We start from the raw sequence: 72,089 nt of genomic DNA, 5'->3' as shown, positions 1-72,089 counted from the left end.
ATTTAATTCTTAAACCATAAAATATTTGTAATTTACCAAAACAGTTGTTAAGGCCTATGACTTTTCTTAGAAACAAGGCTCAAGCCAAAAACTAGTCCTCGGGGATACCTTGGCCGAGGCATCTAACCGAGTCCGCCAAGGTTGTTAAGATATTTACATGTTAAACACATGTTAGTTTTGAAAACAAACCGTTCCTTGGCGTTGGCCGAGTTATACATTCACGTGGGGGTTCGACATGAAGTGAGCTCTAACATTACCCGGGAGTTACCCTCCTCGCCTCTACAACTGGAGTAACTATATAACCGGGTTTATCGTGTCCTTTTAATAGGCAGTCCATGGAAACCCATCACTGCAGTGACTAAACCCACCAACTTTAATAAACTTTTGACAGTATAACGTGGCTTTATTTATTTACCCAGCCTACATAGTAAAAGACAGCTTACATAAATTTTCAATGCAATTATAAAATATAGCCACATATACTCATATATCATAAGCCATTCATAGGAAAAGATATTTTTCAAGACAATTGGCAGCTTCTCATTTACTCAATTTCATAATCAAAAGTTTCTTATTTCAGATAATCAACACAATATATTTATTTGTCACATTTATTTCTAAAACATCAAAAGTCCCATTTTAATTTCATTTTCGTTTCATAAAATACATAAAGAGCATTTAAAAATAATATCTAGATAATTTACAATAATAATAGGTTTACTCATTATTTGTACAAATTAAATGCTTTCTAGGTGCCCCTATCACTATTCATCGGGTACGACTTTCTTGCCTTTACCGGAAGGCTCTCCTCCTAGACACATTGCAAAAATTACACAATTCACCACATTGATGCTAAATCACTATATAATTGACTTAAATCCTATACTAATGCATGGTATGAAATGCAATAGCCTAAAACGGCTTAAACGCGGTATTAACCTATTTTTGGCACTTTACCCGATAAATTGCTAACGCGCTCCATTTTAGCTCTAAATTGTCCCATTTTCTCTCCAACATTTCTAACCATTAAATATCAGCCAATAACCTTCTAAAATCACCAAAATCAGCTCACTTTCCTCCTTGGAAAATTTGGTCAAAAATGGGACATTAACTCGGTTAATTTTTCACTTTGTTTTTCTATCACATTTAACCATTTTTCATCATTTTCTCTTCATTTCACTTAGAATAAAAATCAGTTCATCATCATTGTACATCATTGAATATTCGGCCAAGGGTGGGTATTGTGAGAATTTCATGCTTTCTTGCCCAATTTGATTTCTATACACATTTAACTAACTAAAACTACCAATTTAACTAAGAATCAAAACCTAAAAATTCAAAATCCTCCCCCTTGAAATTCGGCCGGCTCTTGGTATCACTTTTTGATCTCTCTCCTCAAGCATGCTAAATGAAAACAAAGGCATAGGAAAGGTAGAAAGCAAGCTAAAGTCGAAAAATCTTACCGTTAGATACGTAAACAGACAAAAAACGCGAATTCCCCTTTGAATTTTCTAGTTTTCCTTTGGTTTTTCTCTTTTCTTCCTTTCCTCTTTATTTTCCCTCTTCTTTTCTCCTTATGGCCGGCCATCACCTGATGTGGGGTTTAAATGGGCTGATTTTCCTTTAAAATAATATTAAACAATTAAAAAGTGCCATGTGTCACTTTTTCATTGGCCCGTTTTTAAAATTTTATCCTTTAAACTTCAATTTTTCACCACTTAACATACCATAGTTATTCATACCAAAAATAAGTAAATCCTATGATTTTGACAAGTTTTGGGTGGTGAAAATTATGATTTTTACCCCTAGGCGATAAAATTATTGTTTTGCCCTATGTTTCGAAAATTACCCGAATTGAAATTTTTCACTTCCTATCATTAAATTATACTCCAAATAGTTAATCTTGGTCAAAAATTTCACTCCATGATGAAATTATTATCTTAGGTGGCAAAATAACGATATTACCCTTGAACATCAAAATTTTTAATTTTTTCCCCAAATGAACCCTCGAACTCCGAACAATCATTTTTAGTCATTCTTGGACTGTAAAATATTAAATTTTATCATACGATTCCTATTTGAACTAGTTCGAGGTTAAATCAATTCAAGTGTACCGTTAGGTACAATACCGGATTTCGTTTATTCTTAGGAACTTTGCTAGTGTAATAACATGCTACTCAGTGCATGTATGTCATGACATGTGTTTATAGGGTCGGGTTTTACAATAAAAGACATCTCTAAAGGCTAAGAAAATTATGAGATGCTTCCAAGAACAAAAAGAGACAAAAATTAGCAAAAATCCTCTCAATTCTTCTTATGTTTCACTCCAATCTTTGTAATAGAGTTTAGTACCTCATTTTGTACCATTTAGATCAGGTTAGTGATCATAGGTACATCTTCATATCTGTATTCCTTGATTACTTAGAGTGTGCGAAGCACTTTAAGGGGATTAGTCAAGCTTATGTTAGCTTGGTTGTTGTTGTAGGTTCTAACTCAACCTTAGAAAAGTTAGATTTTGGGTTTTGGTTGATCCCGTGAAAAACCATTTTTGAAAGGTTGTGGTTGAGCCAGTGAAAAACCATTGTAAAAACTTGGTGGATGCTTGGGAAATCCACTGATTCTAGTGAATTGATTTAAAAATCTTTGATTAGAAGATCGAGGCAGTGGATGTAGGTCAAAGAGACTGAACCACTATAAATCTTTATGCATTTTCTACCCTATTTTATTTCTTCATTTCATTCTCCTTTAAATCATTCTTCCATCTACGTCTCAACTTTTCATCATTTAATTTTAATAAGCTCAAAATTTGAAGTTAACTTTAGTGACATTTAAAAAGTGCAATTCACCCTTTTCTAGCACACACTTAGGGACCAACAAGTGGTATTAGAATCTAACCCTGATTCTTAAGGCTTAACATCATTAAGGAAGATCCAAATGGTTCTTCAAAAATCTATTTTTGCTGAGGGAGAGTCCACAAATAAACCACTTCTGTTTGATGGATCGAACTACTCTTATTGGAGCACTGAAATGTCTATTTACATAAAAGCAATAGATTATGAAATGTGAGATGTTATCATTGATGGACCTTATATCCCTTCGACCACAAATGTTATGACCAGTGAAAGGATTCCTAAGTTGAGAGTTGAATGGAATGAAGCTGAAACAAAAAAAGTTCAAACAAATTTTAAGGCAATTAATACTTTACATTGTGCCTTGACTACCACAGAATTTGACAAAGTGTCAAGTTGCATCACTGCTAAACAAGTTTGGGACAAACTTAGAATCATTCATGAAGGGACTTCACAAGTTAAGGAGTCCAAAATTACTCTCCTAACCCACAACTATGAAATGTTCAAGATGGAACCTACTGAAGATATCACCAGCATGTTTGATAGGTTTACTAACATCACCAACAAACTTAGTCATTAGGTAAGCCAATTCTTGAACATAAACTTATCAAAAGACTTCTTAGAAGCCTACTTAAGAATTGAAAGCCAAAAGTGACTGTTATTCGAGAGGTTAAAGATTTGAATGTCATCACTCTTGATGAAATCTGTGACTTTCTTCTCACTCATGAGCTGGAGCTTAAAGAAGAAGAAGAAGAAGAAAAAGATAAGAGAGAAGCCATAGAAATGAAGAAAAGTATTGCTTTGAAAGCAAGCACTCTTGAAGAAAAGTTAGAGAATCTATCATGTGATGATGATGAAGAGTTGGCCATGTTAGCTAGAAGATTTATAAAACTTATGGGACAAAGTGATAAAATACTTGCTAAGAAAAGCTACAAAAAAGATTAAGGTTCCTCATGGAAGGTCAAAAACAAAAATGAATTTAACAAGAAAAAAAATTATACGTTTTGAGTGCAAGAAACTTGGACACTTCAAATCAGAATGCTCATTACTGAAGGAGGAAACTCCCAAGAAAAACAAAAAATCAAAGAAAGCTATGATGGTTGCAACTTGGTTTGACAGTGATACATCAAGTTTAGAAGTTGATGAAGAGAAAGTGGAAGAAAGAGCAAACCTATGCTTGATGGCCAAAGATGATGAATTCGAGGTATCCTTTACCCTTTGTGATATTTCAATTGATGAGTTTCAAGAAGAATATGAATGCCTATATGATGAGTTTGAAAAACTTGCACTAAAATATAAAGTCCTAAAAAGAAAGACTACATCTCTTGAGAATGAATTAGAAAAGTTAAGATATGAATTCAACTTTCTTTTTTGAACTGAGAAATTTTCTTCAAACTAACCTAGAACATTCTAAAACAGATTTTGAACTTTTGAAATTGGACCTTGATAACAAAAATGAGGCATTGCAAAAGGCAATTGATGAAAACATTGCTTTTAAGGACTTAACAAAAGAAACATCAAGAATAAATACAACCTTTAAGAGAAATTCTCATGTTTTCTCATCTAAGTGTTATGTATGTGGCAAAATAGGTCATCTTTCCTATGAATGTCATAGAAGAAAAAACACACAAAGAACAAAAATGATTTGTGTACCAAAAGGCTTTCATGTATCAATTAACCTTCAAGGACCCGTCAAGGTATGGGTACCTATTAGGAAAGACTGAAAATTTGTTTTGCAGGTTGAGCTAAACTGAGAGGATAAATGTTTAAAAGCTCAAATGAAGCAGAAGCAACCATGGTACATGGATAGTGGCTGCTCAAGGCATATGATAGGAAATGAAATGCTGTTTGCTCAACTAGATAAAAAAAAAGGTGGTACAGTATCACTTGGAGATGATTCAAAATGCAGAATTCATGGTATAGGAACTATTGGTAAAAATTCTCATGCTCAAATTAATCATGTTTTGTTTGTTAAAGGCTTAAAGCATAATATATTAAGTATTAGTCAATTGTGTGACAAAGGCTTTAAAGTATGTTTTGATTCACATAAATATGAAGTTTTAGATATTAGCACCAACAAAATTGCATTTATAGGAAAAAGAATCAAAGACATGTATGTTATATTTCTTGAAGGTCTTGAGCTAGATTGTGAGACATGTCTTATGACAAATGATGAGAATTATAGCTAGTTATGGCATCAAAGACTTGGACATGCAAGCATGTATACCATTTCAAAACTAGTGAGAAAAAAATTGGTTATTAGATTGCCTAAAATTAAATTCGTAAATGATCAGATTTGTGATGCTTGTTAATTAGGGAAACAAGTTAAAACATCATTCAAAGCCAAAAAGATCATTTCAACCTCTAGACCTCATGAACTGTTGCATATAGATCTATTTGGTTCAATTAACATAAATAGCTTAGGAGGTAAATCATATAGTTTTGTGATAGTTGATGACTATTCTAGATATACTTGGGTCTACTTCCTTGCTTACAAAAATGATGCATTACCTACATTTGCAACTCACTGTAAGAAAGTTCAAATGAAAAAGGACTCCTTTTTATCTGCATTAGAAGTGATCATGGTGGTGAGTTTAAAGAAGATAAATATGAAAATTTTTGTAATAAAAAAGGGTTTGATCACATCTTTTTCGCACCTAGAACACCTCAACAAAATGGAGTTGTTGAGAAAAAAAATCGAACCTTAAAGGAAATGGCTGAAACCATGCTTTGTGAGAACAATTTACCAAAGCATTTTTAGGCAGAAGCTATTAATACAGCAGCCTACATTTTAAATAGAGTTGCAATAAGGTCCATGATATCTAAAACTCCTTATGAATTATACAAATGCAGAAAACCAAATATTTCTCATTGTAGAAGTTTCAATAGTAAATGTTTTGTTTTAAATAATGGAAGACACATTCTTGAAAATTTTGATGTTAAGAGTGATGAGGTAATTTTTCTAGGATATGCACTAAATTCAAAGACATATAGAGTCTTTAACAAAAGAACTTTAATGATTGAAGTGTCTATTCATGTAGTTTTTGATGAAACTAATGCTGTGCAAAAGAAAGCTTTTGTTGATGATGATGATGCAGAGGATCTTGAGAAACAAATGGAATAAATGAGTCTGGAGAACAATAAAAATAGTAAAGAAAACTCCCATGAAAGAGAAGCAGAAGTTTCATCTTTAGAAGATCTACAAAGAGTTGAAAACCAACACAATGATATTTCAAAGAGCTAGAAATATGTTAAAGACCACCCACAAGAGCAGATTATTGGTGATCTTTTAGAAAGAGTTAAAACAAGAAGAGAAGTTAAAGAAACATGTGAATACGTAGCCTTCATTTCACAAGTTGAGCCTAAAAACTTCAAAGAAGTAGAAAAGGAAGAAAGCTGGATGTTGTCCATGCAAGAAGAGCTTGAACAATTTGAAAGAAACAGAGTCTGGACATTAGTTCCAAGGCCATTCAATCACCCAATTGTTGGTACAAATTGGGTGTTTAAAAACAAGGTGGACGAACAAGGTAATGTAACAAGAAACAAAGCTAGGCTAGTTGCTCAAGGATATAATCAAGAAGAAGGTATTGACTATGATGAAACCTTTGCTCCTGTTGCCAGGTTAGAAGCCATAAAATTATTACTTGCATTTGCATGTTTCATGAATTTCAATCTATTTCAAATGGATGTGAAAAGTGCATTGTTATATGGCCATATTCAAAAAGAAGTTTATGTCAAACAACCTCTTGGTTTTGAAGATTTTGAAAAACCTAACTATGTTTATAAATTGCATAAGGACTTATATGGACTAAAACAAGCTCCAAGAGCTTGGTATGAAAGACTTTCAAAATTTCTAGTTCAAAAAAGTTACATTAAAGGAAGTGTTGATACAACCTTATTTATTAAGAAATGCTTGAATGATTTAATTATAGTTCAAATTTATGTGAATGATATTGTATTTAGTGCTATTGATGAAGTTTGTATAAGAACTTTGCTGAAGAAATGCAGGGTAAGTTTGAAATGAGCATGATGGGTGAACTGAATTCTTTTTTGGTCTTCAAATTAAACAATATAAGGATGGTATCTTTATTAATCAAGAAAGGTACATAAAAGAAATGTTGAAAAAGTTTGATGTGATGAAGCTAAAGTCATTGGCACGCCAAGAAGTCCTTTCATCAAGCTTGATAAAGATGAAAAGGGAAAAAGTGTTGATCAAAAGCTCTATAGAGGTATGATCAACTCTTTACTCTACTTAACTGCCAACAGACTTGACATACAGTTTAGTGTATGCTTGTGTGCACGATTCGAATCACAGCCCAAAGAATCACATTTGACTGTTGTGAAAAGAATCTTTAGCTACCTTTTGGATACACAAAGTTTAGGATTATGGTATCCAAAAGGATCATCTTTTAATCTTGTTGAATATTCTGATGCTGATTTTGCTGGAAGTAAAACAGATGGGAAAAACACTAATGGCACTTGTCAATTTCTTGGAAATATGCTTGTATCTTGGTCATGTAAAAAGCAAAACTCTATTGCATTATCTATAGTTGAAGTAGAATACATATCCTTAGGAAGTTGTTGTGCACAAATTATATGGATTAGATAATAGTTAAAGGATTTTGGAATAACCATGCATAATATACCCATATTTTGTGATAACACAAGTGATCTAAACATCTCAAAGAATTTAGTTCAACACTTTAGAACCAAACACATAAAAATTCAATATCATTTTATTAGAGACCATGTTCTTAAAGGAGATATTAAGATTGAATTTGTTGATACTGTGCATCAATTGTCTGATATCCTCACAAAACCCTTAAGTGAAGAACGATTTTGCGAAATTAGAAGAGATTTAGGGATGCTTAATGTAAATAAGTTTTAGGTAAATCTTTTAAGTTCACCTTACACAACTTAAGTAATCTGTTAGAAATATTTCTTAAACTAAAGGCATATACAGATTAAGTTACCATTTGCATAATTAAACAAATTAAACAAGTCAGTGGAGACTTAGTCGGTTAAGAAAATCATTTAACAGATTAAAAACATTCTGTGTTGATCAATATATTCAAAGTGCTTGACTTAATTGGTTAAATGTAAGATTTAATCAATTAAAAAGCTAAAATATTAAAAAAAAAGGGAGAACGGAGGAAAGGAAAATTGTCTAACTATTGAAAATTGAAAAAGTAAAATAGAGGCTGAAATTTTGAATTTTTAAAAGGAGATATCAAACCTTATGTAAAGAGAGAAATTAATAACTTCTCTTAACTTCTCATCTCCCTTTCACATTCTCTTTTCTTCAATTGCCCCTTCAAAATTAGAACTCCTCCTCCTTTCAAACTTTTCAAACCCTAAGTCAAAAACCACCAAGAGCAATGGCCAAATCTTCCCTGCTAAGCGATGCTTGAGAAAAGAAAAAAGGGAAACGTCCTTGTCACAGCCCAATCCCGGGCCATGACCGATGCATGGACCTAATAGGCATAGCCCATCGGGCCTAAGCAAGCTTTTTTATGAAAACTTATTTATTAGACCACCTGTCCCTCTTTTCCCTCTAAGGTTCTTCATTCATTGTTTTCGAAATAATTTCCTTTCAAAAACAAATCATAGCAACTGACCAATACCATTCACAAAATAATATTACCATGTGCCAACCTGTGGTAGTATTACTATTCAAGCCAAAAATGCGGTGTTTACAACCAAACTCATGAATTATATTTAAATAGCCATGTACACATACAATAGACCTTGACCATCAGCAGAGTGACTCTGGCGTGGATACTATCATGGAGTGTTATGGTAACCTACCGTAAGATGAATAGGAGGAAACGCCTCTACCTAAGATCCAACTATCTTCAAACCTGAAAACTAAAACATGAAGTTGAAAAGGATGAGTATAACCCCAGTGAGTGAACACAGGAAGGGAACAAGTAAACTATACGGAGAGCTTTTTGAAAACATGATGCACTTGTTTAAAAACAATGCAATTTTGTATATTATGAACAAAACTCGACGCCGTGCTGTTTTTCAACTCATTTCAAGACATTTAGGAAGTTCAAGCAAGGCAAGCATAGTAGAGCGAGAGTTTCTCACTGCGGTAAGAATGCATTTTCGCTGCAGCGACAATCCAGAGCAAGGGTTAAGGCCATCAACTCGAGAGTTTTTTGCTGCAGTGAAAAGGCATTTTCACTGCAGCAAAATTTTTGGGAAGATGAAATTTGGGGAATTTTCATTGTTATAAAAATCCAATCCTATTGCAACGAAAATCAGATTAAACACATTTGACAATAATCAAGTTTCAACAATCAATGTAATCACATTTTAATTCCAAATCTCTCTCTATATAGTAAATATATATATATAAACACGTATACCACCACCGCCTCACCCAGCTCATGTGCACTGCCACACCGCACATAGCCAAAGTCATCTGTGCACCCCCATATTGCACACAGCTAATGCCATCGTGTGCACCCCCATATCACGCATAGCTAATGCCATCGTGTGCAGCCCCACATCGTGCACAGGTAATATCATCATTCACACACTCGCACCACGTTATCACCGGCATGTGCACTCCCACACTGCACATGTGTAGTTATAATTATCACACAATATTAACTATCAATACACAACATATATATATCAACATAATATAGGAGTACAAGGATTCATCATATTACACATTCACAACATACAACGTTTCATCAAGGGCTTGTTCCCATGTAAATTTTAAAGAAAAACCAATAAAATATGTCAAGTGGTTCAATCAAGCATATAATCATTTATTCCAAAACATTTTAATGCAAGTACACTCACCTTAATGCCACCTTATAAAAATAGTTGCCACAACGTCTTAATCCAGGTAGTCCCAAAATACCGTTAAAACCTATATTTACCAATAAGCCATAACAACCTCCATCAAGTCATAATTTGAATTTAATAATTCTAATAAATATACAATATACAATCTACACTCTAACCCAACTTTTAACTTAGAATTCTAGTCTAATTCATAAACCCATTAAACTAATTGTTCAAGTTTGAAGTTTCTTTACCTTGGTGCTTGAAGGTATAAAGATCAACTAAACCTAGCAATTTCAAGGAAAGAAAATTTAAAGAAACTTAGAAAATAAAGTCTAAAAATTACAAACCCATAAATTCAAAAATTCAAAGATTGAAAATATATACCTTTTAGCCTTAAAAATAAAGATTTGAAGCCAAAAATCCAAGTGTTGTTCAAAGTGGAGTAGAAATAGAAAATAAAGGAAAGGAAGAGAGATTTTTCTTTCTCTCTCTTAGGGTTTAGATGTGCTGGAAATTGGGGTTAGAAGCTGTAGGTTTGATGCCCAGGAAGTTAGGAGAAGGAATGAGTAAGAAAAGAAAAGGAAAGAAAAGAAAACAAGGAAAAGAAAATGAAAATATTGATTTTTATGGTGGAGGAACAACAATGGCGTTGGGAGAAGATGAAGAAGGAAGATGATCCTTGAACACAATGGCCGACCATGGGATAAGGATGGAGAGTCAAAGCTTACTTTGGAAGCTTTGACCAAGCTTTATGGAAAATTATCGTTTTGCCCTCTAAGGTTTTGACCCTTTTTAATTGTATCCTCCCACAATCTTTTAATTCCAATTTCTTTCCATTTTTCTTCCTTAACACTTATACCAATAAAATATCAAATTTATGATTCAACGCAATAACACTGTAATATTTAAATATTTACTTACCTGCGCTAGCTTTATTTATTAAAGACACACGGGCCCCATTAACGTCATTTTTTTTCTATAGTTTCCTTATCCTTCTTCTCCCCCACTTAGATTGACCATGTATTTCTCCTTCATGAAAAATTTTGACACTGAATAAAATATTAATAATTTAATATTATTTGATTAATAAAATATTATTTTATTCCAAAATTTTTCACAAGCCTTCTAGAGCTCCAAAACATCTTACTTTGCCTTGATTCACATCCAAATCACCTTTTATCTCGTAAATTTTTCGCCGATAAGAATATTATTATTTTATCATTATTTCCTTGCATGTAGAATATTTTATCTTAAATTACTCTTTTCACCTGTCTCTATCCTTTGGCACTTAGATTAGCATCCATTGACCCTTTGTCTAGTTGATAAGGTCATATTGACTTATATACGAGGGTACTGGGTGTCACAGTCTCCCCCACTTAAAAGAATTCGTCCTCGAATTCTCCTCAACGTCGGGTTGTTAATCTCCCTCGATCATCTTATTTCATTTCCTTCTTCATAGAGACTTTTGATTTATGTAATTTGTTACCTTCTGTTCGACTAAAACACTTTACAAGGTTAGGGTATGTAACTTATCTCTATTGTCGTCTTTGAGTCAGAAACTCGGTACCCTTCATTATTGTTCTTTCTCTTATCATTAGGTTCCTAAGTATGCCTTTAATTCTATTGCTAACCTTAAACATATCTTTATTTCAATTCTTATTAAACCTCTTGTCATTTATTCACCTTATCCCCCTACACTATTACATAACTTATGGCATCATAAACACACCTTATTCATTCCTGTACATTTTTTCCAACATTATGGGGAGTTGAATCTTTCAACCATTCCCTCATACTTTATATTTATCTTGCATTTACACAACTTAAATCTTCTTAATCATATTAGTCCATCTTGTATGGCTTAACCATGCTATAAATGATGCTTCCTTGACATCATTTCTTTAACTGTTTCTCCAAAATTCCTAATATCAACATAGCTCTACTTCTGACAAAATTTCTTATCATTGTGTTATCCATACAACTCATCAAATATATCAAGTTCAAATCTTGAATCTCTGAGAACATTTCTTCATTTTTTAGTTGGTGACATCATCAGCCCCACACATTTGTATATACATGCACATTTAGATGTCAACATTCTCATGCTTAATTTGTGATCACTAGTATAATCAATTTCAGATTACCCTTTTTATATGTTTAAGTCGCCATTTAACTTGCGTCTACCACAAGTTATATCTTACGTAATCCATACGAATTCTCATTATGCCTATGCATAACTTCACATCATTTACATGCCTATACTCCTTTCTTATCATTTCCAATTATATGCTTAAGTATCATTATACTATATATCCTTGCATCATAATGTCATTAGTCACCTCTCACTTGCCAAATGTCATTTTCATTAAATTGCAATCCGGTATTCGTATATGCTATATAATCTCATTGATCCTTCAAAGATTTATTTCTTACTTGATCATTGCATCTTATGCAATACCACAATCCCTACAAGTCATCCTTATTTCTCAATTATCTTTCATGCCTCTAACATATAGATTATATCCTTTTTGCAATTTGATATTAACCAGTCACTTAAGACTTAGACTCATTCGAATCATGTATGCCTTATGCATTTTCAAATTTCATTTTCCCATCATACATTAGGAGGTTTTCATTATTTGACTTCATTATCAAGGCTATCTTCAATCATCTTTTGCACTACTCTTTCACATAAATATAACATCATTCTCCCTTAGCCAATTGACAATATGTACTTGAAATTACAAGACTTGAAGTAAGGTTCTCCTCAAGTACCTCTCAATGTCAATGTGAGTATCACTTTTAGCTTACAGTGTCCCTTTTGTAACCACATAACTTAATGCTTGTTTTCACAAGATTCATAGCAGGATTCCTCTTGAGTATTTCCTTGCAGATACCCACCTTAAACGTATGTCTCATCGCATATAATTATTTAACCCGTGGTTTAGCCGTTAGGCTTTTTAGCAAGTTTCAAAATCACACATATTATACTAGCCTCATATGATGGGTAATTCCTTCTCAAGGATGTTCATGCATTCCTGAAACACTTAGTCACTTATTTGCTCTTTAACATCCCGAGCATATCATTCCAAAAAGGCATGCACTTATTCACCAAGATATTTAAATGCATGCTCATCTATTCATACTTCAATTTATCTTCATGGGTTTCTAGCATGCCACATAATTGGCCTTGTGTTATTACTAACCCTCTTCATTCAACTAAGTCAAGACAAGATTTGTAAATCCTCATAGCAATACTTTATATTAACTCATTTGCCATGCTACCTTTGTAATCCTTTATTCATAATTTCATCACTTTGTATTCACATCTCTTGTCAATGTCTTATACATTCATCTAACCTTTCACTCACTTTTTCCTTAGCCTTTAACAAGGCTTAATCTCTTGTCTTCTTTATTTCTTAGGATTTGACTTTAGTCAACATATTATTCATCTTAATTCTTCACATGGTAGTTTATCTCAATGTAGCTATCTCGAGAACTCTTTAACTTCTTTTTCTTTTACTTACATGCCCATATATAAGGCAGTAAAGAAACTTTTCAATTCACTCATATAAACACTCTTCCAATGTACTTAAAACTCCAATAACAACGCTCAACATCAAGAGTAATGAACATAATTCGGCTTGTAAGTGTATCATCACACCACTTACAATTCACTCGTGCTTTTTAGCCATGAAATGTTCTTAGCGTTGCGGCTATGTGACTTCTAGAAATTTCCTCCTCTAGGCATATATCACAATTCCCATAAGCATGTGTATCTTCTCTTTACTTATCATATGGACTAGGCCAGGTCAATACTTTCAACTCATATTATCTTTTAACACTTATCATCAATCATGAAGTCCCACCTTAGGACATCTTTTCCATATTGTGTAATGACTTCACAAAATATATGACACCACACATAATTATTCACTATTTATGGTATCACACAATTCTTATCATCCATAATTAATTGTCTTTCTTATCTTGTAACTTAAATAGTTATCAACTTTCAGTACAATTGACCATAAAAATAGTTCATCTTTCTCCACATTCTACATTCACAATCTTCATTAAATCAAGAATTCATCTTCCCAAGTTCCATAATTTACCTCCAATGGGCTATATTTGTGCCAAATTATTACCTTATAATGTCGTGGCATCATTTTGTAATTCCTTCCATATTTAAATTTACAATCCCCGACTTAATCACATTAACCATTCAAAGTGTCACCTATAGCCTCATTGATTTCTCCCATATCCTTCCAAATTGTAACTATAATTGAGATTCCCAATTTCACATTTCCACGATTGATTGTTGACCTTACCACACTATTTCACGATATCTTATGCAATTAGGGCACATTGAACCTGCTTATTATAACATAGTCCCCTGGTTCAATGTGTGTACTCAAAAATAAACTAGAACTTTATTATTTATATATTATTTTTTTTCATTCGGAATCATTCCAAAACCCACATAACCTGATAAATGATAATCTCTAATAAACACTATCAATTCAAATGGCATTATGCACCTTGCTAGAAAATAGGGTTACCACTCAAAAGTTCATCCCCGTTTATTGGTAACCATTTCGTTGTACTGCAAAACATATTTATCGTCAGATCTTGTAGTTGCTTGAATTGTTAATGACTTTCTACATCAACCTTCAATAATTGCCTAAGGCAACCAATCACGCCACTAGGGTGTATATCTTTCCTTAATCAGTATAGTGTTAATATACATCTGTCACACGTGAAAATTTTGACACACACCAAGTCCTTTAAATAACTGCTTCATAATCTGTTTGAGCTACATAAAATACAAGCCAAACTCTCAAATCCTTTATATAGATAGCATATACTACTTAATTCACACCGCAGTTACCCATACTTAAAGTAATACGAAGTCCAACGAAACTATTAAGTGTTACTAGGATCATCATTGCCTTGATTTGGACACATTGACGGATCCTCCTCCGGGTCCTCTTCAAGATCCTCTTCATCTTCTTGGTTCTTATTCTTCCAAGCTTGCAGTTGCCTCTCAAATTACTCCTTACTCATAGGCGTAGCACCCCTTCCATATCTAGGAGGAAAGTTTCAGACTCCTTAGACCTTTCTAGGATGATAACTTCCTTTTGCCATTGCTTCTTTCACATTCTCCTTAAACTTTTCCTAAGACATTACCAACATGAAATTTTTTTGCGTTTTCCTAAATCACATTGCTATCCTCGCTTTCAAGACTCTCACTATTCTTTCCCTACTGCGAAATAATTTTTCCAATTTCGATGGAATCCATGTAATAGGAATCCAAGACTGGCCACTTCCCTAACCCCCTGGATTAGGGTGCCATTGGCTCTTAGCAATGGAATCTAGCGATCCCTCGCTAGTACTATGAGGGGTATCTGAACTACCGTTTCTTCTGGACATGGCGTATGTAACAGGCGCACCTCCAAACCTATACGCAACCAAACGTTAATTACTTAGCCATTTATATTTGATAAGAATAGGTAGGTCTCTAATGAATTAGGGGCCTATGTAGCCTCTTGTCCATAGGTTGCGTTGCGCACCCGTAATCCAAGGATGAGACTCTACATAGACTCCCACAACTCCGCTGATAGACACAAGGATCCCTAAGACTCAACTAAACCTAGAGCTCTGATACCAACTTTGTCATAGCCCAATCTTAGGCCATGACTGGCGCATGGACCCAATAGGCATAACCCATCGAGCCCAAGCAAGCTTTTCTATGAAAACTTGTTTATTAGACCACTTGTCCTTCTTTTCCCTCTAAGGTTCTTAATTCGTTGTTTTTGAAATAATTTCCTTTCAAAAATAAATCATGGCAACTGACCAATACCATTCACAAAATAATATCACAATTTGCCAACTTGTGGCAATATTACTATTCAAGCTAAACATGCGGTGTTTACAACCAAACTCATGAATTACATTTAAATAGCCATATACATCAGCGGAGTGACTCTGGCGTGGATTGTAATACCTCGCACCCTCGTTGGACAAAAATAAGACCTTATTGATCAAACGTGTAAAACCCGACCCTATAAACACATGTCATGACATACATGCACTGAGTAGCATGTTATTACGCTAGGAAAGTCCTAAGAATAGACAAAACCCGGTATTGTACCTAACGGTACACTTGAGTTGATTTAACCTCGAACTAGTTCCAATAGGAATCGTAGGATGAAATTTAATATTTTATAGTCTAGGAATGACTAAAAATGATTGTTCGGAGTACGAAGGTTGATTTGGGGTAAAATTGGAAATTTTGATGTTTAGGGGCAAAATCGTAATTTTACCACCCGCGGACAAAATTTGAGATTTTTAGAGAATTTAGATAAAATTTGACAAATTGAGGAATGGTATGAGTATAAGGGATGAAAAATATGTCTATGGGCAATTTTTCAGTTTTTTGGGCAAAAATGTAATTTTTCACTTTTACGGGGGCAAAAATGTAAATTTCAAAAATTACTCCACCAAGACTTTGGATAAGTCTGAGAATTTTATCTAAGCTATGGATATGTGGGATAAGTGTATGGTAAAATTTGGAAACAAATGGATGAAATTTTAAAAACGGGCCAATGGGAAAGTGACACATGGCACTTTTTAATGATTTAACATTATTTTAATGGAAAATCAGCCCATTTAAACCCCATATTAAGTGATGTCCGGCCATAAGGAATGAACAAGAGAGAAAATAGAGAGGAAAGGAAGAAAAGAGAAAAACAAAGGAAAACTAGAAAATTCAAAGGGAAAATCACGTTTTTCGTCCGTTTACACGTCTAACGGTAAGATTTTTCGATTTTAGCTTGATTTCCACCTTTCCTTTGCCTTTATTTCCATTAAGCATGCTTGAGGAGAGAGATCAAAAAGTGAAACCAAGGGCTAGCCGAAATTCTAGGGGAGAGATTTTGGAGTTTTTAGGTTTTGATTTTTAGTTAAATTGGTAGTTTTAGTTAGTTAAATGTGTATAGAAATTAAATTGGGCAAGAAAGCATGAAATTTTCACAATACCCACCCTTGGCTGAATATGCATTGATGTACAATGATGATGAACTGATTTTTATTCTAAGAGAAATGAAGAGAAAATGATGAAAAATGGTTAAATGTGATAGAAAAACAAAGTGGAAAATTAACCGAGTAAATGTCCCATTTTTGACCGAATTTTCCAAGGAGGAAAGTGAGCTGATTTTGGTGATTTTAGAAGATTATTGGATGATATTTAATGGTTAGAAATGTTGTGGAGAAAATGGGACAATTTAGAGTTAAAATGGAGCGCGTTAACAATTTAACGGGTAAAGTGCCAAAAATAGGTTAATACTGCGTTTAAGCCGTTTTAGGCTATTGCATTTCATACGATGCATTAGTATAGGATTTAAGTCAATTATATAGAGATTTAACATCAATGTGGTGAATTGGGTAAATTTTGCAATGTGTTTAGGAGGAGAGCCTTCCGGTAAAGGCAAGGAAGTCGTACCCGATGAACAGTGATCGGGGCACCTAAAAAAAATCAGTTAATTTGTACAAACGGTAAGTAAACCTATTATTATTGTAAATTATCTAGAGTTTATTTTTAAATGCTCTTTATGTATTTTATGAAATGAAAACGACATTAAAACGGGATTTTTGATGTTTTAGAAATAAATGTGACAAATAAAAATATATTGTGTTGATTATAAAATTGAGTAATTGGAGGCTGCCAATTATTTTGAAATATATATTTTCCTATGAATAGCTTATGAAATATGAGTATATGTGGCTATATTTGATAAATTGCATTGGGAATTTATGTAAGCTGTTTTTACTATGCAAGTTGGGTAAATAAATAAAAGCCACGTTATACTGTCGAAATTTTATTAAAATTGGTGGGTTTAGTCACTGCAGTGATGGGTTTCCGTGGACTGCCTATTAGAGGGGCACGGTAAACTCGGTTATATAATTACTCTAGTTGTAGAGGCGAAGAGGGTAACTCCCTGGGTAGTATTAGAGCTCACTTCACGTCGAACCCCCACGTGAATGTGTAACTCGGCCAACGCCAAAGAACGGCTTGTTTCAAAAAAAAAAATGTGTTTCATATGTAAATATCATAACTACCTTGGCAGACTCGGTTAGATGCCTCGGCCAAGGTATCCTCAAGGATTAGTTTGGGCTTGAGCCTTGTTTTAATAAAAGTCATAAGCCTTAACAACTATTTTGGTAAATTACACATATTTTATGGTTTAAGGAATAAATTGAAAACCTTATGAAATGGTTTTTAATTTGTTGTTTAAACTTGCCTCCATGTTACTCGACTCTAGATATTTATGGTAATGTCTGTTTACTCATTGGGATTGCAAAATCTCACCCACCTCCTTTCTAAACATTTCAGGTCTGTGGTAGCTTGTAGATACCCTATTTTGTCGAGGATTCTAGTTGACATCTCTACCTCACAGACAGTAGGTTACTATCACCAGTACTTGGTGTATTCATGGGCCACTTGTCATTGTAATTATTATTGTACATTATAACTTTGTAAATTATTGTATGTATGAATTTATTTTACTTACACGTGTTTCTATAAATATTGTTTTATATAAAAATGCTATATTTTTATCTTTTGATTTACTTGAGCCGAAAACGACTGGTAATTGTTTAAAAACAATTGCTCACAGAAAAGGCAAGAAACTGATATGTAAGCCTTGCAGGGTTCCGATTGGCATTCTGGGCAATGAGTGTCAATCGGGATGTCGTGGCGGTTGTCATGTGCCCGAGGGAGGTTTCTGGTCATGATAATTCAATTGGTATTAGAGCCTTCAGTTTAAAAGCTTATGGTTTTGAAAAAAGTTTTTGATTTTTAAAGTTCTTGGATTTAAGGTTATTTTAAAATAATTTACAATGTTAGTGTGGCCTAGTTAAGATTAGTTAGTTGCATGTAGTTGCATATAGAGTCTTAAGTTGTCTAAACTAATTCCAATCTTCTTGTAGATCATTATGCCTCCTCGACGTGAGCTACCACCTATCACTAGATCTACTGGTAGGGGAAGAGGTCGTCCTAGACAGAGTCGGCCAGATTCCATAGAAGAGGAGTCGGCTGCGTCTTCTTTTAGAGCAGTTCCTACTGCTGAGTCTACGGACATTTTTGTACCTCCTCCACCACCTGTTGCTACTCCTGACGTACTTGCCATGACACCCGAGGTAGCTCAGGCATTAGCGGCTTTTCTCGTTGCTCTTGCGAGCCAGGCTCAGGCTGATCCAGTTCCACCAGCTGTTTCCCCTATAACAGCCCCAGTACCACCCCCTCTTATTCCACCCCAGACACCGGACGTCTCAATTTCTAAGAAATTGAAGGAAGCTAGACAATTAGGTTGTGTCTCGTTTACTGGTGAGTTGGATGCGACCGCAGCTAAGGATTGGGTTATTCAGGTATCGGAGACACTGACAGATATGGGATTAGATGATGAGATGAAATTGAAGGTGGCTACACGGTTATTTGAGAAGAGAGCCCGTACTTGGTGGAATTCAGTAAAGTCTCGCTCTCCTATACCGTTGACTTGGACGGATTTTCTCTGAGAGTTTGATGGTCAGTACTACACCTATTTTAATCAGAAAGAGAAAAAGAGAGAATTTATGAGTTTGAAACAAGGGAACATGACCATTGAGGAGTATGAAACTCGTTTGAACGAGCTGATGTTGTATGTACCTGAGTTGGTGAGATTGGAGCAAGATCAGGTAAACTACTTTGAGGAGGGACTCCGTAATGAGATATGGGAGCGTATGATAGTGACTGGCAAGGAGTCATATAAGGAAGTTGTGCAGATGGCATTACGGGCTGAGAAGCTTGACACTGAGAATAGACAGATCCGAGCTGAGTTCGCAAAGAGAAGGAATCCGCCTATGTTCCCGGGTCAGTCTTCAAAGAGAGGCAGAGATTCGACATCTGCTGCGCGAAGTACTACCTCAGCATCTGTGGCATCCATTAGACCTCCATCTCAACAGTCACAGCCGAGATCTTCTAGATTCGATCGGCAAGTGATGAGTAGACAGGGGGGGACTCAGGAGGATTGGATAGATGCCGTAATTGCGGAGGATTTCATGTTGGGTCATGTAGACAGCCTGTAAAGTGTTTTCAATGTGGCCAACAGGGGCATATCAAGAGAGATTGTCCTCAGTGGAGATGAGGTACAGTAGCTACTTCTACTTCTCCGACTCGTCCTAGTATACCGCGAAGAGACATTTCAAGATCACAGTCCAGACAGGGCCTAGTGATACGGTCAGGCATGGGGAGTAATACCTTAAAGCAGCCATCTTCCAGACTGCAACCTCAGATTTCGACCAGGGTTTTTGCAGTGACTGAAGATGAAGCCCGAGTTCGACCTAGCAAGTGACAGGTACTATGGTTGTGTTTGATAAAGATGCACATGTTTTGATAGATTCGGGCTCCGATAGATCATATGTGAGCATATCATTTGCATCATTTTTAGATAGGAACCTGTCACCATTAGAGGAAGAAATTATAGTGCATACTCCTTTAGGCGAGCGATTAGTAAGAAATATGTATTATAGAGACTATGGTATTAAAGTTGGGGAAGAAGAATTTATGGGTGATTTAATCCCTTTGGGGATTCGAGACTTTTATTTGATCTTGGGTATGGATTGGTTGTCCACTCATCGAGCAAAAGTGGATTGCTTTAAGAAAGAAATGATTCTCCAGAGTTTAGAGGGAGCAGAAGTTGTATTTACGGGGGAGCGTCGAGTATTACCGTATTGTGTAATCTCGACCCTCAAAGATTTGAAATTGGTACGAAAGGGATATCTGGCATACTTGGCTCACGTGATTGATATATCGAGGGAGGAACCTAAGTTAGAGAATGTCCCCATAGTCAGTGAGTTCCCCGATGTATTTCCTGATGAATTATCGGGACTTTCTCCCCGATCGTGAATTAAAATTCACCATTGATTTATTTTCGGGTACTGCCCCTATCTCTATTCCTCCATACAGAATGGCTCCGACAGAGTTGAAGGAGTTGAAAGCACAATTGTAAGAGTTAGTGGACAAGGGTTTTATACGCCCTAATATATCTCCGTGGGGAGCATCGATTTTTTTTGTGAAAAAGAAAGATGTACACTTCGGTTATGTATAGATTACCGACAGCTTAACAGAATGACCATTAAGAACAAGTATTCGTTACCGAGGATTGATGATCTTTTCGATCAATTACAGGGAGCTACAATGTTTTCTAAGGTTGATCTGAGGTCTGGGTATCATCAGTTGAAGATTAAAGAACAGGATGTACCCAAGACAGCGTTCAGGACTTGGTACGGTCATTATGAGTTCTTGGTCATGCTTTTCGGGTTAACTAACGCACCGGCAGCTTTTATGGATCTCATGAATAGGGTGTTCCACCCTTACTTGGACAAGTTTGTTATTGTGTTTATTGATGACATCTTGGTTTACTCGAGAGATAATGATGAGCATGCTACCCACTTGCGTATAGTATTATAGACTTTGCGGAAAAGACAGTTGTATGCAAAGTTTTCGAAGTGTGAGTTTTGGTTACAAGAAGTGGTATTCTTGGGACACGTAGTATCGGGAGCTGGAATATATGTTGATCCCAAGAAGATAGAGGCAATTTTATAATGTGAGTAACCTAAGACAGTGACGGAGATTCGTAGTTTCCTAGGATTAGCCGGTTATTATCGGAGGTTTGTTCAAGGGTTTTCCTTAATAGCAGCTCCTTTGACCCGTCGAACTCGTAAGGGAGTTAAGTTTGAGTGGGATGATGTTTGTGAGAATTGATTTCAGGAGCTAAAGAACCAGTTAACCTCCGCTCCCTTTTTAACACTTCCTGTGAGTGGTAAGGGATTTGTGGTGTATAGTGATGCATCTAAGTTGGGGTTAGGGTGTGTGTTGATGCAGGATGAGAAAGTAATAGCTTATGCTTCGCAGCAGTTGAAGAAGAATGAAGCAAATTACCCTACCCATGATTTAGAGTTAGCAGCAGTGGTATTTGCTTTAAAAATCTGCAGGCATTATTTGTATGATGAGCATTGTCGGATATTTACGGATCACAAGAGTTTAAAATATTTGCTCACTCAAAAAGAGCTCAATTTGAGGCAAAGGCGATGGTTGGAGTTGATAAAAGATTATGACTTGGTAATAGACTATCATCAGGGAAAGGCGAACGTTGTAGCTGATGCCTTAAGTCGTAAGTCTTCATCGTCTTTAGCTACACTTCAGAGTTGTTATTTTTCAGCATTATTAGAGATGAAATCTCTTGGGGTCTAGTTGAGAAAAGGTGAGGATGGATCCTTATTGGCAAACTTCATTGTGCGACCTTCGTTACTTAATCAAATCAAGGACATTCAGAGGTCTGATGATGAGTTAAGAAAAAAAATTCAAAAATTGACCGATGAGGGAGTTAGTGAGTTCAGACTCAGAGAGGATAACGTCTCGATGTTTAGAGACCGAGTTTGTGTTCCTGAGGGAAACCAGTTGAGACAGGCGATCATGGAAGAAGCCCATTCATCTGCCTATGCATTACATCTCGGAAGGACCAAGATGTATAGGATTATCAGGGAGAATTATTGGTGGCCGGGTATGAAACGAGATGTAGCAGAATTCGTAGCAAAGTGTCTCGTATGTCAGCAAGTTAAGGTCGAGCATCAGAAGCCAGCAGGTACACTTCAATCTTTACCTATTCCTGAGTGGAAATGGGAGCATGTAACTATGGATTTTGTTTTGGGACTGCGGTGGACACAGAGGGGAAAGGATGCGATTTGGGTGATCGTAGATCGGTTGACTAAGTCTGCTCACTTTTTAGCAGTCCATAGTACATTCTCTTTTGAGAAGCTGGCTCAGCTCTATATAGATGAGATTGTGAGGCTACATGGAGTTATCGTTTCTATAGTGTCAGACCAAGATCCTCGAATCACTTCTCGATTCTGGTCGAAATTTCAAGAAGCTCTCGGAACCAAATTGAAATTTAGCATTGCTTTTCACCCACAAACGGATGGTCAGTCAAAGAGGACTATCCATACTATGGAGGATATGTTGATGGCTTGTGTCATGGATTTTCTTGGGAGTTGGGATAGACACTTGCCGTTAATGGAATTTGCTTACAACAACAGCTTCCAGTCTAGCATTGGTATGGCACCGTACGAATCTTTATATGGAAGGAAATGTCGTACTATACTTTGTTGGGATGAAGTGGGTGAAAGAAAGTTAGTTAGTGTGGAATTGATCGATTTAACTAATGACAAGATCAAGGTTATACGAGAGAGGTAAAGGTAGCTCAGGATAGGCAGAAGAGCTATGCAGATAAACAGAGAAAACACTTGGAGTTTGAGATCGATGATAGAGTTTTTCTTAAGGTTTCTCCTTGGAAAGGTAATAATCTGAATGCTTTGTGGTATTAAGTTTTATTTGATTATATTATTGTGGTAAATTATGATATCTTGTTGGATAATGAAAGGTGTGATCTGGTTTGCAAAGCGAGGAAAGCTCAATCCGAGATACATTGGACCTTTTCGTATTATTGAAAGAATTGGGCCAGTGGCGTATAGACTAAAACTACCTCCGCAGTTAAATCAGATCCACAACGTTTTCCATGTCTCCATGCTTAAGAAATATGTACCAGATCCTTCTCACATCCTCGAAGCACCTCCGATCGAGTTGCATGACGATTTGAAGTTCGAGGTGCAACCTGTGAGTATCTTGGATCGAAAGGATCGAGTACTGAGGAACAAGAGTATTTCAATGGTCAAAATGTTGTGGAAAAGTGCTCGAATAGAGGAAATGACATGGGAAGTAGAGCATCAGATGAGGAACTAATACCCGTATCTATTTGTCGAATTTGGTAAGTGAAATTTTGAGGTCAAAATTTTATTTTTAGGGGGGTTGAATTGTAAAACCCGACCCTATAAACACATGTCATGACATACATGCACTGAGTAGCATGTTATTACGCTAGGAAAGTCCTAAGAATAGAGGAAACCTAGTATTGTACCTAACAGTACACTTGAGTTGATTTAACCTCGAACTAGTTCAAATAGGAATCGTAAGATGAAATTTAATATTTTATAGCCCAGGAATGACTAAAAATGATTGTTCTGAGTTCGAGGGTTCATTTGGGGTAAAATTGGAAATTTTGATGCTTAAGGGTAAAATCGTAATTTTGCCACCCGCGGACAAAATTTGAGATTTTGAGAGAATTTAGATCAAATTTGACAAATTGGGGAATGGTATGAGTATAAGGGATGTCTGAGAATTTTATCTAAGCTATGGATATGTGAGACAAGTGTATGGTGAAAATTTGGAAACAAATGGATGAAATTTTAAAAACAGGTCAATGGGAAAGTGACACATGGCACTTTTTAATGATTTAATATTATTTTAATAGAAAATCAGCCCATTTAAACCCCATGTTAAGTGATGGCAGGCCATAAGGAAAGAACAAGAGAGAACATAGAGAGGAAAGGAAGAAAAGAGAAAAACAAAGGAAAACGAGAAAATTCAAAGGGGAAATCGCGTTTTTCGTCCGTTTACACGTCTAACGATAAGATTTTTCGATTTTAGCTTGATTTCTACCTTTCCTATGCCTTTATTTCCATTAAGCATGCTTGAGGAGAGAGATCAAAAAGTGAAACCAAGAGCTGGCCGAAATTCTAGGGGAGAGATTTTGGAGTTTTTAGGTTTTGATTTTTAGTTAAATTGGTAGTTTTAGTTAGTTAAATGTGTATAGAACTTAAATTGGGCAAGAAAGCATGAAATTTTCACAATACCCACCCTTGGCTGAATATGCATTGATGTACAATGATGATGAATTGATTTTTATTCTAAGAGAAATGAAGAAAAATGGTTAAATGTGATAGAAAAACAAAGTGGAAAATTAACCGAGTAAATGTCCCATTTTGACCGAATTTTCCAAGGAGGAAAGTGAACTAATTTTGGTGATTTTAGAAGGTTATTGGCTGATATTTAATGGTTAGAAATGTTGTGGAGAAAATGGGACAATTTAGAGCTAAAATGGAGCTCGTTAGCAATTTAACGGGTAAAGTGTCAAAAATAGGTTAATACCGCGTTTAAGCCGTTTTAGGCTATTGCATTTCATACGATGCATTAGTATAGGATTTAAGTCAATTATATAGAGATTTAACATCAATGTGGTGAATTGGGTAAATTTTGCAATGTGTTTAGGAGGAAAGCCTTCCGGTAAAGGCAAGGAAGTCGTACCAGATGAACAGTGATCGGGGCACCTAAAAAAAATCAGTTAATTTGTTCAAACGGTAAGTAAACCTATTATTATTGTAAATTATCTAGAGTTTATTTTTAAATACTCTTTATGTATTTTATGAAATGAAAACTAGATTAAAACGAGATTTTTGATGTTTTAAAAATAAATGTGACAAATAAAAATATATTGTGTTGATTATGAAATTGAGTAATTGGAGGCTGCCAGTTATTTTGAAATATATATTTCCTATGAATGGCTTATGAAATATGAGTATATGTGGCTATATTTGATAAATTGCATTGAGAATTTATGTAAGCTGTTTTTACTATGTAGGCTGGGTAAATAAATAAAAGCCACGTTATACTGTCGAAATTTTATTAAAGTTGGTGGGTTTAGTTACTGCAGTGACAGGTTTTCGTGGACTACCTACTAGAGGGCCACGGTAAACTCGGTTATATAATTACTCCAATTGTAGAGGCGAGGAGGGTAACTCTCGGAGTAGTATTAGAGCTCACTTCACGTCGAACCCCCACGTGAATGTGTAACTCGGTCAACGCCAAGGAACGACTTGTTTTAAAAATAAAAATGTGTTTCATATGTAAATATCATAACTGCCTTGGTGGACTTGGTTAGATGCCTCGGCCAAGGTATCCCCGAGGATTAATTTTGGCTTGAGCCTTGTTTTAATAAAAGTCATAAGCCTTAACAACTGTTTTGGTAAATTACAAATATTTTATGGTTTAAGAATTAAATTGAAAACCTTATGAAATGGTTTGTGATTTGTTGTTTAAACTTGCCTCCATTTTACTCGCCTTTAGATATTTATGATAATGTCTGTTTACTCATTGGGATTGCAAAATCTCACTCACAGATAGTAGGTTTCTATCGCCAACACTTGGTGTATTTACGGGTCACTTGTCATTGTAATTATTATTGTACATTATAACTTTGTAAATTATTATATGTATGAATTTATTTTACTTTTAAGTTACAAAAGATTACTTACACGTGTTTCTATAAATATTGTTTTATATAAAAATACTATATTTTTGTCTTTGATTTACTTGAGCCGTAAACGATTGAAAATTGTTTAAAACTGATATGTAAGCCTTACGGGGTTCCGATTGGTATTCCGGGTAATGAGTATCAATCGGGACGTCGCGGCGGATGTCATGGGCTCGAGGGAGGTTTTGGGTTGTGACATTTTTCTATTTTCTTCGTTTATTTATCATTATATACATCATTCATTTATTCCTTAGGCCTATTTAGGCCTTAATAATATTAAGAAACCTACTTCTAGGAGCTCACCAAGAAAATGATGAAATTACCCCTAGTTCGAGTTATCATGTCTACTTCTAGCTACGTGTCTATAAAGATCGAGGTCTCACACCATGCATAATGTTCTTATTTTTTTTACCATTCAAGTGCCATTAACATATAAAAAAATCCAAATTAGCATTCTAGAACTAAACACATTGAGATTAGACATCATTTCATTACAGATCATGTGCCTAAGGGAGATGTTAAGGTAGAATTTTTAGATACCTTGCATCAATTAGCTTATGTCTTCACAAAACCATTTAGTGAGGACCAATTTTGTATAATTAGAAGAGAACTAGGAATGATTGATGTCCATGAGCTTGAATTGAGCTGAATTGAATATGTTTTTGATGATACATTATGTGAAATTTGGCTTTATTTTTTTTGTTTTAATTGGTTAAGATTATGTTTTGATCAGTTAAAAAAGGTTTAGAAATAAGATAGAACTTATTTTAATAAGTTAAGACCTCCTTTAACCAGTTAAGATGATTCTTGTGCAAAATATAAGCCCAAACCAGTAAGGTTTTAATTAGTTAAAAATCCTTGTAATTGATTAAAACAGTTTTGCTCTCCAAAAACTAAAACATAGCTTTTCAAGTCATTAGCACTTTAATTGATTAAATTTGCTTTAACTAATTAAATAACTAGAGTCAGAAGAAAAACTGACACTCATATTGATATTATTAATTCTTTTGGGCTTAATTGACAAAATTTGAAAACTAAGAAATTGTTTGTAAGTGCTTGATTTTATTACTTCTCATGTGCTTACATTGAGAAATTATTTCTTGAGAATTGAATGTTCAAATGCTTAGTCTAAGAAATATTCTTCAAATATGTTTAATGTTTGTACTTAAATGATTGTTTCAAGATTGAATCATTGCTTCGGCTCACAAAACTCATTAGGATGAAATCATTGAACTTAATGAATTTTGTTTTTGGTTCATCTATTGTGTTGGTCAAGTCAAATGCTTATATGACTTTTAATCTTGCTTGACCTTAATGATTGAAGTCTATAACTTGACTTAAGTGATAGTATTGCTTATATTGCTTAATTTCATAACTCAAGTCAAGTTTGATCATGAAATATATATTTATATTGTGTGTTGACATAGTTGAAATTTATTTTGCATATGCATTTAAATGTTAACTATGTCTTCATTGAGCCTTCATGTTTACATAATCTAAAGATTTTGTGTGCATCCACACTAGCTTATAGGTTACCATAAATAATTTGGAATGCCAAATGAAATATGACCTATAGCTTAAGTGAGCAATGAATGCCCAATGTGCTTAGAATGAATATTCACTTTTGGAATCTTAGTAATTGATATTCATTGACGCTTGGATGTTCACTTTTGACATATTCATGAGTTAAGTGCTTTATCTTTTATGCAAAGAACCATCTTGAGTAGTTGATTGTCCTAACCGAGCAGCTTTCAGTGCGATATGCACTACCAATGTTAAGACACCACCACCCCACACCACAATCAAAGAAGCCGAGGAAGAGCCAACACGAATGGGTTCCATTCATTTCCTCAATGCCTTACAAGCGTAATTAGAAAAGATGAAAAAGAGCCCTAATGAGGTCTAATGTATGTAGAGGTATTGTTGAATGAGAAAAGAACCAAATCCATTCTCAACACTGGGCCCTCAGTCACCTTCGTCACCCCGAGAGAGGTAAAGAGATATGGTCTTAAAGTTGAGAAAGACTTTGGGCAGATGAAAGCAGTTAACTTGCTAGCTTCAACTATTAAAGGGAACTCTAAAGATGTAAACATTAAGATTGGCTCTTGGGAAGGGAAGGTGAACATGAATGTAGCCACTATTGATAACTTTGATTTTGGCTTGGACTTGGATTTTATGACGAAAGTATAAGCCATCCCTTTCCCTGTTATAAGTTATCTAATATTTTTTTGAGAACGACCATGTGTAGTACCAGCTACAATTCTACCTAAGAGTGGGAAGAGGATTATATCAACTATATAGTTTAAGAAGGGGATCAAGAAATGTGAGCCTTCTTACTTGGCCATGCCCATATACAAAGGTAAAGATAACACGAATCCAATACCCGAAGAAATGAATCTGGTTTTGGAAGAATTTTAGGAAATGATGTTAGAACAACTACCTAAGGTCCTATTACTTCGACGAGCTGCTGATCACAAGATAGAATTACTTCTAAGAGTTAAGCCACCTACATAAGGGCTAACAAAACGTCTTCCTCAGAGTTAACGGAGCTAAGGAAACAATTAGTCGAGTTGATTCAAGCTAGATTTATTTGACCATTAAAGGCACCTTTTGGGGCCCCAATACTCCTTCAGAAGAAGTAAGATGAGAGTTCAAGATTGTGCATGGATTATTGGGCTCTAAACAAAGTCGTAGTTAAGAATAAATATCTTATACTTCTTATAGTAGATCTCTTTAACCAGTTGAGTTGTGCAAAGTACTTTTCCAAATTGGATTTAAGATCAGGGATACCATCAAGTAAGAGTGTTTGAAGGAGATCAATTGAAAACCACCTGCGTAACTTGGTATGGCGCATTTGAATTTCTTGTTATGCCATTGGGAATAACTAATGCTCCTCTTACCTTTTGCATATTGATGAATAAGGTGTTCCATGATTATCTAGATAAGTTCGTGATAATCTACTTGGACAATATCGTGGTGTATAGTTCAACCTTAAAGGAGCATCAACGGCACTCACGACAAGTTTTCCAAAGGCTACGCGATAACCAATTGTATGTGAAAAGGGAAAAATGTGCATTCGCGCAAACTCGAATTTAGTTCCTTGGCCACATAATTGAATAAAGGTACATCCGAATGGATATGCAAAAGGTGAAGGCTATCAATGAGTGGGCTACCCCTAAGAATACAACTAAGCTTTGTTCGTTCTTAGGCTAGCCAATTATTATCAGAGATTTATGGAAGGATATTCAAGAAGGACAGTAGCACTAACATAATTGTTGAAAAAGGGATAGAAGTGGAGTTGGATGCAACAGTGCCAAAAAACCTTCAAAGGCTTGAAAGACGTGATACATCAAACTTTGCCCTTGGAGGAGTGTTGTTACAAGAAGCACACCCGATTGCGTTCGAAAGTGAGAAGTTGAATGAAGCTGAAAATAGATACATAGTGTCAAGCCCGGCTTTACAATATGTTTATTATGTCATTCCTACATAAGAATGCATGTTTGTTTACTTGGGTACCTCAAAAATCGTTAAAGGACGATATTGTACCAAATGGTACAATTACGTTGAATTAAGCCTCGAACTAGTCCAAATAGAGATTTTAAGATGAAATTAAAAATTTTAAAACCCTAGAATGACTTAAAATGATGATTTGGAGTTCGAGGACTGATTTGGAGTCAAATTGGAATTTTCATGACCTAGGGTCAAAATGGTCATTTTGCCACCTGAGGTTAAAATTGGAATGTTGGAAGAAGTTTTTGATCAAGATTGACTATTTAGAACATAATTTGAGTTTGGGAAGTGAAAAATTTTAATTTTGACATTTTTTCGAGCATAAGGGCAAAATAGTCATTTTGCCACCCCAGGGGTAAAATTGTAATTTTACACCAGCCAACACTTGTCCAACACATGGATTTTACCCAATATTATTATGGATAATTGAAGGATTTTATGTGGTGGAGAAAGAAAGCTTAATAGTTAAGAATTTAAAAATGGACCAATGGTAAGGTGACAAGTGTCAATCTTTTATTTCTTTATTATTTTCCTTATAAATTAGCACCAAACCAGCCCATTTCTCATTCTGATGGCCGGTCAAAGCAAGAACAAAACCCTAGGTGGAAAAATTCAAGGGAAAAGTGTGAAAATTCAAGGAAACAAGTGAAAAAAAAGGTAAGATTTTTCAATTAAGCTTGAGATCTCTCTTTCTTAAGCATTTTTTCTTATTTTCCATGGTTGAATCACATGATTTCATGATGAATCCCATGCTGGCCGAACACTTAGAGGGAGATTTTGATGGTTGATTTGGTTAGATTTCAATGTATTTTAGTGTTTTTAGTTAGTTAGTGATGTCTAGTATGAAAAGCCAACAAGAAAAATTCACTTCCTCCCATCACCCGTCATTGGCCGAATTCTCCATGTAGAATATTAATGATGATTTTGATTTTATTTCAAGTGATTTGGTTAGGAATTAGTGATTTATGGTGTGAGAATCAAGCTTGAAAAATTATAGTGTTGATGCACCCACTATGGCTGAATTTTCCAAGAGAAAATGTGAGGATGATTTTGCCATATTTCAAGTTATTTAACTTGTGTTTGATGGTTTGGAGAATTGGAAGAAAAATGAAATTCTTGGAGTTGAATTGGACATATTGGCCAATTAATCGAGTGATAGATTGAATTAGGTCAATACCATTTTATTTAGGTACATAATTGAATTTGTGTAGAACACCGTGTTTAGACGATAATCCGAACAATTGACATCCCATTTCATGCATTAGGATAGAGCCTGAATTGGTTTTATAACAATGTAGCACAAATGTAGTAAATGGCTTATTGTGCATTATGTCTAGGTGGTGAGCATTCTGGCAAAAGTAAAGAGATAGTACCCGAGGATCAAGAATCAGAGTACCCGAAATTCGACTCCCGAAATAGTGAGTAACCTTGCTATCGTCTTAATTATCTAAAGTAGTTTTTATTCGATTTTGTGAATTTTATGGAAAATGAGTTTAAATGGTTAATTTTTAGATTTTATAAACAAAATGTGTTTAAATGAAATGATTTTATAAATTATCTTGAAATTGAATGATGGCTTTGAAAATAGAGTAATTGGAGACCATTTGATGTATTGTGAATTTATGGTTCTAATTGATTGGCTTATGGCAATATTGGCGTGAATGGCTAAATTGGTATTTGTGTTGAAAATGTATAAACTGTTATTTGCCTTGAGAGGCTATAAAATAAAATAATTGCCATGTCATGCTGTTGAATTTTATTGAATTGGTGGGTTATAATTGATCGCTGCAGTGGACGAGTTCCATGGACCAACCTATTAGAGGGGCACAGTAACCCTATTATATTCATACCTCAGTATGAGAGGCGCGGTTGGATAACTCTTGAGGTTAAAATTTTAGAGTTCACTTCATGCCAAACCACCACGTAAGGGTGAACTCAACCAACGCCAAGGAGCGGCTATGTTTTCAAAATAAAAACATGATTTATGTGTACATGACTTTTTAACAGCCTTGGCGAACTCGGTTGGGATAGCCCTCGGCCAAGGTATCCCTGATAACTGAGTATGATAATGATTTTGGCACGAGCCAAACTTTTTAGGAAATCATAGCCTCGTTGTTTATTTGGGTGAAATGAATCTATTTTATCTTATTAAAATGAGTTCGAAATGCTGTGAATCATTTTTATGCTAATCTATTTTATCTGTCTCCATTTACTCAGCTTTAAATTTTTTAGATGGTATTTGTTTACTCACTGGGATTATATAATCTCACCACCCTCTTTTCCACCCATTTCAGGCTCAGGATAGTCGATAGATAGCTCACTTTGTTGAGAGCTACAGTTGGACTTGCATTCTCAAAAATTGTAGATTTACCGCTTTTGAAACTTTTGGTTGTTCGTGGGCCCATGTGTCACTGTAAATTAAATTTTATACTTTGATTATCTGTATTACAGTATGTATGAATTTATTTAGCTTTTACGCTAAAAAAATTATTTACCGGTAACTATATAAATATTGTTTTATAAGAAAATAGAATATTTTATTGAATATTTTTATTATATTCAAATAGTCATAATTTCATTTTAAATGAAGGTTTTAGACATTTAAACTTATTTTTTATTATGAATTATGTGTTTTATACTCACATACTACATTTTTAGTTGGTTTCGAAATTTTCGAAGAAAAATGACCAAAATGCCCCTATGAGACAGAAATCATTTTTTTATTGATTTAAGTTGGAAATAGCTTAAAATCTTTTAGAACATGATATTTGGCAATGGTTACTCACATGGGAAATGAGAAACTGATATTAAAGCCTTGCGGGGTTCCGGTTGACATTTCGGGTAATGAGTGCCGATCGAGACACCGCGGCGGTTGTCATGGGCTCGAGAGGAGTATCGAGTCGTGACACATAGCACAGGAGAAAGAACTACTCGTAGTGATTCACTATTTACGGGGCTTGGTGACCCTATTTGCGAGGATCACAATTCGTGGTTAAAGACTGATAACACAGTAGTAAGTCACTTCCTTTCACAGTCAAAACTTACAACCAAGTAGGCGAGATGGTAAGAGTTCCTAGCTGAGTTTTATTTCTCCTTCAAGCACAAAGCTAGAAAGGTGAACCATGTGGTAGATGCCCTCAATAGGAAGGCCAAATTCTTAACTCTAATGGTAGTCGCACCAATGACAGCCAGCAAAGTGATCACAGATATCCGTAATCTTTTGGAGGAAAACTAGCATCGAGATCCCCAAGCAACGGTTATTATAAAATTGGTGGAGAGTGGAAAGTCGAAATACTTTTGGGTGATAAATGGACTCCTACTAATGAAAGGACCATGCATATTTGTTCTAAGAGCGGGAGAGCTTAGGCAGAAATTAATGCGAGAATGTCAAGACACTCCTTGGGCAGGACATCAAAGTCAGTAGCGGACTATTGCACTATTGAAACAGGATTACTATTAGCCTCATATGCTATAGGATGTGATGGATTATATAAAGATGTGCTTTATTTGCCAACAAAACAAAGTAGATAGACAAAGACCGACGGGAATGCTCGAACCTCTATTAGTGTCGACTAAACCATGGGAAAGTATTTCTCTGGACTTTATTGTCGGACTTTCTAAAGTGAGAGATATGACAACGATCTTGGTAGTGGTGGACTGTTTCTCTAAGTATGTAATGTTCATTCCAGTGCAGAAGTTTGGCTTCACAAAAGAATTGATTCATACGGTTTTTAAACATGGGGTAAAATATTGGGGTGTTCCTAAGAGTACTATCAATGACAAAGATCCAAGGTTTACAAGCTTTTTCTAGAAAAGAAGTTTCAAGTTATTGGATCAGAACTTAACATATCTTCTAATTATCACTCGTAAATAGATGGTCAAATAGAATGCTTTTGTCATAGCCTAATGTTTGGGCCATGACCAAAACATGGGCCAAATGGGCACAACTCACCAAACCCAAACAAGCCTCTTATGTAACTTGTTCATCATTCCATCAGACAATTTCTAAAGTTACATTTCTTAATTCTCAACTATAAGTACTTTAGTAATGTGCTATGACAACCAAATATTTGTATTTATATTAACCCAAAATTGTCACAGCCCAAATACCGGGCCATGACAGACGCATGGGCCCAATGGGCATAGCCCACTAAGCCCAAGCAAGCCTATTTATGCAATTTCGATTATCATTCCCATCCATCATCTTTAATATGAAGTGCTGTAACTCTCAAAAGTAAATGTTCCAGTAATATTTTATAACAACTGAATATTTATATTTATATTATATCAAAGTACTATCATCATCAATTTAACATATACATACTTCATTTATAACATGACTCTTAGTAGTTTTCATTGCATATACATGTTCAAAAGTAATAGACTCGAGACCGTCAGCGGAGTGACTCTAGGTGAAGATACGCTACTAAGATGCCATAGTACCTACCAAGAAGACGAGCATATGTGTGCGAATCAATCTAGGTCCCAATTGCCTCCAAATCTGAAAACATGAATTTAAAAAACATGAGTATGAAACTCAGTAAGTGAACATAAGAAGGGAACAAGCAATAGGAAGAATTTGGAAATCATGATGCACTTGTTTTGAAAACAATGCAATTGATTTAATTTCTTACTAAAAATCCCTCATTTCAAACTTTGATTAATAACCTTATAGTGCTGCAACAACCCATGATCAATCCACGAATGTTTCTTGCTGCAGCGAAGTTCATTCTCGCTGCAGTGAGAAATAGTATCTGTTTGCATGTGTTTCAGTTTTTCTAGCATATCTTCCGTTACAGAAGTTCAATTGACTCGATTTTTGACCATTAGAAAGCTAAGAGGCAGGGCTACAACTTTGATGTTTACCACTTTTCCCAATTCAGATAGGAAGGTGGTCAAAATCTTCATCAAAGTGAAGGTACTGCATCAGAACTCGAGAGTTTCTTGGTGTAGCGAGATTTATTCTCGCTGCAGCGAGTTTCTGGCTGCAAAACAGAATGTTTCTCGCTGCTGCAAGAAGCAGGTCACCTAAGTGTAAAAAGGACCTCCTTTGTACTAAAAATCCATTTGGTGTTGCAATGAACTCAATTTGCAAGAAAATGGGACATTATCAAGATTCATCATGCCAATTTCAGCATGAAATGCTCAAAATTTTTCAAAGTTCAACATGCCAAAATTTCACGTGCATTACAACCATATACCATATATATATATATATATATATATGTCAATCATCATGCACACCCTCCCATCATCATCAACTCATATGCAATGGCTTATGTGCACTCCTACACACACATAGCCGGGTTAGCAACGGCTTATGCGTACTCCCACTCTCACATAGCCAGGTCAGCAATGGCTTATGCACACTCCCATTCGCACATAGTCGGGTCAATATCATTACACAACATTATTCATATATATATATATATATATATATATATATATATATATATCAACATAATGTCGTAGTACAACAATCCATAAAAGCCACATGTCACATATAGAAACAATTTATCAAAGGCTTGTTCCCAAAGCACTAGTTTTGAAGATAAAACAAATAAAACACTTTAGGGATTCAATCAAACATACTTGTATACACATCCCAAAACTTTTTTAATGGAAGTTCACTCACTGATATTTGTTGAATCTTTAATTGACTCTAACTTCGATTATTGCTTCAAATAGACATGTGAGGCCTTGTTAGAACCTATCACCCATAATATAACTATAAAAAATATAATAGCCCATAAATCTAATTTCTAGCCATCTCTAACACCTTAAAATCAAATTCTAACTCATTTCTCACCTTGGTGGTTTTTTTTTGTAGTTGAATTCCTTTTCAAAAGCTTCCAAGCTACTATGGCAAGTCTCTCTTTCTCTCTCTAAAACTTTTAGCTAGTGAGAGAAAGTGTTGAACAAAGACTTTTTGAGGGTTTTAAGGTGTAAAAGTGGAAAAGCATGAAAAGTCGTATGAAAGAGTGGGCAAAAGCATGAAATTTGGAGCTAGAGAGAGAAAGTTATGGAAGTTGCAAAGCAAGCTTCCATGGAGGATGGAAGCAACGTGAGATGGAAGAAGAAGAAGAAGGAAAAGATGCTAAAGAATGAAGAAGCTGCTGGAAGAAAAAGATATTTATAGCTCAAGCTTATCCATTCCACTTGAAATTATGAAAATGCCTTTAGCACATTAACTTGTTCTCCTTGAATCCTTGGTGCAATCATTTTACTTTTTTTATACCAAGACAAGGTCTAGAATAGTCTAAACATACTCGAGTTTGTAAAAACTTAAAAATTTTAACTCTGGTGGCAAAATGACCATTTTGCCCTTATTGTGAAAATTAATGTCACTTCTAGTTTTCTTCGGGTTTTCATCATTACACATCATTTATTCATTCCTTAGTCCTATTTAGACCTTAATAGCATAAAAAACTTCACTCGTAGGAGCTCACCAAGAGAAATTAAAAAATTACCCCTAGTCTATATTATCGCGTTTACTTCTAATTGCGTGTTTATAGAGGTCAAGATTTCACGGGTTCACTTCTAAATTACCCTTTTAACTCAGTAATCAACCTCAATTGGTATCCGTAAACTTTATTAGCCACTGTATCAAAATACAGGGTACTACAGTCTCCCCTACTTAAAATGAATTCGATCTCAAATTCAAATCGGAGTAGGGTGAGCAACCAAAGTTCTAAAATTCTTCTATATCACTTTCGTTGACCATTCTTAATATAAGATCTTGGTTTATGCATCATATTAACTTCCAATCTTATAGAAAACTCGACAATGTCATAGTATATAGTTATGTGCACCACTCTTGTTGGATCAAAACAATATCATTCTTTATCTTATGAAGAGGATTCAAATATGCTATTAATTCTGGTCACACCTCAATCAAATCATCTTTAAATCATCAATCATGCTTGTTTACCTAACCATTCACAATTCCTCTACCTTGATCTTTTATCAAACCTTCCAACATTCTAGCATTTATTCCACCATTAACTATGGGTTTAAATGGTCAACCAACCTCTATTTCGTTTTACATACCTCCATACTAATTCCATTCAAGCATTTCATAATACATAAGGATCCAACACTCTTTATTTATTCATATATATTTAACATCACGGATGATTCAAATTCGGTAACCATTAGTAACCATATTCCCAAAAACAAAACTTCAGTACTTTCATGATCGAGTGCTTATTAAATAAATCTTAACTTATACCATGAAGCATTTCAATAAGTCATGACATTCACATACCTCCTATGATCTCAGCCAATCCCTTTAATCAATAACTCAACTTCTCAAAGTTAAAGTTGCTCAAAATTTTCCTTTAAGGTTTCTTTCCAAGTTTCATCCTAATTATTGATCATTTCTATATTTCCAATGTTGTAGCAAATTTATTCATCATCAATCACATACAACTTATCTAACTTGAAATTCTTCAAATTTACTCCAAATGCTAAATCTTGTAACCTTATTAGTTTATTAGTCCGAAGATGAAATTTGACACTTACCTCTCCTTAAGTGTACTTTAAAATCAAGGAATCATTTACTAAGACCTTTCCGAAATCAACTTCTTTAGCCCTTTTACCTTAGAAAATTAAATCCATAATCCTTCATTTTGAATCATGGGCTCTATGCCAATCAAGGCAGATTTTACACTTTTAATTTCATGAATTCAAACGCACACCTTTACTCATAAGCTATAAACTTTTCCCCACATCTTTATATATCAAAACTATATATATTGAAGTTATACCAAAACCGATACATCATTTTCCATTGCCCCTTAGGATATTAAATTCATGTCATACTTCTTTATTTGTGTACTTCATAATAACTTAACAATTTCTAGCTCACAGTTAAACTAGTTCATATGCCAAGCCTTTCAGGCTATAACAAAACACAAATTTTGATCATGATAAAATAGAATTTAATGAACTCATACCTAAAGTATAAACACTTACTTTTAAGCTAACAACATTATAATCCACTTGTTCACTGCCAAAATCAGTGATAAATTATCTTAATCATTGTCTAACACTATAACCATTGATAGAATATAATCATCAAATCAAATTATAGCTAACTCCGCATGAGCTTTTATACCAATAAGCAACATATATATCCATACATATATATTTCAAAAAATTTTAACTTCGAATAGCCTTAGGCATATCAAGCCTAATAAGCCGTCAATAAAATCAAAATAACCAACAATCAAGTTTAGAATCATTTTTTTTCTCTTGGTTGGTTAGATCATGTTCCTCATTTGTGATGAATACACAAAGCTGATTCCAGTATTCCATTCTCATACAAGAGTTAACCACTAATTGGCACTATCTCCAAACACTACGTGTTTTATAAGTCTATTTTCTTAGTCAAAATTTATATTGAAGTGTTCCATCTTTAGGTCATGTCTCATTACCAAATCTTTACTCGTATACGATTACTTGAATTCTCAAATCATCATCTCTTTTCTAAGTAGATTTCTACAATTTCCATAGTGCATTTCTATTCCCTTACCAAGGGTAGTATCATTTAATCAAACCATGTCACCCTCATTTTCTAAACATTTGAAGCATAATTTAACCTTCCACTATCCCTATTAGGCACTTTACCTTGATGGTTACTCAAAATAAATTGGAACTTGTGGGGAAGCACATTTCACAATTTATGCTTTGCGTCTATAATTATGTCGAGACCAAAACCACATTGGGTCCACAAAACGGTAGGATAATCATTGCCTCAAACCAATATTTTCAAGTATACTTATGCTTGTATCATATCTTCATACTTATGTGACATGTCAGTCACGAGCCCAACTTGATTGCATAGCCATTTTGCTCTTTAAACTTTAATGTTTGCTCATTGTGAAAAGTCTTTCGAATTTATCTCATCAGGGTATTCATAAGGTGGATATATGTCTATATTTTACAGTTCAAGGCCTAAAGCATTGAACATAACCTCATCATTGATGTTATACGCTATATTATATAACACAAAATATAATCTAATAACTATGACAATGAAATTCCAAAGTTCAACCTTTATCTACCAATCATAGCTCCCTTTATGAGCACATACTTTACACTACTTGATTGTTCACAAGCTACTCATGGCCATCCAAATTCGACCTCTTATAGCAAGTTAAGCTAATATATTCTCTTTACTTATTTCCTTTCAAACTCATGTAACTAGGGAGGTTCGGTTTATGTCCCCCTCCCCTTTGCACTTTAATTTCTAATTATTATAAAATTTTACAAGGTAGCTGGGCCCTGCGTTATCTTCCAACTTAAAAAAAAAAAAGCTAATATATTCTCTTATGCTTTTCCATACATTTCCAAAACACTTAAACACTTCCTTTAATAGGGTTCCATTGAGAACTTAATCAATCAAAGGCTTATCTTCAAAGCCACTCATAACTTTAATCGTTCATTGTATACCCGATAACACTTTAGCTCACTGACCCCACTAGACATTATTTTAAAATCTCCCAAGGTGTCCGTGTTTTTAGTTAGGATCATACCATCTAACTTAGTATAATTACATTAATTATCCTTAAGCTCTTTATGCTCAACATATCAACATTCATATTTCCCCCTCATTCATGTTATTGACCTTGTTAAGGTATATGTGGCTTTTCAACCTTTCACAATACATTCCACATTTATGCTAGGGCATTCTCAATCTCATGCCAAGACTATAGGCATGTAACCATAAATTAGGGTAAACTCCCCTATGGGATATCTCCTTCCATATGATGCATGGGGATCACAAGATGTACAACTCCAAGTGTATGCCTACATATTGATAACCTCCATATATTTTATGATCATGGAAACCACAACTTGCAAAACTAGCTTTCTATCACAAGTTTGCGATCGGAACATCAGTCTCCACATATGTCACTTTGGACATATTTCACTACTAACATTCATTTACCTTTACCACAACATCCAGTGCAAATTGATTAAGCAATGATCTCCAAATTTACTCTTAGGTACACATATATCAAATTGTGCACCAGTTAGTGTTAAGATCTTGACTTTACTCATCAATTCTTAACCAATTACATCCATAAGATAGACAATTCACTAAATTTTTGTATCTTGCTTTTGCAGTTATAAGATCAAAATTTCTTAAGTTTAGGATGCAAAAGCTTCCTCTTAGAGTATATTCGAAAATCCACATGTTTTAAGTCCCTTACTTTTGGAGAAGTCACATTCAAGACTAATCATTTACATCATAGGTTGCATATTGAACCAAACATATTTTTAAATTGACCTTTAAAGTAATTCAGATATCGATCTTCATATAGAACTCCATATGGCACTTAGACTAAATTTGTCATTTCCATGTCATTTAATTTCAAACTGCTAAATCCACATCTAATCCTTTAATCCTTTGGCTCCACACTAAGCATAGCAAAATTCAAGCTCATCCTTAGAGTAGATCATTTATTAGCCTTTTACTTCATGACCATACGTCAATTATAATAATTAGCGATTTTCACCCTTCAGCTAATTCATGCAATTATAACCATAAACCACCATAATTCAATTCAAGCCTTGGAATCTCGCAATTACTTAATTAGAATCAAAACCAACTCCATATAGGCTACTACACACATATTCAGCACATATCCGCATATAAAATATTTTGAAAGTCCGACACCATTTATATAGGGGCAGGGCAAGCTTAATCAACACAGTGCATTTGCCTCCGTGCACGTGGGAATCAGTTTACACCTCCCTTAATACTTAGATGTACAAGCTTTAAGCGAATCTCAATGATCATTATTCGTTTCGGACAAAGTATGTCCCTTATTACCATTATCATATGTGGTCCTTTATATTGACCTTAAATACCATCCATGATCATCAAATTTCTTCCCATTGACAATTATGGGCTTAAGTTATAACTCCACTAAATGAATAAGTCATTATGTACCTATTAGTCCAGCTCCAATTTTCTCCATCTTTAATCGAAGGAATTTGTTATTACATTAGCCTTTCATTAGGAGCATTTGCTTAAAATCTTTCCAACAACAGCTTGTGTCTTAAGTGGCATCTCAAACCCGGACAACGGTACCACTTATGACCTTTGCATAATGTTAGCAAAAGCGTAGGTTACTAGAAATAGGAGTTTATATAGCCTATTGTTTGTGAAATGTGCTGCAGTCACATACCATAAACAAGACTCTACATTAACTTTGACAACTCCGCTAACTGACACGAGAATCCCTAGAACTCGACTAAACCTAGAGCTTTGATACCACCTTTGTCACAGCCCTAATATCGGGCCATGACAGACGCATGGGCCAAATGGGCATAGCCCACTAAGCCCAAGCAAGCCTATTTATGCAATTCCGATTATCATTCCCATCCATCATCTTTAAAATGAAGTGCTGTAACTCTCAAAAGTAAATGTTCCAGTAATATTTTATAACAACTTAATATTCATATTTATATTATATCAAAATACTGTCATCATCAATCCAACATATACATACTTCATTTATAACATGACTCTTAGTAGTTTACATTACATATACATGTTCAAAAGTAATAAACTCGAGACTGTCAGCGGAGTGACTCTAGGTGAAGATACAACTACTAAGATGCCATAGTACCTACCAAGAAGACGAGCATATGTGTGCGACTCAATCTAGGTCCCAACTACCTCCAAATCTGAAAACATGAATTTAAAAAATGTGAGTACGAAACTCAGTGAGTGAACATAAGAAGGGAACAAGCAATCAATTGGAAGAATTTGGAAATCATGATGCACTTGTTTCAAAAACAATGCAATTGATTTAATTTCTTATTAAAAACCTTTCATTTCAAACTTCGATTAATAACCTCATAGTGTTGCAACAACCCATAATCAATCCTTGAAGTTAAATGGGTGAAAAATATGTCAAAAACCGAATAGGGTAGCATGCAAGACAAAATGTTTCTTGCTACAGTGAGAAACAATATCAGTTTGCATGTGTTTCAGTTTTTCTAGTATATCTTCCATTATAGAAGTCCAATTGACCTAATTTTTGACCATTAGAAATCTAAGAAGCAGGGCTACAACTTTGATGTTTACCATTTTTCCCAGTTCGGATGGGAAGGTGGTCAAAATCTTCATTAAAATAAAGGCACTACATCAGAAATTGAGAGTTTCTCGCTGCAGTGAGTTTCTGGCTGCCAAAACAGAATGTTTCTCGTTGCAACGAGAAGTAGGGTACCTAAGTGTAAAAAGGACCTCCTTTGCACTAAAAATCCATTTGGTCTTGCAGTGAACTCAATTTGCAAGAAAATGGGACATTCTCAAGATTCATCATGCCAATTTCAACATGAAATGCTCAAAAGTTTCTAAAGTTCAACATGCCAAAATTTCACATGCATTATAACCATATACAATATATGTATATATATATATATATATATATGTCAATCATCATGCACACCCTCCCATCATCATCAACTCATATGCAATGGCTTATGCGCACTCCTACTCGCACATAGTCAGGTCAGCAACGACTTATGCTCAATCCCACTCACACATAGCCGGGTCAATATCATTACACAACATTATTCATATATATATATATATCAACATAATGTAGTAGTACAACAATCCATAACAGCCACATGTCACATATAGAAACAATTTATCAAAGGCTTGTTCCCAAGGCACTAGTTTTGAAGATAAAACAAATAAAACACTTTAGGGATTCAATCAAACATACTTGTATACACATCCCAAAACCTTTTTAATGCAAGTTCACTCACCGATATTTGTTGAATCTTTAATTGACTCTAACTTCGATTATTGCTTCAAACGGACATGTGAGGCCTTGTTGGAGCCTATCACCCACAATATAACTATCAAAAATATAACAGCCCATAAATCTAATTTCTAGCCATCTCTAACACAAAATTAAATTCTAACTCATTTCTCACCTTGGTGTTTTTTTTTTTGTAGTTGAATTCCTTTTCAAAAGCTTCCAAGCTACTATGGCAAGTCTCTTTTTCTCTCTCTAAAACTTTCAGCTAGTGACAGAAAGTGCTGAACAAAGACTTTTTGAGAGTTTTAAGGTGTAAAAGTGGAAGAGCATGAAAAACCGTATGAAAGAGTGGGCAAAAGAATGAAATTTGGAGCTAGAGAGAGAAAGTTATGGAAGTTGCAAAGCAAGCTTCCAAAGAGGATGGAAGCAACGTGAGATGGAAGAAGAAAAATGAGAAGAAGCTGCTAGAGAATGAAGAAGCTGCTGGAAGAAAAAGATATTTATAGCTCAAGCTTATCCATTCCACTTGAAATTACAAAAATACCCTTAGCACATTAACTTGTTCTTCTTGAATCCTTGGTGCAATCATTTTACTCTTTTTATACCAAGACAAGGTCCATAATAGTCTAAACATGCTCAGGTCTATGAAAACTTAAAAATTTTAACCCGGGGTGCAAAATGATCGTTTTGCCCCTATTGTGAAAATTATTGTCACTTCTAGTTTTCTTCGGGTTTTTATCATTACACATCATTTATTCATTCCTAAGTCCTATTTAGACCTTAATAGCATCAAAAACCTCACTCGCAAGAGCTCACCAAAAGAAATTATGAAATTACCCCTAGTTTGTATTATCGCATCTACTTCTAGTTGCGTATTTATAGAGATTGAGATTTCATGGGTTCACTTCTAAATTACCCTTTTAACTCAGTAATCAACCTCAATTGGTATCCATAAACTTTATTAGCCATTGTATCAAAATACAGGGTATTACAAAAACGATGTCAACTATTGCCAACTCATAGTGGCAACATTAATTAGAATGCAAACACACTGTTGTAACATGTATCTTAGTGATTTACATCATGCATATATTTACACAGGTGAAAAACTCTCGACTTCCAGTAGAGTGACCTTAGGTGAAGGTGCAGCTACTGAATGCCGTGATACATACCAAAATGGCGAATATACGTGGACCCTTCACTTTAGGTTCCAACTATCTCCGGATTTGAAAAACATGAAGTTGAAAAAGAGTGAGTATAAACTCAGTAAGTGAACATAAGTGTGAGACCTTGACCTTTATAGACTCGTAGATAGAAGTACACGTGATATCCCTGATTAGGGGTAATTTCGTTAGTTCTTTAGTAAGCCCCTAAAAGTAAATTTTAAACAATATTATGGCCGAAATAGGCCTAAGGCATAAATGGATGATTAAATAAGGAAAATGACAAAGGAAATCAAAATGATGATGATTTTCATGGTAGGGGCAAAATGGTCATTTTTCACCTCGAGTCAAAATTTTTAAGTTTTCATGAACCCGAGCATTTTTAGACCATTATGGACCTTGTCCTAGTTTCAAAAGAGTAAAAGATTTCATAAAAGATTGGAGGAGAATAAGCTAATTTGTGGAGGGGCGTTTTGGTAATTTAAGTGGAGTGGATAAGCTTGGGCTATAAATATCTCTTTCTTCTAGTAGCTTCTACATTCTCCAGCAGCTTTGCTTCTTCTTCTTCTTCTTCTCTTTTATGTTGCTTCCCAACCTCATGAAAGCTTGATATAAAGCTCCATAACCTCTCTCAAAATAGCTCCACTTTTCATGCTTTTGGTGCACCCTTTCATAAACCCTTGTGCTCTTCCATTCTCTCACTTTAAAACCTTTGAAAAATCTTGTTTCCATACTTTTTCTCACTAGTTAGGTGTTTTAGAGAGAGAAAGAGGAAGCTTTACAATAGTTTGGAGAATTGTTGGAAAGAATTTCAAAGTTATAAAGCTATTAAGGTGAGTAGTAAATTAGAGTTGAAATTTTAGTGTTGAGAATGACTATAGATTTGACTTGTGAATACTTTGTAGTTGAGATTGTTAATTCACTTTGGAGTGATAGGATAGTGAAAATGGATAGCCATTTAATGGCAAATGGAAGCTAGCTAAGAAAAAGCTTTTATAATTCATAAGTATGTGGCTTGACTTAATGGTGATGCTAATGTGATAATAAGTTCCAACGAAGCCCCATCGCCCCATTTGGACAAGTAGAGAAGTTAGAGTCGACTAAAGGATTCAACAAATACCGGTGAGTGAACTTGCATTTCAAAATTGTTTTGGGAATGTAAATGACTTATTCAATCTTTCTTAAAAACGGGTGCCTTGGGAACAAGCCTTTGATAAATTGTCTCTATGTGTGACATGTGGCTGTTATAGATTGTTGTATTACTACATTATGTTGATATATATATGAATAATGTTGTGTAATGATATTGACTTGGCTATGTGTGAGTAGGAGTGTGCATAAGCTGATGCTGACCCAACTATGTGCAAGTAGGAGTGCGCATAAGCCGATGCTAACCCAGCTATGTGCTAGTGGGAGTGCACATAAGCCGATGCATATGAGTTGATGATGATGGGAGGGTGTGTATGATGATTGATATATATATATATATATATATACATATATGGTATATGGTTGTAATGAAATGCATATGAATTTGGCATGTTGAACTTTGGAAACCTTTATGTGTTTCATGTTGTTTTTGTCATTTTAGCAGGATGGCTTTCTCTTGTAAGAAAGGAAACTTTTTCATGCTGCTCTGTTTCTCATTGCAGTGAGAAACTCTTGGGTTGGAGGGGTAAGGCTAGCCAAAAATCTCGTTGTAGCGAGAATGTTACTGTAGCTTCTCGCTGCAGCAAGATTCATTCTCGCTGCAGCGAGAAACTTTCTGTTTTATGACCAAAAATTTCACTACAACGAGATTAAATCTCGCTGCGATGAAAAACTTTCTGTTTTGCTCCTCATTTGGTTCAGTTGCTACCCTATTTTCCACTTCTTTGATACCACAGTTGAGCATGGACTTCCAAAATTAAGGAATAAATGAATTAAGTTTAAAATGAGGAGGTTTGGTGAGCCTTGGCCAGTTAAGAAACCCTTAGCCAGTTAAGAAACCCTCGGCTAGCTGATAATTTAAGTCAAGTGTCGCTGCAGCGGAAAGGCATTCTGACCCTCAGCGAGAATGCCTTTCAGCTGTAGTGAGGACCCATCGTTTATCTGACCTGATTGGTATGAATGCTATTAAAGTTTTCACTCTCCAAATCCTTTGTTGAGCATGGACCCTTTTCATAAAGTGATTTACTCATGTGGGGTTTACATGAGGGGTTTTAATAAGGACTAAAACAAATTGCATTGTTTTGAAAAATGAATGCATCATGATTTCATTAAACATTCCTTAATGTTTGCTTGTTCCCTTTCTTGTTCACTCACTAGGTTTATACTCATCATTTTCAACTTCATGTTTTCAGATCAAGAGGCAGTCGGTAACTAGGACGAGGTGTCCTCGTAGACTTGTATCCATCTTTTGGTAGGTATCAATGGCATTCAGTAGCTGCACCTTCGCTATGGTTACTCCGTTGGAAATCGAGTCTTCTTTTTTAGATGTATAGACAACACTGATGTAATTATTAAGATACATGTTATAGACAATACATATATATATATATATACTTGATCGATATGCCACTATGAGTTGGCAATGTTTAATATTATTTTGATTCAAAGTTATGAAATATGACTTCAGTAATTTTGATGGAGTAATGAACAGATCATGTAAATAGGCTTGCTTGGGCTTAGTGGGCTATTTCCATTGGGCCCATGCGCTGGTCATGGCCCGAAATTTGGGTTGTGACAATAAGAAGGGAACAAGCATTAATACGGGAAGTTTTAGAAAACATGATGCACTTATGTTGAAACACTACAATTTAGCTCAATTTCTTGTTAAAACCCCTTAATTCAACTCTTGATCATTTAGTGCCTTAGCATTGAAAAATCAATAATCAATAAAGAAGTTAAAGAGTGAAAAGTACAGTACAGTTTAAGCAAGGCAAGCATAGCAGAACGAATCTCGCTGCAACGAACTTCAGGGTAAAATTTTGAACCAACAACCCGAGAGTTTCTCATTGCAGCGAGAATGCATTTTCACTGCAGTAAAAATCCGAGAAGCATTTTTACCCAACCACCTAAGAGTTTCTCGTTGTAGCGAGAATGCATTTTCGCTGCAACGAAAATCCGAGCCATGAAATTCCCCAGCACTTGAGAGTTTCTTGCTACAATGAGAATGAATTTTGTTACAGAGAGAAACAGGGCAATTAAGTTAGAAGAATTTTTGTCACAATAAAAATCCAGTTTTGCTACAATGCAATTCAATTTGGAAGCATGTAACAATTTGAACATTCAATATTCAATGCAAAAGCATATTAATTTCAAACCTCTCGATATAGCCAATATATATATATATATATATATAAACACATATAACATCACTGCCTCACCCAGCTCATGTGCACTCCCACACCACACATAGCCGGAGTCATCGTGTGCACCCCCACATTGCGCACAGCTAATACCATCATGTGCTCCCCCACATCGCACACAGCTAATGCCATTGTGTGGTCCCCCACATCGCGCACAGGCAATATCATCATTCACACTCCCACACCCCGTCATCACCGGCATGTGCACTCCTACACCACACATGCGCAGTTATAATTATTACACAATATTAATTATCCATACACAACATATATATATCCACATAATATAGGAGTACAAGGATTCATTATATTACACATTTACAACATACAACATTTCTTCAAGGGCTTGTTCCCATGCAATTTTAAAGAAAAACCAATAAAATATTTCAAGTAGTTCAATCAAGCACAAAATCATTTACTCCAAAACATTTTTAACGCAAGTTAACTCACATGTCTTTGTTAATGCTTGTGGATCGACTCCAACTTCGACTAATGCTCCGTGTGGAGGTGTGAGGCCTCGTTGGAACCTATCACACGTAATAACATCACAATTAACTCAATTCACATAACTATAACGTCATGACTCGGTACTCCCTTCGAGCCCGTGACAACCGTCGCGATGTCCCTATAGACATTCATTACCCGGAATGCCAACTGAAACCTCGCAAGGCTTAATATTAATTTTCGCACCTCCCTTGTGAGCAATAATTACCAAACATCATATTTTAAAAAATTATAAGCTATTTCCAAATCGAAGCAATAAAAAAATAATTTTCGTCTCACAAGGGTATTTTGGTCATTTTTCCTCAAAAATTTCGAAACCATTTAAAAATGTAGTCTATGAGTGAAAGATACATATTTCATAACCAAAAATAAGTTTAGATGTCTAAAACATTCATTTAAAGTGAAATGATAGCTATTAGAATAAAATAAAAATATTAAATAAAATATTCCATTTTCTTATGAAACAATATTTATAGAGATATCCGTAAATAATTTTTGTAGCGTAAAAGAAAAATAAATTTGTACATACAGTAATACAGATAACCAGAGTATGTAATTTAATTTACAATGACGTGTGGACCCTCGAATGACCAAAAGTAACGAAGGCTGTGAACCTACAATTTTTTAGGATGAAAATCGAACTGTAGCCCTCGACACAATCAGCTATCTACTGACTATCCTGAGCCTGAAATGAGTGGAAAGGAGGGTGGTGAGTTTATATAAACTTAGTGAGTAAACAGACATCATCTAAAATATCTAAAGTCGAGTAAATGAAGATGATTAAAATAGATTATCATAAAATAGTTCATAACATCAAAACACATTTCAAATCATCTAAACTAGTTACATTTCATCCAAAATATACAACAAGGCTTATGAATCTCTCAAAAACTTGGCTCGTGCCAAAACTCATTCTTGAGGATACCTGGATCAAAGGCATCCAACCGAGTCCGCCAAGGTTGTTAAAGAAAAGACATATATCCATAAATCAAATTTGTACATTTTAAAACATAGCCGTTCCTTGGCGTTGGTTGAGTTCACCCTCACATGGTGGTTTAGTGTGTAATGAACTCTAAAGCTTTACCTTAGGAGATACCCTCTGCGCCTCTCGTACTAAGGTAAATATAACGGGGTTTACCGTGCCCCTCTAATAGGCTGGTGCATAGAAACCTACCCACTACAGTAAGCTAAATATATAACCCACTAAATCAATAAAATTTCGACAGCATAACATGGCTAATATAATATTACCAGCCTGTCAAGGCAAATAAAAACAATTCATATATTCAACACAATTTCCAATTCAGCCATTCATGCCAATATCACAATAAGCCATTCAATTCAAACCATAAATTTACAACACAATAAAACAGTCTCCTATTACTCAATTTCTAAAATCATCATTCAATTTCAAAATGATTTATAAAACTCATTTCATTTAATCACATTTTACTTATAAAACATAAGGATTTACCATTTAAACTCATTTTTCTATAAAATCACAAAAAAGAAATAATAAATACTTTAGATAATTAAGACGATAATAAGGTTACTCACAATATCGGGAGTTCGAAATACTCCTATTCTTGGTCCTCTGGCATAATGTCTTTACCCTTGTTAGAGGACTCACCACCTATACACAATACACGACAAATAATTCAATATATTGTGTTATATCATTATAAATCTATTTCAGGCTCTATATGAATGCATGAGGTTGTTTGGATAGTCACTTAAAAATGGAATTCACGTTGGTTCAAAGGTGATCGGAATGGATCAGTTTTCGACCTAATTCGAACTCTTCACCTTTGATTTAACCACAACATCCAAATTGACTCCAAATAAATTCATTTCACTTCCAATACTCCAAATCATCAAATATAAGCTAAATAACATGAATTACAGCAAAATCATCCTCAACATTTTCTCTTGGAAAATTCGACCATGATGGGTGCATAAACACTATGGTTTTTCACACTTGATTTTTACACCATAAATCATTAAATCATAACCAAATCACTTGAAATAAAATCAAATCCACCATCAACATACCATAGGGAAGATTCGGCCAATGAGGGTAATGGAAGAACATGAATTTTTCTTGTTTGCTCTTTATGATACACATCATCAAACAACTAAAAACACTAGAATAACATGAAATCTAGCTAAATCCAAGATCAAAACTCCTCCCCCCATGTCCGGCCAGCAAAGGTATCCTCATGCAAACTTGATTCTCAACCATGGAAAATGAAAAAAATGCATAGGAAAGGTAGATCACAAGCTAAAATCAAGAAATTTTACCTTTACTTGCTTAATTCCTTGATATCCACCAATTTTCCCTTGAGTTTTTGCTCACTAGGGTTTGTTCTTTCTTTCTTTCCTCTTTTCCTTGGTGAGGCTGAACATGACGAATGAAATAACAGAGGTGTGTGCTGGTTTTTAATGTAAATTACAAAGAAATGAAAACTTGCCACTTGTCACCATCCCATTGGTCCATTTTTAAACTTAATAATTAAGCATTCTCCCACTACCACATAAAATATCTCAATTATCCAAAGTATAATAGGTAAAATTCAAGGGCTTGACAAGTGTTGGGTGGTATAAAATTCCAATTTTGCCCTTGGGTGGCACAATGACCATTTTGCCCCTACGTCATGAAAATTCCAATTTGACTCCAAATTAATCCTCGAACTCCGAATCACCATATTAAGTCATTCTGGGGTTTTAAAATTCTCAATTTCATCTTAAAATCTCTATTTGGAGTAGTTCGAGGCTTAAATCAACTTAATTGTACCATTAGGTACAATATCGTCTTTTAACGATTTCTGAGGCATTCAAGTATGCAGACATTCTATCAAGTACCTATACAATATGGCAAGTATATTATAGAGTTGGGCTTGATAGCACTACCCCCCTTAAAATATAATTTTGACCTCAAAATTTCACTTATCGGACTTGGAAAAAAGATGGGGGTATTGGCTTCTCATCTAGTGCTCGACTTCCTACGTCATCACCTTTTATGGGGATTTTTTATTTGTTCACCTCGTTTACCTCCAATTGAACTTGAGTACGTCACTTATGTTTATCATTATCCTTTAGAATCAGATCAACAGTAACCTTCACAATAATGATCTCTTATATCGAGACACCAAGCATGCTTTTATTACTATCATTAAATTTGAACCATAACTCCATCTCAATCATACCAATTTCGATTGTATTTTATATTTATTTATGTATACCAATCACCATCTTATTACTTCATTCCTTATCAAACTTCTTGACATTCATTCATTCATCCCATCCTCATACAATATTGTGTAGTTTACAGTATCATTAACATTCCATACTCATTCTTGTATATATCCTCAACGTTAAGGAAGGTTAATGGCTTCAATTATTCCCACATACTTCATGTTTACCTTGCATTTAGGAAATTACAATCTTCTTAATCCTATTAGTCCATTTCATATGGCTTAACCGTACTATAGATTACATTTCCTTAACTATTTCCCTAAAACTCCTTAGGTCACCATAAGTCAAGTTCTGACAGGATTCTTGATTGTTACATTATCTATGCAACTCATCAAATATATTGAGTTCAAGTCTTGAACCACTAAGAACCATTCTGCACTTTAGTTGGGTACATTACTAACTCCACACATACATATGCACACGCATATTCAGATGTCCATATTCGTCATTATGTACACAGGTCCTTGTTCTCAAGTGCCTTCAGACTAATTTCCCTTTGTTCATTCCCATTCATAACCAAGATTCAATAGAATAATTTTCATAATTCATGTCAAAATTTTCATATTTAACTTACGAACATTGGGTATAATCGATTCCAGATTGCTCTCTTTATGTCTATACTTAGCTTCACGTCATGTACACGTTTTTTACTCTTTTCTTATCATTCCCAATTATATACTTAAGCTTCCTTGTACTATATATCATTGCATCACAATGTCATTTTCATTGAATTGTAATCTAATATGCATGTATGCTTTATAATGTCATTGATGCTTCAAAAATTTTTCCTTGACTCAACCATTGCATGTTATGCAATACCATAATTCCTAAAAGTCATCCTTATTCCTCAATTATCTTTCATGCCTCTTACATATATTGTATCCTTATTGCATTCCGATATTGATTTGTCACTTAAGACTTAGACTCATTTGAATCATATATGCCTCAAGCATTTTTCGAATTCCAATTCCCATAATATATTAGGAAATTTTCGTTATCTGACTTCATTATCAAGGTAAACTTCAATCATCTTTTGTTCAATTTTTCCATACTAATGTGACATCATTCTTCTTGGACCAATTTGCAGTTTGTACTTGGAATTGCAAGACTTGAAACAAAGTTCTTCTTAAGTACTTTTCAATGTCAATACGAATTTCACTTCCAACTTACGGCTTCCTCTTTATAGCCACATAACTTAATACTTACTTTCACAAAATCCATAGCAGAACTCCTCTTGAGTATTTCCTTGGGGATACCTATCTTAAACTTATATCTCACAACATGTAATCACTTAACCTGTGACTTAGCCGTTAGGCTCCTTAGCCAGTTTTAAAAATCTCACATTTCATACTTGTCGTACAGGATTAGAAATTTCTTCTCAAAGATGTTTGTGCATTCCTGAAACAATTAATCTTTTATTTTCTCCTTAATATCTCGAGTATGTCATTCTATAAATGTGCATTTATTCTTATAGGTATATAAATACGCATTCATCCATTCAATCCCTAACTCATCTTCATAGGTTTCTAGGGTATCACACAATTGGCCTTGTGTTGTTACTAACCCTTTTCATTTAACTGAGTCAAGATAAGAATTGTAAATTCTCATAACGATATTCTATATAAACTCGTTTTTTGTATCGCCCTTGTAATCCTTCATTCACACTTCCATCACTTGTTATCTTATCTCAATGTAGCCATTTCAAGAATCTTTTAATTTCTCTTTTAATTATATGCCCATATACAAGGAGATAAAGAAACTTTTCAATTCATTCAGGTTAACATTCCCCAGAACATTTAAAACTCCCAAATAACAAAGCTCAATGACCAATGACCGAAATTCAACTTGTAAGCTCATTATCATGTCACTCCCATCTTGCTCATGCATCATAGACATGAGATATTCATAGCATTACAGCGCTGAACAGTCAGTGCAGCAGCACTGTGATTACTAGAAATTCCCTCATCAAAGCCATTTGTTTGCATTCAAGGTCACTACATCAATCATCCTCAACCATTGGGTTTCCCTTTTAGGCATATATAATGAATTCCATAAGCATAGGTACCTTCTATTTGCTTGTCATACACACTAAGCCAAGTTAATACTTTCAACTCATGTCATATTTTGACTTTCATCATCATTCATGATATCCTACCTTAAAACATCCTTTCCATATGGTGTAATGAATTCAAGAAACATATACCACCCCACACATAATTTGTTCACTATCCAAAGCATTCCTCAAATTTGTTGTCGTCCATATCTAATTATCTTCCTTGTCTTGTACTCCAATAATTTATTGACTTTCAATATAATTACTATGAAAACAGTTTGTCTTTCTCCACACTTTACACTCGCAATCCTTATTAATCAAGAATTTATCTTTCTCAAGTTCCATCATTTACCTCCAATGGACCATATTTGTGTCAAATTATCATTTCATAATATTATGGCATCATTTTATAATTCCCTCCATACTTAGAGTTATGATCCTTAACTTAATCACATTAATCACTCAAAGTGTCATCTAGAGCCTCATTAATCCCTTCCATATCTTTTCGAATTGTAACTACAATTAATATTCCCAATTTCACATCTCCATGATTGATTGTCAGTCTTACCACATTGTTTCCCAATATCCTGTGCAATTACCACACACTGAACCCGCTTATTCTAACATAGTCCCCTAGTTCAATGTGTTTGCTCTGGAATCATCGTCTCTAATACAATTTGTCCCATAAACCAGAATTTTATTTAGCTTTGCATTCAGAATAATATCAAAAACTCACATACTACGATAAGTAATAATTTTCAACAAACATCATCAATTCAAATGGCCTTTTATATCTCGTCAAAATCTAGGGTTATCACCCCAAAAGTTCATCACGTTAATCAGTATCCATTTCTTTGTATTGCAAAATATATTCATTGTTAATTAGGGTAATTGCTTGAATCATTAATGACTTTCGACATCAGTCTTCAATAATTATCTAAGATGATCAACCATGCCACTAAGATAAATATCTTTCCTTAATAGTCATAATGCTAATCCACTTCTGTCCTACCAAAAGATTCCCATATACATCCAGTCACTTAAACAGCTACTTTATAATACATTCTAGTCGTACACTTTAAAAGCCAAACTATTAACTTTTTTGTACAGATAACTATTACATTTTGCCTTAAACGACACTTGCCCAAATTTATGGTGATACGAGCTTCAATGAAGGTATTAAGTATCTTTAGGATCTTTTTCAGGATCATCCTCCTCCTCTTGAGATTTTCTCCTTTGTTCCTTAATCCAAGCTTGCTGTATTCTCCTACATTCCTCATAACTCACAAGTGTAGCATTTCTTCCACAACCGGGAGGAAAATGTCGTACAACAGATACCTTCCTAGGGCGATGATTTACAACAGTTACTTTCTCCTTATTCTTTTCTTGTTGTTCCCTTACATTACTCTTTTCGCTTGGAGGAAAGTGTAGAACAACAGATACAGATACCTTTATAGGATGATAATCCCCTTCGGCTATCATTATTTTCCCCTTTTTTTCAGCGTATTCCTTAGACTCTTTCAAAAGGGAATTTCTCATGCTTACATTAATGTCATTACTATCAGCACTTTCAATGGTCTTACAAGGGTCGACGCTTTCTTTTTTGCGAACCCTCATCTCCAAATCTGGTGGAATCCAATTAATAGGAATCCTAGGCGAGGCAATTTTTGGACTACTTGGTTCGGGTTGCCATCGGCTCCTAGTAGTAGAATCTAGCGATCCCTCGCTAATACTATGAGAGGCATTGAGACTACCGTCTCTCCTAGACATGGTGTGTGCAACTAGCGCACATCAAAACCTATATGCAATCAAGCAGTAATTTCTTAATTATTTACGCATCACAAGAACTGGTAGGTTTCTATATGCAAATGCATGCATTCGACTCAACCTAACCTAACTTAACTTGGGGCCACACTAACACTATAAATTTTTAAAATAACTTTAAAACCAAAAGCTCTGATACCAACTGAATTGTCACGACCTGGTACTCCCTTCAAGCCCGTAACAACCGTCGTGATATCCCGATAGACATTCATTACCCGGAATGTCAATCGAAACCTCGCAAGGCTTAATATCAGTTTTCGCACCTCCCCTGTGAGCAATAATTGCTAAACATCATATTTTAAAAGATTATACGCTATTTCCAAATCGAAACAATAAAAAAATAATTTTCGTCTCACAAGGGTATTTTGGTCATTTTTCTTTAAACATTTCGAAACCATCTAAATTGTAGTATATGAGTGAACGATACATATTTCATAACCAAAAATAAGTTTAGATGTCTAAAACATTCATTTAAAGTGAAATGATAGGTATTAGAATAAAATAAAAATATTAAATGAAATATTCCATTTTCTTATGAAACAACATTTATAGAGATATCCGTAAATAATTTTTGTAGCGTAAAAGCAAAATAAATTCGTACATATAGTAATACAGATAACCAGAGTATGTAATTTAATTTACAATGATGTGTGGACCCCCGAATGTCCAAAAGTAACGAAGGCTGTGAACCTATGATTTTTGAGGATGCAAATCCAACTGTAGCCCTCGACGAAATCAGTTATCTACTAACTGTCCTGAGCTTGAAATGAGTGGAAATGAGGGTGGTGAGTTTATATAAACTCAGTAAGTAAACAAACATCATCTAAAATATCTAAAGTCGAGTAAATAGAGACGATTAAAATAGATCATCCTAAGATGGTTCATAACATCAAAACACATTTCAAATCATTTAAACTAGTTACATTTCATCCAAAATATACAACGAGCCTTATGAATCTCTTAAAAGCTTGGCTCAAGCGAAAACTCATTCTCGGGGATACTTGGATCAGAGGCATCCAACCGAGTCTGCCAAGGCTGTTAAAGAAAAGACATATATCCATAAACCATATTTGTACGTTTTAAAACATAGTTGTTCCTTCGCGTTGGCTGAGTTCACCCTCATGTGGTGGTTTAGTGAAATGCCCCATACTTTGATATGGTGATAAATAAAGTTGGTCGGATGCGAATTGAGGCATAATAAGGAACTTTGGGAACCAAAGAGACAAGATAAAATTTTTAAAATAAAATAATATTTTATTAATGAAATAATATTAAAATATTAATATTTAGTCGGATGTCGAAATCGATCATGAAGAAGAATCATAAGGTTGATCCAAGTGGGGGAGAAGATGTCAAGCCTGACTCTGTAAAATATTTGTCATAACATACATGTGATGGATAGCATGTTTGCATGCTAGGAGAGTCCCGAAAAATTTACAAAATTCGGTATTGTACCTAGAGGTACAACAAAGTTGATTTAAGCCTCGAACTAGATCAAATAGAGGATTTAAGATGAAATTAAGAATTTTAAAGTCCCAAAATGGTTTAATATGGTGATTTTGAGTTCGAGGATCAATTTAGAGTCAAATAGAAAATTTCACTATCTATGGGCAAAATGGTAATTTTGCCACTTGATGACAAAATGGGAATTTTTTTTTAAAGATTTTGATCATATTTGACTTATTGGAGTATGATTTGAGGTTGAGAAGTGAAAAATGGTGATCCTGATATTTTTCAGAGTATAGGGGTAAAATGGTAATTTTGTCGCCTTAGGGGCAAAATTATAATTTTCCACCACCATAACACTTGTCCAGCATATGGATTTTATCCAATTTTATCATGGATAATTGAAGAAATTTATATGGTGTAGAGAGAAAGCTTAATAGTTAAGAAATAAAAATGGACCATGAAATGGTGACACATGGCATATTTATAACCATTAAATATTTAGCTTTAAAATTAACACAAAATCAGCCCATTTCTCATTCATATGGCTGGCCAAAGAAGAACAAAGGAGGAAAGGAAAAAAACAAGAACCCTAGGTGGGAAAATTGAAGAAAAAGTGTGGGATTTCAAGGGATTAAGCTAATAAAGGTAAAATTTCTTGATTTTGACTTGTGATTTACACTACCCATGCTTTCTTTTTCATTTTCCATGGTTAGATTTCATGTTTTCATGGTGAATTCATGGCTGGTTGGAATGGGTATGGAGAGAGAATGAAGTTGGATTGATTTGATTCTAAGTTATGTTAGTGTTTTTAGTTAGTTTATCATGTCTAGAAACAAACCAACAAGAAAAATTCATTTTCTCCCATTACCCATCATTGGCCGAATTTTCTAGGGAGGATATTGTGGCTGAAATTGATGATATTTTATGATATTTTGGTGATATTTGATGTTTGGTGAGGCTAGAAATTAAATGGAAAATTTTGGTGTGAAAATTCAAATTTTTGCTTAACGTATAGACATGTGTGATTATTGACCCGAGACTGATAAATTGAATCTCATTCACAGTCACTGAGGTAGTTTAGGTATAATTGGAGTGTAGAAAGTGAGAAGAATTGATTTGGAGTTAAATTGGAGATTTTAGCCGATTAGGCCAAGTATAGTGTGACTTAGGTCGAATATCACATTTAAGTGATTAATCAGACATTTTGCATCCCATCGCATGCATTCATTTAGATTTAGAGAGCCTGAAATAGTTTATGATAAATTGACACAATATATTGAAATTTGTGTCACGTATGATGTATAGGTGGTGAGCCCTCTAACAAGGGTAAAGAGATTGTGCCCGAAGATCGGGAATAGGAGTATATCGAACTCCTAGTACTGTGAGTAACCTTACCATCATTTTAATTATCCAAAGTATGTTTTTAATCGGTTTTGGTGAAATTTTATGAAAATGAGTTTAAATGGCAAATTTTAGGTTTTATAAACAAAAATGAGTTTAAATAAAAAGATTTTATAAATTATTTTGGAAACTGAATGATGATTTTGAAAATAGAGTAATTGGAGACCACTGATATGTTGTAAATTTAAGATTGAATTGATGGCTTATGTTATTGTGTTGGCATGACTGGCTAGGCTGTGTTTTATGAATTGTATGAATTATTTTATTTTACCCTTGCAGGCTGGGTAGTAATATATTAGCCCTGTCATGCGGTCAAAATTTTATTGTATGGTGGGTTTACCTTATTGTAGGGGTTTCCGTGGACTAGCCTATTAAAGGGGCACGGTAAACCCCGTTATATTTTACCTCGGTTGGAGAGGCGAGTAGGGTAACTCCCGAGGTATGATTTTAGAGTTCACTTTAAGTCAAACAACCATGTGAAGGTGAGCTAGGCTAACGCCAAGGAACGACCATATTTTCAAAATGAAAACATGTTTTATGCATACATGACTTTCTAATAGCCTTGGTGGACTCAGTTGAGATAGCCCTCGGCCAAGGTATCCCAGATAACTGAGTATGATAATAATTTTTGGCATGAGCCAAGCTTTTTAAGAAATTCATAAGCCATACTAATTACTTGATTTAAATAAATTGATTTCATTTGGTTGAAATAAGTTGAAAAATGATAAATTACAGTTTGATGAAATATTTTAATAGTCACATTTTACTCGCCTTTAGATATTTTAAATGATATTTGTTTACTCACTAGGATTTTATAATCTCACCACCCTCCTTTCTACCCATTTCAAGTATCAGGATAGTCGGTAAATAGCTCATTTCATCGAGGACTACAATTGGATTGGCATCCTCAAAATATGTAGGTTCAATTCTTTTGACACTTTTAGTCGTACGTGGGCTCACGTGTCACTGCAAATTTAGTTTTATACTTTGGTTATCTATATTACAATATAAATGAATTTATTTTGCTTTTTCGTTGTAAAAATTATTTGCGCAGTGTTTTAAAAATATTATTTTATGAAAAAATTGAATATTTTATTCTATATCTTTATTATATTCAAATAGTTATAATTTCATTTTAAATGAAAGTTTTAGACGTTTAAATTTATTTTTGATTATGAATTATGTGTTTTATACTGTCATACTACTTTTTTAACTGGTTTCGAAACTTTTAAGAAAAAATGACCAAAAAGCCCCTGTGGGACAAAAATCATTTTATTATTGATTTCAGTTGGAAATAGCTTAAATTCTTTTAGAACATGATATTTGGTAATGGTTGCTCACCGAGGAAAAGAGAAACTGATATTAAAGCCTTGCGGGGTTCTGATTGACAATCTAGGTAATGAGTGTCGATCGAGACAATTAGGCTATTGTCATGGGCACGATGGAGTTCTGGGTCGTGACATTTAGCGTGCAGTGAACTCTAAAGCTTTACCTTAAGAGATACCTTCCATGCCTCTCGCACTAAGGTAAATATAACGGGGTTGACCATGCCCCTCTAATAGGTTGGTCCACAGAAACCCGCCCATTGCAATAAGCTAAATACATAACAAACCAAATCAATAAAATTTCGGTAGCATAACATGGCTAATATAATATTAGCAGCCTGTCAAGGCAAAGCAAAACAGATCATATATTCAACAAAATTTCCAATTCAGCCATTCATGCCAATATCACCATAAGCCATTCAATTCAAACCATAAATTTACAACACAATCAAACAGCCTCAAATTACTCAATTTCTAAAATCATCATTCAATTTCAAAATGATTTATAAAACTCATTTCATTTAATCACATTTTACTTAAAAAACATAAGGATTTACCATTTAAACTCATTTTTCTATAAAATCATAAAAAACGAATAAAACCTACTTTAGATAATTAAGACGATAATAAGGTTACTCACAATATCGGGAGTTCGAAATACTCCTATTCTTGGTCCTTTGGCTTAATGTCTTTACCCTTGTTAGAGGACTCACCACCTATACACAATACACGACAAATAATTCAATATATTGTGTCATATCATTATAAATCTATTTCAGGCTCTATATGAATGCATGAGGTTGTTTGGATAGTCACTTAAAAATGGAATTCATGTTGGTTCAAGGGTGATCGGAATGGATCCGTTTTCGACCTAATTCGAACTCTTCACCTTTGATTTAACCACAACATCCAAATTGACTCCAAATAAATTCATTTCACTTCTAATACTCCAAATCATCAAATATAAGCTAGATAACATGAATTATAGCAAAATCATCCTCAACATTTTCTCTTGGAAAATTCGGCCATGATGGGTGCATAAACACTATGGTTTTTCACACTTGATTTTTACACCATAAATCATAATTCCTAACCAAATCACTTGAAATAAAATCAAATCCACCATCAACATACCGTAAGGAAGATTCGGCCAATAAGGGTATTGGAAGGACATGAATTTTTCTTGTTTGCTCTTTATGCTACACATCACCAAACAACTAAAAACACTAGAGTAACATGAAATCTAGCTAAATCCAAGATCAAAACTCCTCCCCCCATGTCCGGCCAGCAAAGGTATCCTCATGCAAACTTGATTCTCAACCATGGAAAATGAAAAAGAATGCATAGGAAAGGTAGATCACAAGCTAAAATCAAGCAATTTTACCTTTACTTGCTTAATACCTTGAAATCCACCAATTTTCCCTTGAATTTTTGCTCACTAGGGTTTGTTCTTTTTTTCTTTCCTCTTTTCCTTGGTGAGGCCAAACATGAAGAATGAAATAAGAGAGGTTTGTGCTGGTTTTTAATGTAAATTATAAAGAAATGAAAACTTGCCACTTGTCACCATCCCATTGGTCCATTTTTAAACTTAATAATTAAGCATTCTCCCACCACCACATAAAATATCTCAACTATCCAAAGTATAATAGGTAAAATTCAAGGGCTTGACAAGTGTTAGGTGGTGTAAAATTCCAATTTTGCCCTTGGGTGGCAAAATGACCATTTTGCCCTTACTTCATGAAAATTCCAATTTGACTCCAAATTAATCCTCGAACTCCGAATCACCATATTAAGTCATTATGGGGTTTTAAAATTCTCAATTTCATCTTAAAATCTCTATTTGGACTAGTTCGAGGCTTAAATCAACTTAATTGTACCATTAGGTACAATATCGTCTTTTAACGATTTCTGAGGCATTCAAGTATGCAGACATTCTATCAAGTACCTATACAATATGGAAAATATATTATAGAGTTGGGCTTGACATATAAATTCTAAAGTCTATTTCCTAAATTATGTTCTACTAGTTATACCTAACTAGCTTCCAATTACCATTAAGTGGCTATTTATTTTCACTATTCTAGTCATACTAAAGATGAATAAACAACCTCAACTACAAAACACTCACAAATCTAGCCACTAGCCATTCTCAACAACTCAAAAATCAACTCAATTTCATTACTCACCTTAGTAGATTTGTAATTGAATTCATTTTCAAAATTTCTCAAGCTATTATAAAAAGTCTCTCTTTCTCTCTCTAAAACACCTAGCTAGTGACAGAAAGTGTTAAGGTAAGACTTTTGAGGGTTTTAAGGTGGAAGAGTAAAAGAGCACAAAGGACTTTGTGAAAAGGTGCACAAAAGCATGAAAATTGGGGTTTAACTTGAGGAAGTCATGGAGGTTTTTTTTTCTTAAAGGAGGCTTCCATGGAAGATAAAGAATGTGAAATGGAGAGAAGATATGGGAAGAAAAAGAAGAAGTTGCTGAAAATTTTTGATATTTATCCTATAGTTGACTAAAGTTCCTTTTATTTACAAAAATGCCATTCAGTAGTTAACTTTGCCTTCTTCTTCCACTTGGTTCAAACTTTTTACTCTTTTGACACTAAGAAAAGGTCCATAATAGATTATAGGTACTTGGGTTCATGAAAACTTAAAATTTTAGACCCGAGACCAAAAATGACCATTTTACCCCTATCATGAAAATTATCATTATTTCCATTTTCTTCACTTATTTCATTATTGTATGCATCACTCATTTATTCCTTAGGCCTACTTAGGCCTTAATAATATTAGAAAACTGACTTCTAGGAGCTCACCAAAGAAAATGACAAAATTACCCTTACTTTGTGTTATCGCATCTACTTCTAGTTACATATCTATGGAGGTCAAGGTTTCACATTCTCCCCCACTAAAAGAAATTCGGTCCTCGAATTTAAATCTAACTACAAGGTAGTGTACCTCTATGTATTAAAGAGGTGCGGATACTTTGCTCTCATCTCCTTTTCGGCTTCCCACTCTACCTCTTTACTGGTGTGGTTTGGCCACAACACTTTCACTGAGGCTACATCCTTTGGATGGAGTTTTTTGACTTGCCTATCAAGGATAGACACTGGTTACTCTTCATAGGTTAAGTCGTCTCTCAACTAAATGGTTTCATACCATGTTATATGAGATGGATCCGGGTTATACTTCCTAAGCATTGACACATGAAACACCGGATGGATATTCGAGAGGTCTAGCGATAGTGCCAAACGGTATGCTACTGCTCTAATCTTTTCTAAGATCTCGAAGGGTCCTATATACTGAGGGCTTAATTTTCCTTTCTTGCCAAATCTCATTACCCTTTTTGTTGGTGAGACCTTCAAAAATACATGATCCCCCACTTGAAATTCTAAGTCTCTCTGTCTATTATCAGCGTATGACTTTTGTCTACTTTGTGCTAATAATATCCTCTGACGAATCATGTGTATTTTCTCGGTGGCATCCTGTACCAATTCTAGCCCCAAGAGTTTCCTTTCTCCCACCTCTAGCCACCCAATGGGTGATCTGCACTTCCATCCATATAATGCCTCAAATGGTGTCATTTGGATGCTAGCTTGGAAGCTATTGTTGTAAGCAAACTCCACTAAGGGTAGATACCGATCCCATCTGACCCTAAGGTTTATTACACATGCCCTCAGCATATCTTTCAACGTTTGTATTGTTCGTTCAGTCTATACATCAGTCTGAGGGTGGAAAGCTGTGGTAAAATCTAACTTAGTGCCAAGAGCTTCTTGCAACTTACCCTAGAACCTATTGGTGAACTGTCCCTTTGTCAGATACTATAGAAATGGGAATACCATGAAATCGTACTATCTCATCCACATAAACTCGAGCATACTGGGCAGCCCTGTAAGTAGTCTTAACTAGAAGAAAATGGGCTGACTTCGTTAACAGGTCTATTATGATCCAAATCAAGTCATAACCCTCACTAGTTCGAGGCAAGCTCGTTACAAAATCCATTGTAACATGCTCCTACTTCCATTCGGGCACCAGTAATGGCTATAATAGCCCTGCAGGCCTTTAGTGCTCGACTTTAACCTGCTAACAAACTAGGCACTTGGAGATAAACTCAACTACATCTTTCTTGAGTCCTTCCCACCAATATACCTTTCTCAAGTCTTGATATATCTTTATAGCTCCTGGATGTACCACATAGAATACCATGTGTGCCTCCTTCAATGTTTTTCTCCTCAATCCATCACTATCGGGCACATAAAGTCTGATCCCATACCTCAATAATCCATCTGTGCCTTTAGTAAATATTTTTCCTTTCCTTCCCTGAAGGTTTTCCAAGGCCTTAGTTATGAACTCATCTTTACCTTGGGCTTCTCTGATCTTGTCTATTAAGATAGGCCTAACTCTAAAATGTTCTAACAATGCATTTGTCTCTAAAACTTCAAAATACACACCCATATCTCCTAAACCTTGCATCTCCCGAATCAAGGATTTTTTTCCTACAGATATATGTGCTAGACTCCCCATCGATTTTTAACTTAAGGCATCTGTCACTACATTAGCCTTACCGAGATGATAGAGAATGGAATAGTCATAATCCTTAAGCAACTCTATCCACCTACTTTGCCACAAGTTAAGATCCCTCTGCTGAAATATATAATTTAAACTCTTGTGGTCTGTATATATCTCGCAAGTCTAACCATATAGGTAATGTCTCCAAATCTTTAAGGCAAACACAATTGCAGCTATTTCTAAATCGTGTGCAGGGTAATTTTGCCCATGCCTTTTAAGTTGTCTTGATGCATATGCAATCACTTTCCCATGCTGCATTAATACACACCCTAAACCAACCCGTGATGCATCACAAAATACTATATAACCCCCTGTACTTTGCAGTAGGCTTAATACTAGAGTTGTGGTGAGACAAACCTTAAGCTTCTCAAAACTATCCTCACAAGCATCCAACCACACAAATTTTGTATCCTTATGTGTCAGTTTGGTCAGAAGAGCGGCTATCTTGGAGAAATCCTTAACAAAACGACGATAATAGTTGGCCAAACCCAAAAAGCTTCTAATTTTTGTAACTAAGGTTAGCCTTGGCCACTTTTCTACTGCCTCAACTTTCTTTGGCTTGACTTGTACCCTATCCTTAGAGACCACGTGTCCTAAGAATGCAACACTTTCAAGACAGAACTCACACTTGGAGAACTTGGCATATAATTGATATTCTCTCAAAGTTTGGAGCACTATCTTAAGGTGTTGCTCGTGTTCCACCCGGCTCCTCGAGTATATCAAGATGTCATCAATAAATACCACCACAAACTTGTCCAAATAAGGCTTGAACACTTGGTTCACCAAATCCATAAATGCTGTAAGGGCATTTATAAGTCCAAATGACATTACTAAAAACTCATAGTGCCCATATCTCGTTCAAAATGCGATCTTGGGTATGTCTTCATTCCTGATCCTTAACTGATGGTACCCAGACCGTAGATTGATTTTTGAGAAACATTGTGCTCCTTGTAGTTGGTCAAATAAATCATCTATTCTCAGAAGGGACTATTTATTCTTCATCGTCACTGTATTAAGCTATTAGTAGTCAATACATAACCTAAGTGATCTATCTTTCTTATTTACAAATAGCACCGGTGCTCCTCATGGTGAGACGCTGAGGCGAATGAAGCCTTTATCCAACAAATCTTCTAGTTGATCCTTAAATTCCTTAAGCTCTGTAAGTGCCATTCTGCATGAGGGTATGGATATGGGTCTAGTATTTGGAATCAGGTCAATACAAAATTCAATCTCCCGCTCGGGAGTCAAACCTGGTAGTTTATTTGGAAATACATCTATAAACTCACTCACTATCGACACTTGGTTTATATCCCCGACCTTCGCTTGGGTATTGTGAAACCTCGACCTTCATAGACACGTAACTAGAGGTAGAACTTATGTTTAAAGGTTTAATCTGAGCTAATGATGCTAGTTTTACGTTACTTATAATTATTTTATGTCGTTATAGGAGTAGGATTAAAAAGTGATTTCAATTGGTGAAGAAAGGTGCATAATGGGCTGTTACTCTATTTACATATGTTTTGGTTTTTCTAGCATATCTCCCATTACAAAAGTCTAAATAGCATGATTTTTGAAGCATTAGAAAGATAAGAGGTAGGGATACAACTTTGGTGTTTATCACTTTGCCCAATTCTGATGGGAAAGTTGTTAAAATCTTTGTCGAAGTGAAAGTACTATGCTAGAAGAACATATTTGGACAAAACATTTAAGTGCTGCAGCGTTGGAAATTGAGAGCCGTGGCCCTCACCGTAATCTCCAAAAATAACAAGCTTGGGGGATTTTTGAAGTTAGGGCTTTTGGGGGCTACTTAAGAGACCTCTTTCAAAGGATTTTAGACCTTTTCCCAGTGTCAAAAGAGTAAAAAAGATTGCACAAGAAAAGGAGGAAGACAAGTGGCCTTGTTAAAGGCATTATTGTAATTGCATGAAAAATTAGATAAGCTTTAACTATAGATATCTACTCTCTAGCAGCCTTCTTCATTTTTTTCCAACAGCTTCTTTTTGCCATCTTTCTCTTCATCTCACGTTTCTTCATCCTCCATGGGAGTTCTCTTCAAGCTTCCATAACTCTCTCAAGTTAGTCTCAAATTTCATGCTTTTGTGCACTTTTTCACAAGCCCTTTGTGCTCTTTTACTCTTTCACCTTAAAAATGTTGGTCCCTATAATATGTGCTAGGGGGGGAGTGAATAGCACAATTTGGCTCTTAACAATATTGGAAACTTATTTCCAGAACTTAAGAAAATAAAAACAAAGTGCAAGATGCACAACAATTTAGAGTGGTTCAGTCCAAGACCTACATCAACTACCTTGATTATCCAACCAAGGATTTTCCCAACAAATCCACTAAGATTCGGTTAAATTCACAAGCTTTCACCAAGCTTTACAATGGCTTTTCAAGGCTCAACCAAAACTTTTTACACTAGTTTTCCATGGGCTAAACTAAAACCTAAAGTGGTTTTCCAAGGCTCAACCACAACCTACAACAATCAAGTTATCCCAAGCTTGAATAATCCCTTAGAGTGACTTCTTCACTCTATGAATACAAGAAGAGTAGTAAAAAAAAGTACCTATGATCACTGGTTGATCTGATTGGTACAAGATTGAGTGCAAAATACAAATGCAAATAGTAGGCATTTAAGTGCAGACAAGTGCAATGAAGATTTTCTGGTTTTTCAACTTTCTATAGCTCAAATCTCATTCAAGGCTTCTAAAACTTGTTTCTAATTGTTGGAAGACCCTTTTATACTTGGAGAAGCAACTTTGATGGCAGTTTGGTAGTTTTGTGTTCGTTGGAAATAGTTGAGGATGAGTTCTAGCCGTTAATCTATCGTGTAGTACTTTAGTTCAAATTGCAGACAGAGAGCTCTTAGTCGACTGACTTGGTTGACTAAGTTAGTTCTATTTCAGGTTGCGGATTCTAGCAGAGAGTAGTTAGTCGACTGACTTGGTCGACTAAGTTGATTCTGTTTCTCAAACTCTTCAGCCCGCCATTCCTCCAATTTGAAACTTGGTCAACCAACATTCTTCCTTGTTTCACCAATAAGCTTCCTCCTTGTTAGATAGTTGCATCTTGTTATTTTTATCCCTCTTTTTCTTTTGATGTACTTTTTGAAGAGTTAATTAATTAATTTCATATATTGATTTTTTTGCACACTTAAGTAAAGGTATTAGACATAAATAAATGGAAATGTTTTATTATCATAAAAAACTAATGGAACCAACAAAATACCCTCCAAAGTCTTAAACTAATACTTTCTATCACTAGCTAGGTGTTTTAGAGAGAGAAATAAAGACTCTCTATAATAGTTTTGGAATTCTTGAGAAGGAATCCAATTACAAATCTAGCAAGGTGAGTATTGAAATTGAGTTGATATTCTTAGTTGTTGAGAATGGCTGGTGGTTAGATCTGTGAGTGTTTTGTAGTGAAGGTGATTTATTCATTTTAGTGTGATTAGAATAGTGAAAATAGATAGCCACTTAATGGAAGCTGGAAACTAGTTAGGAATAACTAGCAGAACATGATTTAGGACATAGCTTCTAGAACTATATTTATGTAAATTGAGTTAATTGTTATGCTATTATGATGATAGGTTCCAACGAAGCTCCACCGCCCCATTTGGACCATTAGAGGAAGTTGGAATTGGGTAAAGATTTAACAAATACTGGTGAGTGAACCTGCACTAAAAGGTTTTGGGTAGATGTACATATGTTTGAATGAATCACTTGAATTGTTTAAATTGTCTTTTCTTCAAATTGCATACGGGAACAAGCTTTTAATGAAATGTTTTCCTTTCATTGTGAAATGTGATTGTAATGAATTTGCGAAATCCTTATATGTTGATATATATATATATATATATATATGTATAGTACATTGGTAAATAATATTGTGTAATGAATATCACCGTGCGTGTACGCGATGTGGGGGTGCACACGATGACTCCAGCTATGTGCGCGATGTGGGGGTTACACATGAGCTGGGTGAGGCGGCGGTGATATGCATGCTAAAGTATGTATATGTATATATGTATGTTATACAAAGTTTATTAAAATATTTGTGATTGGGTTGTATGTTGGCATTGTTAATTTCTGCTATATTTTCCACTTCTTAACATCATGGTTGATAATGAATTTCCAATGTCAAAGGATTAATTTATCTAGTTTGAAATGAGAGGTTTTAATGAGAAACCATCGTGTAGTTGAGAGAAACCCTTGTGCAGTTGAGAGGAGCCCTCGTACAGATAATGATACGTACCTAAAATACGCTGCAGCGAGAATGCTTTTCCGCTGCAGTGAGAATCTGTCTATTACGCTACCTTGCTTGGATAATTGCAAAAAATTTTCTCTCTTTCTGATTTCATGTTGAATATGATTCCATCATTATAAATGATTTAATAACCAAAGGTTTAATGGAGGGTTTTTATTAAGAACTTGAACTAAATTGCCTTGTTTTCAAATAAGTGCATCATGATTTTCAAACCTCCCTTATCGTTGCTTGTTCCCTTCTTATGTTCACTCACTGAGTTTGTACTCATTGTTTTTAACTTTATGTTTTCAGATTAGGAAGCAGTCAGAACCTAGGTCGAGGTGTTTGTCACGACCCAAATCTCGGGCCATGATCGACGTAAGGGCCCAATGGACATAGCCCACTAAGCCCAAGCAAGCCTATCTATATTATCCCGCTCATTATTCCATCAAAGTTACTAAAGTTACATTTCATAATTTCAAACCAAAATAATGCTAACCATTTCCAACTCTTAAGGGCATACCAATCCAAATATATACATACATTATCTAAAACATATATCTTAACAATTTACATTAGGTTTGTTTATACATATAAAAAAGAAGACTCGATTTCCAACAAAGAGACTTAGACGAATGTACAGCTACTGAAGGCCAAGACACCTACCAAAGGTCGAATATACTAAGACACCTCAGCCTAGTTACCAGCTGCCTCTTGATTTGAAAACATGAAGTTGAAAGCGGTGAATATAAACCCAGTGAGTGAACAAGGAAGGGAACAAGCAAACAATAAGGAAGGTTTAGAGAAAATCATGATGCATTTATCTTTAAAACAATACAATTTAGTTTAGCTCTTATTAAAACCCCTCATGTAAACCCCAAATGAGTAAATCACTTGATAAAAAGGGTCCATGCTCAACAAAGGATTTGAATAGTGAAAACTTTAATAGCATTCGTGCAATTCAAGTCAAGTAAACGACGGGTCCTCGCAGCAACAGAAAGGCATTCTCGCTACAGCGAGATTCTGACTAGCATTATCTATGAGACCTTGACCTTTGTAGACTCGTAGATAGAAATATACGCGATATCCCTAATCAGGGGTAATTTTGTCATTTTTTCAATAAGCCCATAAAAGTAAGTTTTAAACAATATTATGGCTTAAGTAGGCATAAAGCATAAATGAATGATGAAAATATGGGTTAAATGACAAGAAAATAAATTTTTTGATGATTTTCATGTTCTAGGGGCAAAATAGTAATTTTGTCACCCGAGGACAAAATGAGAATTTTTGGAATTTTACACCACCTGACACTTGTCATGCCCATGGATTTCAGCCATTAACATTTTACATTGTGGATAATTGAAACATTTTATGTGGTGGAGAGAGATTACTTAATGGATAAGTATTACATATGGACCAATGGAAACATGCCATGTGTCAAGCTTGGATTATTCTAGAATTTCCTTGTAAAATCTATTTAAAACTCTCTTAGTCTCGCCCATATGGCTAGCCAAAGCATGAAGTGAAGAGGAAAGGAAAGAACATAAACCCTAGGTGGGAAAATTGAAGAAAAAGTGTGGGATTTCAAGGATTAAGCTAATTTATGGAGGGGCATTTTAGTAATTTCCAAGGGAGTGGATAAGCTTGGGCCATAATTATCCTCTCCTTCTATCAACTTCTTGGGATTTCTAGCAGCTTCTTCTTCTTGTGCTCTTCCCTCTCACGTTTCTTCAATTCTTCCATGGAAGCTTGATGTGAAGCTTTCATAACTTTCTCTCTCTAGTTTTAATTTTCATACCTTGGTGCCCTTTTGACTAGAACCCTTGTATTCTTCCACTCTCTCATTTTAAAACCCTTGAAAATGATGAAAATCTTGTTTTCATAATCTCTCACTAGTTAGGTGTTTTAGGGAGAGAAAGAGGAAGCTTTATTAATAGCTTGAGAGCTTTTGGAAAGAAGTTCAAAGTTACAAAGCTATCAAGGTGAGTAGCAAACTAGTATTGGGTTTTAAGTGTTGAGAATGACTAGAGATTTGATTTGTGAATATTTTGTAGTTGAGATTGTTAATTCACTTTGGAGTGATAGGAAAGTGAAAATGGATGGCCATTTAAATGGCAATTGAAAGCTAGCTAAAACATAGCTTTTAGGGTTTATAGTATGTAAATTGACATTATGGAAATGTTAATTTGATGGTAGGTGCTAACGAAGCCCCATCACCCCAATTGGATCATTAGGGGAATTAAGAGTCGGCTAAAGGCTCAACGAATACCGGTGAGTGGACTTGCATTTCAAACTTGTTTTGGGGAATATGAAAGATTCTATCCAACTTGTCTTAGAAAATGTACCTTGGGAACTAGCTTTTAGTAAAATGATTTTATATTGTGAAAATGTGCTATACAATGGTTTATGTGTTATCACAATATGATAAAATGCATAATATGCATTGGATGCTTCTTTGCATGTTGATGTGGACCCGGCTATGTGTGAGTAGGAGTGTACATAAGCCGTTGCTGACCCGACTATGTGCGAGTGGGAGTGCACATAAGCCATTTGTCATGACCCAATTTCCCTGGCCATGACCGGCGCATGAGCTCAATGAGCATAGCTCACTAAGCCCAAGCAAGCCTATCCATTTACCTTTACTTAACAAATTTATCATATCATGTATACACACACACACCTTTTCCCGGGTGTGAATATAGCCAAAACATAATGTCATTATCGATAATAATATACATGCACTATACCAGTCATGTATTTAGCAATGTACATTGCATACACATATTCACATTGTTAGATTGTATTCACAATACAAAAGGACCCATGACTTCCAGTGGAGACATTTACAATAAAAGGGATTACTATCGAATGCTAGACACATACTCAAGAGATGCACTACGGGGTCTCCTCGATCGAGGGTCAAACAGTCACCTGATCTGAAAACATGAATTTTTATAAAACGTGAGTACAATACTTAGTGAGTGAACATGAAGGGAACAAGCATACCATAAGGAATGTTTATCGAAGTCATGATGCATTCATTTTCTCAAAACCATGCAATTGTTTTAGCTCCTTTAAACCCCTCATGTAAACCTCACATGAGTAAATCACTTTACAAGAATCCATGCTCAGCTATGGTACCAAAGAAATGGGAAATATGGCAAAAACCCACAAGTTGCAAAATGAACAGAAAGTTTCTCGCTGTAGCGAGAACCAGTTCTGGTGAAGGCCTTCAAACCCGAGAGTTTCTCGCTGCAGCGAGAATGAATTTCGCTGCAGCGAAACAGAGCAACAAGAGAAAAGTTTCCCTTCATTCAACAAAAGGGACATCGTACTAAACCAACAAAATCAACATAAAACTCATGAAAATTCCCAAAGTGCAATGTATCAAATTTCACATATATGTCAACCATATATCACATTCATGAGCTTTCAATTCATAAGTCTAGATATGCATAATTTGATAGACAAACATCAATATCATCGTAATCACACCCAGCTCATGTACATCCCCCCACATCTTGCACATAGCCGGCACCCTCATGTGCATCCCCCCACATCGTGCACAATCAGTGTCATCTTGTACATCCTCCCACATCGTGCACACGGGCACTATCATCATCCACCTCTCACTCCACCATAAAATGGGGCTCTGATACCAAGTTTGTCACTACGGAGGGACATACCACTCAACCTTTTCACTACAGAGGCGACAAATGGTACCTATCAAGCACTCATAGGGCGGCTCCACCTCTTTGGGTAGCCCTTTCCTCTATAAGCCCCTGGGCGGAGAGCCATGCTTCGCCCCTGTTCATGCGTTAGAGTTCCCAGGGATTGGGTAAAATCCTTTGCTCTTATACCAACTTAATTCTTCCCACATCGTGCACACACACGGTTACAATCATTATACACAATATCATTCATCATGCACAACACACATATATATATCATCATATTGCAATAATACATGAATCCATAGCAATCACATATCACAACATCAAACCATTTAACAAAAGCTTGTTCCCAAGGTACATTTTCTAAGACAAGTTGGATAGAATCTTTCATATTCCCCAAAACAAGTTTGAAATGCAAGTCCACTCACCGGTATCGAAAATTCGGATTCTGGGTGCACTCGGACAATAGTCCCCAAGCGCAATTCCTTTGCCTTTTCTGGACGTCTCACTATCTTGACAAATAACAAAGTCAAGGAATTTACTATATTGTCCCTAAATTGATATAAACTAATTTAAATTACTAATGCTTGACATGTAAATGCAAAAATACGACCGATTACCGCTTAATCGCGGTATCGATTAAATTTAACCGATCATCGATTAATTGGAGATTGTGTCCAAATCACCTCTAAATTAATCCATTTCTCCTCTAATACCTTAATTTACCACATACCATTTAAATAAAGCCAAATTCAGCATTAGAACCCTCACAGTTCCTTATAGAAAAATTTGATCATTTGGTGCACTAGCACCGAAATTTTTTCTACATAACTGTTTCACCTTAATTCATCATTTTCCAAGGAATTTTCCTTGAAATAAAAACAATCCCCCATTGATATTCAGCCCTCATGGTTCGACCAACAAGGAACCCTAGAGAAATTGAATATTTCTTTTGTGTTTTTATTCATAACCATGCTTAACTATCCCTAAACACTAATATAGTACAAAATCAAATTGTTCCAACAACAATTCCTCTTCCATACCCATTTTTCAGAATTGAATTCATCATGATA

The 72,089-nt window shown here is 35.0% G+C and overlaps 1 protein-coding gene across 1 annotated transcript; it reads right to left on the bottom strand.

The window, feature by feature from the left end:
* Positions 62,611 to 63,051, bottom strand: LOC108661926. Its single transcript, XM_018120918.1, has one exon. The coding sequence runs from the start codon at positions 63,049 to 63,051 to the stop codon at positions 62,611 to 62,613; it is 441 nt and encodes a 146-aa protein (XP_017976407.1).

Source organism: Theobroma cacao, chromosome 5 (assembly GCF_000208745.1).
Source record: "Theobroma cacao cultivar B97-61/B2 chromosome 5, Criollo_cocoa_genome_V2, whole genome shotgun sequence".
In the NCBI taxonomy this organism is placed as follows: Eukaryota; Viridiplantae; Streptophyta; class Magnoliopsida; order Malvales; family Malvaceae; genus Theobroma; species Theobroma cacao.
Note: the sequence above shows the minus strand (reverse complement) of the source record. Positions and strands in the feature narration are given on the sequence as shown.

Coding starts and splice junctions, on each gene's coding strand:
- LOC108661926 (XM_018120918.1), bottom strand. CDS start 63,051: ATGGGGAGTCTAGCACATATATCTGTAGGAAAAAAATCCTTGATTCGG.